Genomic DNA, 71,928 nt, shown 5'->3' on the forward strand with positions numbered 1-71,928 from the left:
TAAGTCTTGAGACATTGGTCTTGGTCAGGTGTGAGTGTGACAGCAAGCCTGTTAATCAGCCAGACAGGCCCAAAAAGAAGTGCCAAAGGCATAACAAATAAAAATATGAAAAGCTATCCATCATTATGCCTACCATCCTCCAGACCTCCAGTGATCCTTGCAGTCAGAATCTTGCAAAATCACAGAGGGAGAGAGGGGAAAAATTGGTATTTGAGAGTATTTTGTCCATGAGATTTAAGACATCTTTCTCTACAACAGTATCTATGCCTAAATAGTTTGCTTGTCCTGTGAGATCAAAGAATGTGGTCCGTTTATCCCTCAAGTCACTGAGGATAATGAAGGGAATCAAAGAGAGAACAGCATGAGGTATTGGAGATGAGAAGGTAGTTTGTGCCCCAGAGCTATTTTGTTACAGTGCTTATAGTGCAGAAGGCTTCAGATATGACAAGCTGCTCACTAAATCCCACAGAAACTGTTAAGACTGAAATCCCTGAAGATATCCAGGGGCTAAAGGATAAGAAATAAGTCAGGGCCAGCTCTTCTGTATAAAACAACTGCCTCTGTAGGATATCTGTACTCTAAGCCTCTAATGCCCGAGAGCCTGGAAGACAACAAAGTGACTTCCACCTCATGCATCAGTCAACCAGCCTCCTTGGCTAGTAAATCCTCATCAAATGCATACCACAGGCAATTGGCAAATACCTACAAATCATGGTTTATTATGCAGGACAGCCCCTTCACAATGTTCTTTTGAACACAAGCCCACAACAGCTGGGACTAGGAACTGATAGCACAAGTCATCTGTACATGCGTAGCCTTCATGATCATAACTTAACTATGAAATCTCAGTAAGGAAGTCAGATCTGTGGAAGGCTGATGGGCTAAAATGACTGCAGTTGGGTGACATGGCTGCTCTTCCAATCTGCTACAAGTATGCACAGCTTCTCCACCCTCAGCTGAGCACTTTGGAAAGAGAAGCCTCTTTAAGGCTGACAGCAGGAAGTTTTACTCAACAATACCAAGGAGAAGTGAGTGATCTAATGTTGGGTAACTGCTGGGATGCATCAGGCTTGTTTATAGAGATTGTAATCATTACAAGGTAATTGCTGTGCTTTTTGCTCTTGCTAATTTTGTTTTCGCTCATCTCCTCTGATTTACATGCAGAGCATGGGTCTCTAACACAATCGAGTGAGTTACAGAAAAAACTTAGCCTCTTTTCTGGTAAAGGAGGCTGTACTCAGAAAAGTATTTCTTACAGATAGCACCCTGGTATACTTCAGCTTGCTTAAGAACTTTTTAACACCTTAAAATTCTTATCAAATGTGATCATTTTTGTTGTTTTTAATAGAAGATTACTGAAATACCAGTCCTTTAGACTGAGTGTTGCCTGTCAATGTCAGTGCTGTGATTTTCATGCTGAATGTATTGGTAGGTTTCATACTACCAATCTGTGAGCATGGTTGGGCTTGGCTGCCCTTGATGTCTATCTAATCCTTTTCCACGCTGTGATGCTCCAATGTACTTTGGGGTAAGGAATAATGAAAATCACAGCACACAAACACAAAATAATCTGCCCATCTCCTACAGCCTGTATACTAGGGCTCTTATTCCTCAAAGCACAAGAAATTTAAATCCCTTCTAAAATGAATGAATTGTATAAATTCTGGGTGTTCTATGGCAACTTAGTGGAGCAGAGAATATTTACAAGAACTGGAGGCATGCAGTGACCCTTGTGAAGGAAGCTACCTTAACAGCGAGACAATCTGAATTTAGAGTAAGTACAACACTCATCATCAATTGTTCCATTCCTAGGAAAGGGACTTGCAAAGTCCTGACAATTTCCCTTTGCATCATCAGTACCATCCTCAGGCATCAATAACATTGTTAGCAGCACCATTAACCTTCTATGGCCTTGGCATAATGGTGCTTAAAGCCAGATCTAGAGCACAGCTGACTGAAGCACAATCACAACAGAATGGAGGTACCCAAATTCATTAACACGTGCCTGTCAAAATCCCCCTTCCTCACTGTAAAAGCCAGTACCTGCTGCTTTGCTGCTGTAGATACCTATCCTGTTCCCATTTGTGGGACTTGACTTGCAGTGTACTGACGTGCTTAGTGGGTAGTGTAATCCTGCCACCACTTTCTTCCTTCCAACGGGCAGTAGCTGGGGCTACTGAGGATGCAGAGTAGGGACACAGCTGGAGGCCTGTGTCACCTCTATTACAGCCTGCAGAGATAGCTTTTCCTATCAGTTGGGCAACAGCAACTAGCTACTGCCCCCACTAAGAGCAGGTGTGATGGGGAGAAGTCCTCTCTGCTTCTCTCATCTCCTGTTGTGGTTGGCAGTGGCAGATCAGGTAGCTGCTGGCAGGGAGAGACAGATGTGCCCTTAAGCACAATATACATGCACGTGGGTAATTACCAAATGAAACCCAGTAGAAGCTGCATTTTCCAATCCCCTGTTTCCCTTCCACCATAAACTTGGTTGAAGCTGGGCTCCTGTGAAGCAAAGAAAGGCTCAGTGAGGCCATGGAGAGATAACAAAGAACCTGCCCATGCTTCAGGAAGAGGGGCTGTCCTTGGAAAGGGTACAGAGTGTCCATATTCTAACCTACCCTATAAACAGGACTTTAGAGTCTGAGGTTATTTTAGCCAACCTTTACTCTTCATCAGTTATTTTTTACTCAGTTGCAGGTTGTTGTTTAGCATGCTGTCTTCTTCCTTCCTTTTGGATTATGTTATTTTCTTCTCAAAGTTCTAAAATTTATCAGCTCCCTCATATTTCTTACTTTTGAAAATGAGGCTAAAAAATGCACACATATTATTTACTCTATCACAGAGGCTGGTCATTTGTGACTCTTGTATGTATCTGCTGACTCCCTTTGGCAAGAGTCGGCTTTACCTTTGAGCCTCCCACTGTGATAGGGCTGTTAGTGTCTGTGTCACTTCCTTGTAAAGTTTGCACTTGCAGTTACTGACTTTCCTTAAATTAATGTGTTACACTGTAACTGCAGAGAACTCATACTGTGCATTTTATCTCCCTAGGCACTATTTGGCATTAAAAAAGAAAACATAATTTATACTGCAAGTAAAAGAAAAAGCAAATTAGGCTATTGATTTGAGCTTCCATTAAGCATATGTCTATGCAAGAACCAATGCTATCATTCCTTGCTTCCAAGTTTGAGTTTTGATTCTAACTGTGAACAGGATTGAGGAATTAAAACAATTGCAGAAAAACAGGCAAACTCAACAATCACTCATTAGGCAGACCACAGTAGTTTCTTAGCTGTCTAAATTAAAAACAAAACTAAAAAAATCTGAGTTTCTAAAGAAAGGACTAAAAAAATGACAAGATTCTGGAATGGGAAGGTAGCAGAGTTAAATGATTTAAATGAAAGCTAGTAGAGACAGTAAAAAAGTCAGAGTAAATGTGAATTACAAATTAGTTTCTAATACTGCATTTCATGTTTTCACAGTAATAGTTTTCTAACAGATGGTTCCTTGAGCCATAATTGTCTTTCTTTAAAAGACAATTTGAGACACACAGATGAATACAGCTTTGTGTAGAGGATGTCACTGAAATTTGCTCCCCTTTGGAAACATCCAACTTCATGTCATGTTATTGATTATTATGGGGTAGAGATGCATTACTGCCAACATTTATACTTTTTACTGAAATTCTGTAGTTATTCACTTCACTAAGAAGTAATATGAAAGTTATCTTTGGTCGGCTGTGATCCCTGAATGAGGAAATGTTTAACACCTCAGAGGACATGGTCTCTGTTCAGTACTTCTGGAGAGCAAATTTATGCAAATATATGTGGGTATGTCTGGGAATAGACCTCCAGACAGGTTGCAAAGTTCTTTTTATTTACAGTATTTTCTTCTCAAGATGTCATCTCATCTCAGAAAGACAATCATCCTTTCTAAACAAAGAACTTCCCTGACTCATTGCTAAAAACCAAAAGTGGCTAAAGTCGTAGACTTAAGTGCAACTGAAACTAGGAAGTCACAGTTGTCTTTTGAACATTGACTCAAATCATAAGCAAGCCAAAAAATCCAGACAAAGCTGTAAATCAGATTCCGATCCCATTATGTGGACCATTCTCCTTTAATGGCAAAAGAACTGTGTTTTCCAGAAGAAATCTTTACAGTATGCCTGTGATACAGACAGGGGGCAGTAAGACTACAAGAGTTTGGTTTTCTTGCTGTTTAAAAAGGTTTTCAAACTCTTATGGCTTCATTGGTGATCTTGGACCTCTGAAGGGTAGTAGGTTGGAAGAGTATCATTGCATACAGACAACTCCTCAGTTCCAAGCTTCAAGTGAGCCTCCACTGGGTTGGATCCACCCTTCATCGATGTGCAGTTTCTTAGTTGCAGCTCTTTGGTGAAGCAGAATTCAATCTGGCCAATTGTCTGTACTTTTTCACCCTAGAAACATGAGGGATGAGATGGGGAGAAGGAAATAAATTAATTCTTCAGATACATTGCCCTATCTATAGACTACAATAGTGCTTATCTGTGTATTTGCCAGTTAAAAAATGTAAAGAGACATCCACTCTGAACAGCTTAGACTACATACTGTTGTTACTCAGTAACAATTGGAAAACTGCCTAACTAGTAAGCCTCACTGTGAAATGCTGTGACACAGATTATCTTGTCGTTTACTAAATCTGCAGAGAAGCTATTCACCTTCATGATGAGCAATGGCTAAACTCTGCGAATATTGAAGGGTACATGTGCCCTGAGAGGCACCCATCACCACCACCTCCTCACAGCTGGACAAGAACTGAGGAAAATAAAATTCTCAAAGAAATGAGAAAAGAAATTCAATTTTATATTAGCTTCTACTGGGAAGAATACAGAACCAAGCTGTCAAAATGACCAAAAATGTCATTTTTGGACTACAGGAGGGGTTAGAAAGAAAAATATTGTCCATGAATAAAGCAGGCAGGCTGGAGGCCTTTCATGTGGCAGAAAGATTACATGAAAATCCTCCTAAATGCTCAAGTCTAACAAAGTTTATGCAAAGACTGGTTTTGAAACAATTAAGCAGGACAAAAACCCATGTACAAGACAAAAGTAATTGTGGTGAGAGGGGTTTTTTTGTTAATTTGGGGTTTGTGTTGTTGGGGGTTTTGTTTGTTTTGGGTAGTGTTTTTTTTTTAAGAAACTTAAGAACAGCAAGTGTGTAATTATGTTTCAAATATTAAAGTACCTCCATCATGCACTTCAGGCATGGACAAGGCTGAAACTCTGAAAAGGGTTATCTTTAAATAACTGGGATGCGCTTTTTAATCTCTGTTACCCATTACCTTCAGACGTTACGCACAGGAGACAAAAGCTGTAAATTCACTTTCACATAACTGGAGCAGTATCCTGACTGTACTAAAAGCAATGGTAGAACTACAGTGAACAGAGCTAGAAACTGGGGTTTGCATTAGTTCTGTATTTCTTTAACATCAAGAGGTGGGTGATATTCAACTAATATTTCTTTGTTGCTTCAAGTAACTCACTCTTCTTGGCTTTAGTAAATTGCTATTAAGTTTTAGCAGTTGGAGTGGAACACACTAACCTACAGCAATACTTCTAGCATGGTGGTTACAGCATTCATGGAAGAGATGCAGGCTTAAGTCTTTTAAGACAAAGAGATTTCTAAACCCAGTGCTCCCACTTTCTTGGTAAGCACACTGACAGCAAAGTTAGTAGGTAAAGAGTGGACACTTCCTGAATAAACAATATTTCTGCATTAAGAAAAGACTGTGACAATGACTTAAGCTGAACTCAGTGGTGCAAGCATCTAAGCAATGTTTTTATGAACTCAATCCAAGAATCAAGCAGCAATTAAACTGCAAAGAGATGCATACACAAGGAAAACCTAGACCTAAGTTTCAACACTGAAGATTTTTTACTCTTATTTTTGCTTTTCTTTTTTTAAAAATGGTCTTAAAAAATTGGTTTTTTCCATTTTGCAAGTTTGGAGACTGATTGTTTGTTAGGGGTTTTTACCTCTTCTGGAGGAAGACATTGGATCTTGGGTGTTACACCATAAAATCTTGTAAGAGCTTCCTTTATAGCAGTCATCTGAAAAATTAAAAAGCTTATAGAGATTAGTAAGTCATGAGCACATCTTCCAACAGCTCCCACACTAGTTAAGCTCACACAAACTTTTAGAAAAAGTGAAACCTTAAAGAATTATTCAATTTTAAAAAGGTCACTTGTTTGATAGAAATTAGTTGACTGCAGCTGAAAAAAGTGTATGCACATGATTTCATAAAAAATTGCCTCTTACCTTGTAGTATGAACTGCTTGGCTTTATCCCAGCTTTCAAGAGACAACTGAAACAAAGGTAGAACATTTTTCCATGTTTTCTGCAAGCATACCTTCATAATCATTAGGTAAAACAGACAGTCTTAAGGAGAATTTGGCATTACAGTGATGAGGAGAAAGGGCAACTTGTCCTTCATTCTTTGCCAGGCCTAGAAAGGGTTCCCTTGTCTAAAAGTCCACTTCCCATCTAACTTGGCAGGGTCAAGAAGAACTCTCTCACTCATTTTAATCTGAAGAGCTGGGATAGTTGACTCTTCAGACATAGGTAGGGGAAAGGGACTTTCAGAGTGTTCCGTTCACTGTGAGGTAGGGCATTAAGTTTAATTGCCTCCTTTCCCCTGCCTTGAGACACCCCTGAGTTCCAGCCACCAGGAGGACACAGAGTCAGACTTGCGAGGCTGCTCTAGGCACAGAGCACACTGGGTGAGCAATATGGTATGTCAGTCTGGATCAACATTAATGTCAGGGCAGAAATGTTTCCTAATAGGTATTTTTTGAAAATTGTTCACATAAAAGAAATTACGTAATATGCAAGAACCTCTAGCCTGTATACCCCCTCCTTGGGATTCAGTCCTCAGAGGAGTCCACATTTCAAAGTTGACAAGACTCAGGACCCAATACATGATGAGTCTCTGAATCTCAGTTTCTTCTCTAAGGAGTGGGAATGGTCAGTATCTTGCAGGATTTAATCCATAAGTGCTGGCAATGCTCAACCCTTCCAAGGTCAGGTTCTGCACAGGGAAGATTTTACCCAATTGACTGTTTTTCATAGTCATTTTACACTGGATATAAGGAGGTTAATAAAATAGATGATGTTCTGTTAATTCTTACAGAAGCCTGCATGATGTCCTCTTTTAATTAATTTGCTTTGTGGAAACAATTTTTTAAATCACTAACATTAATTTTTCTCATTCAAGTTTAAATGAAATACAGTGAGAACACTGACAGTCTTTTTTCAGTAAAGATAGAATTCATTATATTCATTTTCACTATGGATAATAAGCTTTGAGCAATTAATTTCAACATGCTACAGTTTCTATTCTTTTGCAGTGTTGCACATGCTGATACAGAGTCACATAATCGGTCACTGTCCCATCTGTAAATGTTTTAGTCACACTATCACAGCTACTTAGGCAATTGACTTGGCAGACATTATTAATTTTAACACTACATATGACATACTCTGAAACACCGTGTCTAGAAAAATCTGCTTTTAAAAGACACCTACAAAAATGGAGGCGGGGGAAGAAAGACTTACTGCCTTTGTGCAGATGCAAACTAAATGAGACTTTGATTAGGAGATTTCTTGGACAAGACACTGACAGAACACAAGCAGGATTTTATTTGTTTTTTTGTTTTGTTGGGGTTTTTTTAAGGTATGTTTCTAAATACAAAACAATTTCCCCCCTCAGATACTGTCCTCATACAGACAGACAATCCATGGTCAACAAATCTAAGTCAAACATTCTCTCACTTATACCAAGCACTGAGGAAAGGATTCTAACCTTCTGGCATTCACCTGCAGCCAGAATTCATACATACAGTGCTCGGACAAGCCACAACATTCCCATCAAAATTTTGAATCTGAAATGACCAGTGCTTTGGAGCCATGAGGAGGAACCTGCCCATAAGACAAAACAAAAGCGTCATATTGGCATTGCTAGAAAGGACAGCAGAGGGCTGCCTGCAGCAACTGAACAAGGTTTTTCTTGCTGTTACCTCTCTGCCTTTTCCCAGGATGTTCTGCACGATTTTGCCTGCAGCTGGTCCTTTCCTCTAAGCAGATTACTGTCTTAAAAACAAATGTTTAGGCCTCAGTATGACTCAGAAATGTGGGGGACTTTATCACTTGATTTAGAAGCTTACAGGTACCACAGCTTTTGGCAGCAAGATACAGCCAATACAGCTTCTCAAAAATTCTACTGACTCACACTGTGTAAAATGATGCTGTGAAAGACAGCATTGGCTTACCAGACCCTGAAGTAACCAGGGACATGCTTCTCAAAGTATACAACCCTTACTCTGAACATCAGTACTAAAAATATCCCCTCTGTCATCAGATTTAGACTTTCATTTTAGGATAGATTTTAAACTTTTAGAAACTGTTTGAAATAAAAGGCAGACCACCGAGCTCATTTACATACCTGTTGAGATCAATTTGCTGGTAGAGTTCTAAGGCTTTACCAAAGTACTTTTTCTGAGAATTAAGGACCTCGAGTGAGGCTGCACAAGTGCCATGTTTGTCCCACTCATGTTTCCTATGACAGAAAAGCAAAATTTAAATTTTAGAAAACAGTATTTGCAGATGTATGTGCTGTTCAAGCTAGCCATTATACTTAAATCAAGTATCTGAAAGGCTACACATGGAAATAGACACTGCACACAAACAAAGCACACATGTAAAAAGCAAAATCAAGAAAGATTACTTCCCACCATTTTAAATAAAGCAACATCCATATACTTATGAAGTAAGTATGCATCATGCTCTTATGATACAAAGATTTCTCAGTATATTGCAAAGAGATTTTTGGAGGTCAAAATTGTAAGAATTTGCCTAGAAAACACCTCTAAATTTACTCTGCTTCAGTCAAGACTGAGGTCACTTCGTCTGTTCAGCCTGGAGAAGAGACTGAAGGGAGACCTCATTGCAGTATCAGCTTACTCTTAAGAGGAAGAGGAGGGGTAGACACTGATCTCTGTGGTGACCAGTGACAGGATCTGAGGAAATGGCCTGAAGTTGTGACAGGGGAAGTTTAGGTTAGAAAAAAGGTTCTTCGCCCAGAGGGTGGCTGGGCACTGGAACAGGCTCCCCAGGGCAACGGTCACAGCACCAAGCCTGACAGAGTTCAAGAAGCATTTGGACAACCTCTCAGACACATGGTGTGACTCTTTGGGATGGTCCAGTGCAGGGCTAAGGGTTGGACTTGATGATCCTTGTGGGTCCCTTTCAACTTGGCATATTCTGTGATTCTGTGAGTCTTTTATGTTAAGTGCACTTTCAAAACACAATCTTTTTAGAACTCAAAGGACTAAGCCTTATCCTGGTCCGAACAGTGACACTGCACAAGCTGCTAAAAACAAGACTTCAGCATTAACTATTACTTTGGCCTGTGGCAGTATTTTCATAGGCCTACTCTCAAGTCTTACTCTTAGTCCATCACCAGTTCCTCTAATAGCAAGGAAGAGAGTGCAAAAGAAAGAAATTCTTGCAATTTTATGGCAAACAAATTTAAATAGGACAAAAAATGGGAAAAAGCTAAAAACATATTTCTACCAATTCTAAAGTCTATGGAAAGACTAAACAGCATTATCTTTAATAAGAATGCCTGTGGATTTCAGGGCGGTGTCTTTTTTTTTTAATTCTTTCTTTTCAAATTTCAAATCACTCTTCAGTGTTACTTTATTTTGCAGCACAGCCATGTAAAAAAAAGGGTAAGAATAATTATGCAGATCCAGCTAATTCTGGCCAGTCAACACAGGGATATGAAATTTCAGCTTCACCTCTTCCTTTTAAAGGCAAACTGAAGCAGTTAGGAAATTAAGGAGCTGCAGATACCAGGGAATGACATAAAATAATTTGTTTAGAAATCAGAAGAATTCATGTGTCAATGTTACTCACTGAGACACACCTAGATCACAATAAGACAAGTCAATTCTACTTGTTGAGCCTCAGCTCACAGCTGGGTGGCATGCAGATGCAGAAAATAGCTGCCAGTGTTCATGAAGGCCACCACTTCTTGCACCATGACCTAGGCAGTAGCAAAGAGCACATATGCCTCCTGTCACTAACTTCACTGAATATTTTTTCTTCTTGTAGGACACAAGTGCTTTGGCAGGTACACAGCATGGGGCTTACAGCACTAGATTGGGTTCCACTAGGATACCATATTTTCTCTATGGTGCTTCTAAAAATAAATGTTACACTTGCATAGTTGAGAGACAAAGTCCTACAAATTAAGCCTTAGAGAGCTGTGGAAGTGCAAAGAAATGAAACTGGTACAACTCGGCTGTGTGGAAAACTTCAGATTTTGTTGCCTGTTCTACACAACAAGGACAAGGCTCCCCAAAGGAAAAAAGTCATGCAGATGTGACAATGTCAGGAGCATATCAGGTGGGTCCAAGGATTAGAGAAACCACCCAGCTCATTATTAGGGTAGGAACAAAGAAAGTCTGTAAAACACAGCTACAAATGCTGCCCACAAAATCCAAAAGATTGGGAACACCCAGCTGTCCTACAGGTTAAACATGGATTCTTTCTTCTATATCATATGTATATGTATAAACCAATCCTGAAGGGAATTCTCTTGCTTTAGAAATTTTACTTGGCAAAAAACCACATTAACTACTATATAAGGGATTGTTACAGTTAATTAGTTTTGAGATACAAAGCATACATTACTCTTTGTCCTATATTAAGGCATTTTATCCTGTCCAATGCAAACTCTTGGATGACAATTTTCACAGTTTGTAAGTTAACAAGGTGAACAGAGATGTGCAATTATCTTAACAGAAGTATCCGCAGCCATCCTAAAATCAGCAGAAAGATTCCTTACCTCCTCTTGTAAGCCATGGCTGCAGTTAGAGGTGAAGTCAGGAAGAAACAATGTTACACAATTAGAGTAGTCTTGGGAAAACCCGGATATGACATGCTAAAATGTTCAATATCCATTTTGCTTGTCACTGCTCGTGCCCTTTACCCAATTAAGATGCCTTTAGTTTACAACAACGAAAATTGTGAATAGTCACTTCCACTTTCAGATTCTCATTTCCACTGCAGTGGGATTTTTACACTATGGAGTTCTCATTTGTGTGGGGTTTTTTAAGTTTTAAGTGAACTGAAGAAAGACATACAGTGGGCCCTTACTGGCTTTCAACTGGCATAAAAGCTTGCACTTAAAATCTGCAGTTAACAGCTGCCAATCACAGTACACCTACAATAGGGAGTGAATTCCTCTGTCAATCAAAATATTAGTTACAGTGTTAGAACCTGGCTTCTGTATTTCTAATTATATTTCCAGGTTTTGAGATAAGTGTTATTTGCTAGCCTTGAACTGAAAGAGGAAAAATTTTGATTATGTCTATTCATAGCGGCTGCCTACCAACGTTCTTCTGGTAATAAAGTAAGGACTGCTATACATCTGGTTTTATGAACAGGTAAGTGGTCAGGGCACAGGAGGTGCTAGATTTATGACACATTTTTCTTATTCTAATTCCAGGAACAGTTTTAAGTGGCATAAATTTGTGCTACCACAGAAAGAAGCAGTCATTCTCTCCCTAGCACAGTGTAAGAAGAGAAGACTGGAGGGAGGAAAAAGTGAGACCACCACTTTTGTCAGTTACAATTTTAGGTTGCCGTAAGACACCTGTAGGACCAGTTTAAGTCTCTGAGGACAAGTGTCTTCTGTACAGCAAGGACAAGACTGGAAGAATTGCATATTCCCTTCAAAGCTTTTCTCTAGTGGTACAGGGAAGAAACAGTCATCCAATTAAAAGGAAAACTTACAGACACTTCTAGTTGAGATGGCTTTAAATGCTACTGCCTCTAGCTATGTGCTCTGCTTCTTATCTGATGTTACTACTTTCACTGTAGATTTGTAAAAACAAATTGCATATCCATACCTTGGTTGATGCAGCTCATGGCTCAGCATATTAACTTGCACGGCCACTGATTTTAGTTTAAAACAATGTACTCGAACCAAAGCCTTGCAAACTAAAGTACACCAATACTACTCTTTGGTCCAAGTGCCTGATGATTCAGAAGCAAAGAGAAACACAGCAAAAAAGGAAAAGAGTACTGTTGTTAAAGGAGATCAAAATCTCCTTCTCCCTTCCCATCAACTGAGCAGATCTATCTCCAAATAAATTCCCAGCTCTGATTTTAGGCTGCTAGAAAAGTATGTAAAAAGAGAGAATTCTGTAGGGACATGGCTAGGATGATACAGTGCATTCTATTTTTCTATTTCTTCTTCTATGAGGAAGCCTAAAAGGAAAGCTCTCTCAAAGCCAGCAACACAGTGAATCTAGCTAGGAAAGGAGATCTGGAAGCTCCTTCTGCAGCCAGCTGTGGCATCCCAGGAGTGCTACTGCTATTCAGATTTACTGTGTTGACAGCAGCTGTTTCTTCTCCTTGGGGACAAAGGGAGGAAATATTTTCTCCCTAAGTTTCGTTTTTCCAAAACCTCTGCCATTGCCCTCTCTTCAACAGCTTCATTTTACAAGAAAAAAGATATATATACTAAATGAGACTGTCAAGAAACACTGCTTCTGGACTCCTGAACACTGCTTCTCATGCACATCTCACCTGAAGAACTACTCAGATGGATTTTTTTATAAAATAATATCCCAAATGCTTTTTGGGCCTTTTTTTAATACTCACCAGAACTGGGTGCGATTCAGAGATGAATGAAGCACATCAGGCCAATAGTGTCTCATGTCCAACATAAGATCCTAAAAAAAATCACAATTAATAAATGTACCTGCAGTGTTGAAAAGCTATCTCTTACATAATCTACAAACATTGATACATTTCCTAGAACTGAAGTCTCATCTTTCAATACCCTCAACTAAAACATTTAGTTGCAGAAAAAGAAAAGGTCTTTTTCCCTCAATATTCTGAAAATGCTGTTGTTAGAGATAACAGATAGGTACACCTACCTAAATATCTGAATGCACTAATACTGACACACTGCCTCCAAGTAAGATTTTCCTTCAAGTGTCCCTGCAGAAGTTGTTCAAACATGCAGTTTTTCACATTTCTTGGCTCAAGTCTCTTATCCCCGTTTACAAGACATGAAGGAATTTTGTTGAATGAAATGGGGTTTTTTTAATCAAAAAGAGAACATAAAAGAACTAATGCCCTAGGAGAAAAAATACATAAACCTGTACTCTGAACTCTTATTTTTTGAGTTCTGGCTTTGCAGTTGGAAATGTAAAGAGAGGACATCAACTGACTGTAATTTCTTTCACTGTTCTTACTGTTTGCCACCATGTCCACAAAATCAAGTAGGCACAACCGCTAATGATCACAAACACTGCAACTTCAAGTAGTACCAGAAGCACCTAATGAATTTCTGGAGACCTTAAAAAGACATACGTCTCAGCTAATGTTACGAGTGATATATTACAAGTAAAAGATTTTGCAAGTCGGATATGCAAAACTAAATGCACTCAGCTCTGCTTAGTATGTCTGGTTTTTTATCAAATACATACCTTAATCTCAGTGACATTGAAATGCCATGTCCTATTACAGTCTTCACCTTTGTCTGGCCTGAGGAAGTGAAAAAAAAAGTGAAAAAAGATGTCTGCTGACTCACGAATGGTAACTAACAGCATTCTATTTTGTATCATTGGCCTGAATTTTAAATATTCAGGATTACAGCTGGAGAATTTACTTTAAAATGCAAGAAACCCATCAGAATCTACAGTGTTCTAGAAACAAAGTATTCAAGACATTAATTATGGCCAAAAGATTTCTCATGAAGAAGTTCCTTCTTTGGCCTTCTGGTCCCTCTCATTCTGTGTAAAAGCCAACCTGAGGTGTCAATGACCTGGAAGGGCCTTGCACATAATGCCACTGGTGGCACTAATGGTACTGACCTCTTCAACTGCTGCACTAGTTGAAGCTTCTGCAAGTATCACCGAGACACTCACTGGCAATCTGGACATAATGCTGTTCACTTTTCCAGAAGGCATAACTTAAACTCCTGTACTGATATTTTTTCATTTATTTGTCAGGAAAACTTTTGAATTGCTGCCATTGGCATCAGTTCCAGAGAGTTGATTCCTTTGAAGCAAATTAGTTTTTCCCATATTTCTGCAATATTTGTACTGAATTACGATAATTAAAGCCACGAGCGGTCATGAGATACTAACAGGTTCTGTATACTCAAAGAGAAAAAAAAAGGAGGGTAAGCTATACTTCCCTTTCTGTGTGAGAATATTACCGAGTGTATAAGGAAATGTATAAATAAAATACTCATGTGGCAAGAGGATTTCAGAAACTCAGTGAGTCATGAGATACAGAAGTATATTTCATTTTTGTGCCAAACCACAGGGTTTTGATTTTGAAGGAATCATAAGAACAGATAGTTTAAGACCTCAAAAAACCCAAACAAAACAAAAATCCCCCACAAGCCACTAAACATCCTGGCACAAAACTTGCTTTTCCTTTCCAGGCTGAAATAAAAACACTCTATGATCATACCACAGTCCATGGATTGTCCAGTACTTTGGAGGGTCTTGACAATCATTAGCACTCATCTGTAGAAAAAAAAAACCAGAACATTTGTTATATGTGTCCAGGAATAATGGTTTAGAGAGGAAAATAAAACCTCATTGACTCACAGCCCAAGGTTCTAGTGAGCCATGAGAACTTTGACTGGCCATATAAGAAACTGGAGCACCCCAGTTACTTGAAGCTGTCATTGATTATGCCACTTAGCAGAGACCAACTGGCACTAAAATTTTGAAGCAGATCAAGTGAATACCAGGAGCATGAATACAACATCCTGAACTGTGTAAAAAGACAAAGGACAGGTTCTGAGGTAATAGAAAAAAGTCTGGTCCATGCTAATTGAATGGAGCTTTATCTGCATTTATGATATTCCAGGTGGCATCTCTCTGTATTTTCCTTATCAGATCTTTTCAAAAAGCGTAGAGCCATTAAAATGAAAAACATCAAAATAGAAAAGCACAAAACTTTTTTAAGCATTCAGGATTAGTTTTGTTGTTATATTAAGAGGAAAACATACAAAGAAGAGATTAAATAGGTTGCTTAAGCCAAGTAAAATGACTAGAATTTACTTTTTAAGTATTTTGACTTGAGGGACAAAAGAATGGAGAGAAGAGGAAAGAATTAAATACATTCCTACAAAAACAACAACATAAAAAGGCCCAAATCAAAACTGTTAATAATGCATGAGAAATAGCCTACACATTAACTATTGTTTAGAGTAGAAACATATTCCTGAACAAAACAAAATAGAAGAAAAAAACAACAAGTTCATACGTCAGGAAATACCATTACAGCATTTTCCCAGATTATTCTGTTTAGTAACTATGGATCTTTTTAGTAAACACTTTCTGCCATTAACTAAAAACCTTCTGAGACTTTCTTTCCCCATAATAATAGCTTTCCTTTTAGGCTCTGCATCCTGTCTTAATTATGTTACGATGCCTTTCATGTGATGCCAGAGAAAGAGCAGAATGTAGAGAAGAGGAAAGACAGGCCTGTAATCTCATTAATTGCCTTCCACATGCCACAGACCTGTGGCAGCAAATCTGCAAGCTCTGCAAGACTGTCTTGTTCTGTGTCCATTTCCTTCCTCTCCACTCTTGCCACCAACAATAGAAGCAATTAAACCCAGCAACAGCTTTTTGTCCTGAAAGGAGTATTTTGAACAAACACACACTTCAAACTTCTCAACAATATTGCTCCTGTCATGACAAAAGCTTTCGGGAGTTGATTGAGTTTGGCTATGTAGCTCAAAATACAGCAAATTAATGGCCAGCAGCCTGCTCAACTGAGGGTGGCAACAAGAACACTGCAACTGTGCTCCTTATCCAATCTTTAACTGCAGTTCTCAGACATGCTAACAGAAAACCTAGAGTATTTTAATTTTGGAATTAGTTCTCCCCTATGAAGGCACTGACCTTATTTGCAGTTTTTTCAACACATTTCATCAGGCTCCTGGTGTTACTCGGTGTGCTGGCAGATCTGAGAGGTCAATGCAACTTAAAACATTGTTAGTTCATGCCTTGCATGCTTTGGCCAGCTTTACTCATCCTCCTTTTTAATACTCGCCTTAGTATTTTTCTAATGTTCATTTCAAATCAATACCATAAATCAAGCAAATGCTAGACTGAAAAGCTGGTTACAGCCTGCTTCTGCAAAAAAACGTCTTGTCAGCCTTCCTGTTTATCATATACTGATTGCTGGAGGATTAATTCTAACTCTGGCAACCACTGACTTGAAACAAGGGTAAAATATGTATTTTCAAGGAGGCACTGGACCTCAGAAAGCCTTATATATCTAGATCAATTTTTAAAAGGAGCATTGTTTTCTCCTATTTTAAAGTACTATGATAATAAAACCAATACAAATTAACAAAACAGTTATCATATATAAATATGCCAAATATGCAGAAGAATCTATGTTCCTGAAAAAAAGCCCAGAGCTGAATTTAGGAACTGCTCTTATGTAACAAAAAGAAAGCTGTTACAGAAGTACAGTTGAGATTCTGTTTCTTCATAGGACTCAGTGATGTGAAACTGGGAAAAAAAGTCAACCAATGTGATTTTAATTTCAATTTTTCTTCACTTCTTTGAATGGTTCTGTCCACCTCTTACTACACAAGATCTTAAGGAATTGACAAAATATGAGAATGCCTACACTTTCTGATGCTCAATGTCTTTAATTATTCATTACAATTTCATGGAAAGGTTATAAAAGTTATCTGTCAATTAACCAACAGCACCACCCTGGAATTAAGGGGAGTAGTCAGCATAAATATACAGTGGGAAAGCTGGTTGGTATGGGTTTGGTTGGTTGGTTGATGTCTTTTTTTTTTTTAATTGTTGACATCTCATTCATGTAACCAAGTCACTGGAACTGACTGAACACTCACTTGCGCCAAGCACTACAAATTCTTGAACACTGACATCTCTCCTTGAAGTCAGTAACAGTGATGTTTAATCAACAGAAAATCAGACATAAATTGCATCAGATTGGTCTTTATTTCCCCTCAAAAACAAGCAAGCAAAAAAACTCCACAGGTCTTGGTCTTCAGCCTCAGTCAGTCACACACATCTGAGTTTTGTTGCTGACACTTGCCGTCCACATTTAAGTAATATAAAGTACACCTACTCTTCCTCAGGTATTTAGGCAACATGTGACTTTTGCTGCTACTGCTTTCACATGTATTTCCAGAAATAGGAATACAAAAAGTACTACAAAACATAAGACTCTAATATTGTAATAAATAAGCATAAGACACCTTTTTGGCTCAAGTCATTTCTCCGAAATTGAAACTTCTCTATTATCCACCAAGTTCTTCATCATTCAGTTAGTAAATCTGATCATGTCTTTTATTTGGAAGTATAGCATATTTTTAACTTGAGAAGAGGCCTTTGAGTATTTCCAGCATAGCAAAAGTGTTCTACTTATTAGATACTAATAGGCATTTAATAGCAAAAAGGACATAAGTAGTACACCTCTTAGCTGTGCTTTTGGCAGACACAGGCTGGGTTTCATTTTTGGTTCCCACACTTCAAATATCGAAAAAAACCGCAGAAATACTCAGACACCTGTCACAACAGGTTTATACCCCTCTTTTTCCTGATTGAATTAATACTTGATGACATCATTGAAATACTGGAGCCAACATTACAAAACTGAAAGACTTACTGTGCAGCAGACACTTCAAGCAGTGATCTGCTGTCTTCAGTCAAACAAGGCAGGCAAGTCTGGTGAAAGTCTGGGATTAAGTTTACAAGTAGCAAGATGCCACAAATTATGTAGCAACCTTAGCATGAAGTATGTCCTACACTGACTACTGTCTGTAACACACCACAGTCTTGTCCTGTTTACAACAGCTCTGGAGTGCAGGGCAAGTAGGAAAAGTTGCACCAAGATCAGCAAAAGCCTTCACAAAGATACTGGGGCGTAAACAAGATTAAATGCTTAAAGTGCTTTATTCATTCTGTTTCCACACACTTATTGTCCAAGGCTACCTTTGTTAGGATAAAAGATAATAAAACACGAAAATCTCACCTTACATACAGTCACTGGCCAATGATGAGCAAGATACAGCTTTTTCCAGGTATGAGGGTGGTTGTCACTGAAGAAAGACAAATATTTTTTTATCTCAAGCATTTTAAAACAAGGATCAGCTTCAGGCAGTAGCACAAGGCTTACTAGTATCACACAAGGATTTTAGATTTGGTTGTTGTTTATAGCTTCTATTGCAGTATTTGAGAACTCCAAACACAAACTAACAAATCACAGAGAAATAACATATTTAGAAACATGCTAATACCTACCATTGTTAAACAAATTCTCCTTCTGGCACCCTATCTCCATATGCTTTCCATTTCTTAAATATGGAATAAATACATTCTTCTGTTATATATTTAGGAGAGCACTTACTGGCATGCTTTTACAACAATAATTAATTTTTTTTTAGAAAAGATGTCTTTGTTTAGGATGTCAAGAATCTTCTAATTATTCCTGATAGGCATATTATCCGAAAAGAAAAGTGCACAACCTTCTTGCAACTGTAACTGCTCTTCTAGAAAAGAAATATTACAACCAACTGCAAACAATGCAGTTGATGCTGCAGGAGATGCAATTAGATCTTGTGTCTCCAAACTTTTAGATTACAAAACAAAAAATCAGAACACAAGGTAAAGTACAAACCATAAATCTGAAAAATGCTGACTTTCTCAGTTTATAGACATTTAATTCAAAGAGTACATTTTTAAATGCTTACTAAAAATTAAGTAGTTTTGACACATTTAATAAATGATCAAACTATGACAAAGTCTTATGGTTACCTACAACAGAACTAAAGGAGTATTGCTTATTTTACAAGAGCATGTCTGTTCAACGCCTCTAAGAATGGAAGTTCTTCAACTCACAGAAGCATCAGTACTACCCGATTCCTAACAGAGGTTAAAAAAAAAGCTTCAAAAACTAGTTCAAATAGTGCTGGAAGCCTGTATCATGCCATTTCTACAGAGGCATTTTCCAACAGTTTGGAGCAGACCTATTCTGGTTAAACTAGAAGTAAGCAAAAAGCCTGTTACATCATACACTAGAGCAGATATATTCAGCTACTAAGCAACCACAAAAAGCGATTAAACAGAACAAATGGGAAAAATCAACAGAACGGTAAATTGCTCAAACTGATAGCATTATGTGCACAACTGCCAAAATAAACTATTATTCTCTGGAAGCTAATAGCCACATGTCTGTCATTAGTTCTTGCCAGCAGTCATACTAAAAAAACCCCAAAAAATAAAAAGAGGGAAGGCTAATTCTTAACGTGAGAGAGTAGGAAGGCTCCCATGTTACATCACTTCTCAATTTTTTTCCTCTAGTTTTGCTACTTTGGAATGGCCACATTTTCTCTTAAGCATTCGCATGTACCTGTGCTTTTTAAATATTTAGGAGAATAGATCTGGAACTGACCAGGCATAACCACAATGAAAACTATTAACACTTCTATCTGGGTCTTCAGTGTTGCTGTGGAAACCTGAATAGAGGAATTCCCCTATATTGCAGAGCAGTTATTTTCCTTGCTTTAAAGAAATCCTTGCTTAGGAAATATCTTCCATTAGATCTTGCATCTGTAGTTGAAATAGCAGCTGAACTTCTGCAATGCTAATCACGCCAAAACAAGTTCTCCTAGAACACACAGAGGTCAGAAAACAGAGGAAGTTTTAGAAACTTTATCTCAGAACTGGTATCCAAGGAAAGCCATTTTCAATATTTATCCAGCTCCAGAGGTATCTCCCTTTCTTTTGACCTCAGTTATCTTGCTCTGTGAAGTTCAGGAATGTGCTTCTAGAGCTGCCTCTGTCGTCAAGATGCCCAAGCCACAGCCTAAGTGTCTCAGCTACCAATGTAGCCGTTACAAGAAGTTCAGCACTGACCTGAGCACTCTCAACCATGCTCTTCCCAAAGCATTGAAAAGAAGGGGAAAAGTTTACTTCCTCATACAATGCAATAGGAATTTGAGCTTTTACCACACAAGGGTGTGATGTGGAGCGTGATTACCCTCATGGCCCATTGGTATTCAAAGCTCAGACTTTGTCAAGTGCAACAACCACCAAAAGGCTGTGCAGCACTGATTCAACCTCAGTTGGAATGCCATAGGAAAAGGAATTTTAAGTTAGTGGAACTGAGAAAATATCAAGGAAGAAGAGATATATGAAAAAGTATACAGTGCAACAGTTGGTGCGATTCATGCCATAGGGATGATTACAGGTTTTTTTGTTATAGGTCTCAACAATATTTCTGATTTTTGCCATTACTATAACCACAAGTCTACATGATTCATTTAAAACAAGATTACACAAGTTTTAAGGGCAACAAATGTAATTCAAGTTTCTCTCTTTTTTTCCGGCTGACACAGTAATAAATGTAAAGGTTTTCTGAGGCATGATCCCTGCTCCTCCAGTTAATGTAGATGCCTTATTTTAACAGTCACCTAAGGGAAGAAAAACACATCAAAAATAGTACATAATAACAAAACTTACCTCATTAGAAGTTAAACTATTTTGATATGCACTTAAGAATGAGCTAATAAACATTTATTTTCAAAGCATAACTTACCTTTGAGCGAATTTATCTGAAGTACACCAACAACAGAGTGTCATAGAAAACCAACCCAGAATCCAGTAGCGCAGCTTTACAGGTTTCATTTTGTTAGTCAGATAGCTGTAAAAAGGTGTTAAAAGAAGAAATCTGTTACTTATCTAATGCACTTAAACATTAAAATGCAGAAAAACACTTCTATCTCAGAAACACCAGGTTAACAGTAACTCTAGACTAGATTTACAACAATCAGTAAAATGGGGAACTCACAGAATCACAGAATATGCAGACTTGGAGGGGACCCACAAGGAACATCAAGTCCAACTCTTAGCCCTGCACAGGACCATCCCCAAGAGTCACACCATGTGCCCAGGAGTATCTCTTTCAAGGCTGTACCTGATTCCTCAGCTTGTATGCTTATTTTCATAAACTAATGGCATAAAGGACGAGGTCACTGTTTCCTTTTTTCCTTTACTTGCGTAGTCTGAATACAGCACTTTCCAATAAACAGAGATACATAAATCTTTTACTCAACAGCACTTTATGCAATTTAAGACTCTACCTGTGGTCAGCTCAAATGCCCAAAGTGATTCATTAAAGAAACTTTGAGCTTAACATTGAATATTCATGTTGTATTGAAAAAGGCTGATATGAGAAACTCACAGGAAGCCAAATATGATGTCCTAAGACTAAATTCTCTCTAAATGCCAGTTGACTACTAAACTGGTATTAAAAAAAATTGCTAGAACAAGATCAGTTTCTGTTCCTATTATAAATCTGAGATAATTTCTATGAAACCATCCACAATTTGCCTACTACCTCATGAACCTTAAAATCAGGGAATATAAAACAAATTAAGTTAACCTTCACCAACAGAAGAACTTTGACTTGGCACAGGTCAAAAAAACCCAACTGTCTCCTGTATCCACCAGTCATTTCATAATATTTCAAATGCTACCTCCTAGAAACAGATGTACATGCAGTTTTAAAGCCTCACCGAACCTACTTTCCAACCTTCTCAAAATGACAACCCTAAAAAAGCACTACAAAACACCGCATGTAAACTATGTGACCTTTCTACACAAGTCATATCCTTTTTTCTATGAAGATTTTTTTAAAATTCATCCTTATAACAGTCAAAATAAAGCCTGTTTTGCCACCACTGAAGACATTTTTGATTCAGCTATTAAAGCTAACTTAAGAAAACCCAGGGTCATTCTTACCCACAGCTCCTTACAAGCAAGAGTCCATTTGCCACTGTTGTTGTGTGGCTCTGGACCCAGCTTGCCCCAAGCCCTCACCGCAGTTCCGCAAATGCTGCTGCAGAGCTGACAGCAAAGAGGCAGCCTCCCAGCTTGCAAAATGTGTGATTTCAAAACTCCATGAGGGGTTTAGGCAACAAGGGTAACCACTATCCAGCTAAATTTATCATAAGGTTTTGCTAAATTGTGAAGAAACTAACACTTTTAAGACGTTCTTCTATTTCATACATGAATGCCTCTCTAATTTTTAATACATTATCAAGGTACTCGGTCTAACAGAAGATAATAGAAGATAAATACTAGTTGCCAACTGTTAATTTTCTGATCATTCGGAGTGTGCTATTGTATAGAAAAGCAATCAATAATGTAGAACTAATCTGTATCAGAAGCTAGTCTAATCACAATATATAAACTGTATTAAAGAAATTAATATATTCATACAGTGTACAAAAAAGTCTCAGGTAAATAATTAACTGCTGGGTATCCAATTTCCTCAAGAGTTCTGCATTTTAAGTGATCTCAAGTCTTATCACTTGAACAGCAGGAATTAATGATGTGATATTCTGCCTCATAGATCTGATGTAATGACTTCATCTGCTGTTATTTTTGAGAAAACCAACCATGCAAGACTACTTTTCTGCATGATAAACTGTGCACCCAAAATAAAACACTGAGAGATGCAAGGAGTAAGATCCTGTAAGATTAATGTACAATTCTGCCCTACCTATAAAAAGCAGAAAGTACCACTTAAAAGACAGTAACACCACACATCGCTAAAATAACGCTGCACTGTACAATAGTGCAGAAAAATAACACCTTAAGGAAATAGATTATGAAAGGAAAATGAACCAGCAAGCATTATGGCACTGCTTTTGTAAACTGGTATGAGTTAAGTTGGCAGGCAGAAAGAAACTTTTTTCTAGTGACTAAGTTGCAAAATAAGCATCAAGGCAATTACCTCTCTCTCATACAACTCTTAGACTTGATCAAATAACAACCAGGAAGAGAGGGAGCTTCAAAAACTGCTGCTATCAGAACAGAGGAATATGCTGATTTGTTCTGCATATTGCTCTGCAGTCTGGAGCCAGAACATAAGGGCAACAGAGACAGTGAGCAGATTTGAAAAGCTCTCTGCTCTCTAATTTTTTTTCCACTGATAAACACCATCTGAACTCTCTCTAAGGCTTTAGCTCAGAACACAATACTGCAGCTGCCACAACACTACCATGACAAACTGAATGATTTACTGAAACTGACCTTCTATTCGTCTGTGACATTGATGGTGAAAGGTGAAAAGTGCACCAATCTCACCTGAAAAGACCCAAATGATGCACATTTGAGGAAATACATATCCAAATGAGAACTGTATTAACAACTAAATTGTATGAAGCATATCTGCTTTTAATAAAAACTGCTTCTGTTTACCAAAAATTACACTAGATTACCAATTCCACAAATAAAAAAAGGAATAGATTTAACAAATCACACCAACTCCTCTCTAATAAGAAACTGAGATTTCATATTATGAAAGTCAGTTATTTAAAAAACCCTCATGTTGTTCCAAAAGACTTCATAATGAAGAAAATTTAAAACTTCAAAATGAAACCTGCACACATACATAAAATTATGATTTGAAACTAGACTAACAATTCGTTTTCATTATGGATAAAATTCCAAAGAGTAAGAATAGCTTTGGGACGACTCTTTGTTTTCAATACCTGGAATAGGAATGCACAACACGACTGTATGTGTGTCTCTGTGTGTGTTAGCAACCCAGTCAGGACAAGGTCACTTTCAGCTATGTTAGCATCATGCCATGCTGTTATCAACATTATCTGCCCGGGTTTATCAGAGATTTGGGTGAAGCTGTAATAAAGTGAGGAAATCTTTCTTCAACACATTCACTACAGTTTGAATTCTAATATACCATCTTGAGAGGACTCCTGACATTGCACATGCTTCTTTCAGACACTAGCGACCTATATTCTACTTCCTTATTTTCTTTTTTTCAACAACTATCTTGACTATATAAACTTTATATTTTTATTTTGAGACATATAAAATTATATAAAATTTATATAAAATTTCCTGATTTATATAAAATTTCCTGATCTTCACTTTCATACAGCATATAGAATCAGAATAGAGAAGAGGCTGCAGAAGAGCACTCAAGCATTACCAGAGGACTCCCAAGGCCACCACACAGCACGCAACCCTGCTAAATGCTGGCAACAATGTCCAGGGATAAGATCTAGGACAGCTGCTAACCTGGCATCAAAAGGCACGAAAATGAACACTCAAGGTTTTGGTAGCATCCCAAACAAGGCAGCGCGCCCTGCCTCTGCCACAACGAGTTAGACAAGCCAAGTCACAACGCTGTATACCAGAAGCATTAATTTAATTTAGTAACAAGGCTCTTAGCTCTCCGGCAGCCTTTATCTTCACAGTCCACTCCTAGTTAACCATTCATCCCAAGCCCGAGTGACAGCCTCAGAAATTACAAAAAGCACTTTCTCAGAAGCAAAGCTCACATCCTCTGCCACAGAAAGCTTTTCAGCATTACTTCCTCACTACTCCTCTGGCAAAGCACAGCTCAGGGCAGCCCTCGCCCCCGCAGGGTTTCAGCAGCTGCCCGGGGAAGTCCCGAAGGCGGCGGCACCTCGCTCTGCTGCCAACAAACAAACACACACACTGCTCTGCTCTTGCCACCGATACGAGATGTGGCTTCCCGACACCATAAAGCGCCTGCTCCACAACACTACAGAGGCGTCTTCCCAAATTATAAACAAACCCCGAGCACCGGAAGCGGGATGCCTACAGGCGACAGGTGGATGCCAAAGCTGATGCCAAGTGTGAAAACTATTAAGTTTTTCCCAGTTTTGGGAAATGCTGCCATTCCTTCGGCTGACTATCGATTTGCTACACAGGGAATTTAAAGCATAAGAAATTAAACCTAACAGGGTGTAAGCCCGTCCCAGGCCCGTAAGTCCCACCTAACTTCGCGCAAGTCGACGATCTCCCTGGTCTCCTCCACGGGCAGAAGAGTCTCCACAGACAGACAGACAGACCACCTGCTCCCACCGGCTGCTCCCACGGCAGGGCCGGAAGATGGAGCAGCAGGGGGGCCGGAGCAGGGAGCCTCTCAAACCCGACCTTCGCTGCCTCGGGTTCAGGCTCCCCTGCAACCTCAGTCCCGGCTGCGCGGCCCTGCCCGGCACCCACGGGTCCACGTTACCCCCTGCGCTGCTCCGACCCCGCCGGCCCGGAGCTCCCTGCGGCCCGCGCCCAGCCCCGCCCCGGGGGCGGGCGGGAGGCCGGCGGGGAGCGGGACCGCCTCCTGAGGCCTGCCCGCGCCGTGCCCGGGTCTCCGGACCCCCAGATCCGGGGTTCGGGGGCGGCATTCCCGCGGAATCCCCTGGGAATCCCCGCGAGCAGCCGGGAGCCCTGGGAGCGGGCCTGGATGATTGCAGCCGAGACGCGTGGCTGCGGAAGACGTAATTTATGTGCGTGGTTTTGCTCATCCTGCTGTATTGGTTGGTACTCCTTTGGCGTATTCTAAGTTTTAATTGTAATTGGTTTCCTACTGAGAATTTGTGCGGCACAGAGGTCTTTCGAAAGTGTATGTATGTATGGCCAAACTTCGCGAACGCAGATTGGGCAGGGCTCTCCCCACATGGGTGTGCCCTTCCAGCCTGCGCAGTGGATTTTTAAGGTGAGGCACAGCGTGTGCAGAACTGGCCCCACCGTTTAAGTCCTGAGGGTCCATCTGCCATGGCCGAGTGAGGTTGGACAGTGACAAGTGAAGTCCTCAGGACTAGAACCTACAGCCCCTCGTATTCCCAGGAGGTCTTCCATCCAAGTACTAACCGGGGCTGACCCTGCTGAGCATCCGAAATCTGACAGGATCGGATAGCAGGGAGACATTGAACTGCCAGAGGGCGGTCCCCACTGAGACTCCAACTCATGACCCTGGGATTCGGAGTCCGGAGTGCTCTCCTTTACACCACAGGACTGCCCCTCAAGACTGTAATGAGGACTCTTATGTGGGAGACTCCTGACTAAGGCAAGCCCGGGAAGGGGAACAGAGGAATGCTGACACCGGCGTTTGTGGCGTCCTTCTCCAAAAGAAAGTTTGGAAAGGGATCACTTGTGTTTGAAAACGGGGAAGTTTCTGAGGAAGGAGGCCCAAGGGATGAGTCATGAATGTCCCAGGCGGGATTTGGTTCACTGTTTTCTCAGTGCCGTGGTGAACTATGAAACATATTCTGACCCCTTTTTCTCTTCCAATGTGTGAATCGTAAATAGAAAGTGTGATTATTAATTACTGCTGTATAGTTTTGAAGCAGGGGGATATGTCACAGCCGTCCTCTGTTAGTTTGCTTCAGAAATATGTGGGCAGATCTGCTTCCACAAGCAAAACAACATTTGTTTTAAACAGATTAATTCCAGTCTTTGTAATAAGGTCTTTGTTTCAAGTCTCGGTTTTATTCACTGGTAAATTTTTTTTAATTATGTTTACACATTTATACCATAAGAAGGAGGATGAGGCAAAATTAATTTCTTTGCCCACCTTTCTGTGGAGACATGAAAATGTTGTGCTGGATGGAATGAGTGATCCATCTCCTATTTTCTCTGACAGTGTCAAAGAGGTATCACAAGTTTCAGAAATTTTGTTGAAAAGTTAAAAATAGTAAAGCTGTTGGCACAGGTCTGTGTATGCAGCACTGCTCCTCCATCACGGCTCCATCTGGCACTGAATTCTTTGGCACTGCCCATGAAGAGTCAGTAGGTATGGACACCGAGTGTTTCTCTCAGCCTTTCTCTTTGCAGACTAGAGGTGAAAAGAGTGGGCTGTGCTGCACATGCATTCTGACTTGCAAGGTCTTCAGCTCCAATGTGTATGCTGTATCGAGGTGCAATACGAATTTCCTCTCTGAGGTTGCCAAATTAACACTTTGGACTGTGAAAACTAAACCGAAGGACAAGTTTCCCGATAAGGTGGTTTTAAAGAGAGATCCAAAGCTACTCTAAAATACTGTATGCTCCTAAGGTACTAGGACAAAGAAGCCATACTTTTATGTCACAGTATTGTAAAATAGTGCATGTATTATTAAAGAGAATGTATTTGAGGAATGTGAGAAAGATAGATAATGGAGAGGTATGCTGGATAACCCTCTCCTCAAGACTTTCCATTTTAATATTTCTCTGTGTACTGTGATCTTTTATTCCTTTATTGACCTGATGCTATGACTAGAAATTGGTAAAAGAAATGAGGAAATGTCAGAACATTTAAAAGTTGTCTTTTAAATTTCATGAAAACATTTTCCTCAAAAAATTCTCAAAAAATGTAGTAGTATCCTATATTCCTGTATGTTTATATGCTGAAATGTGTGGCCTGGAAAACAAAAAAAAACAACCCAAAATGAGGTTGGCTTGATTCATCTTTCTTAAAGCTTTTCTATTAAACATAACAGATAGAACCAGCACATCCAGGTAGACTTCTTAATGTTAAGAAAACATTTATATCTATTCTGAGCACATACACACATTTTGAAATCTATGTAATATTCTCATGTCCTAATATTAAGTCAATGACTTGGTCCATGCATGATTTTGAAAATTTAAATTTGATTTAAATTGTGTTAAGAGCCTGTGTAGCGATACCTTTCTAGGATTTCCATACGGATAGACTTGGGAATGATATACATTCAAAATTTCCTTCAAACGTGAGACAGCTTGAGGCAGTACATTGCAAGAGGAAGCTGGATTGTGCTTTGCTGCCCTCAAAGTGATGAATGTTTAGCTAAGCAATAATCTGGTATTTTGCAGAGCTTAAAAGGGGTTATCTGTTAACTGGATTCAAAATATTCTACATGTATTTGAGAGCTGGAAACCACTGTATCTCAAATGCTGAATTGAATTTTACAAATTATAAACTATCTTCTACATTTACCGAATTTTTTTCTTTTGCTCTATATTTCCTTTACCTCCATCAATTACTTTGTCAAGTGGGTTTTGTTTTTCCATTAAGTTTGGAGATCTAGTGTACAAATAAAAATGTGATGCCAGACATTACATTTGTGCATTTATTATTTTCTTCAGGCACAATTTTGAAAAATTACATTGAAAGGATTGTGTTCTTCCTTAAGAAGTGCAGCGTTGCTGTTTGACACAATTTTATGCAGAAGTGAAAGACTGCTAATGTTTCCAAATTGTAGGACTTCAAAATGCAGTGCTGTGTTCTCTGGGTGGCTGTGGGAACAAACTTGGAGCTCCAGCAGTACATCCCATGGGTTCACTTTCTGTAACTACTTGAAGGGAAGTTATAGCCAGGTGGGGGTTGGTCTCTTCTCCCAGGCAGTCAGCAATAGGACAAGGGGGCACGTGCTTAAGCTCTGCCTGGGGAAATTTAAGTTGGAATTAGAAAAAATTCTTTCCAGAGAGAGTAATCAGGCATTGGAATGGCCTGCCCAGAGAGGTGGTGGATTCACCATCCCTGGAGGTTTTTAAACTGAGATTGGACGTGGCACTGAGTTCCATGATCTAATAAATGGGCTGGAGTTGGCCCAAGGCTTGGACTTGATGATCTTGGAGGTCTTTTTCAACCCAATCTGTTCTATGATTCAGCAGGAGGGTGGAGTGAACACCTGCCTTCCCAGGCCTGGCCGAGTCTTCAGGGCATGCCCGAAGAGTCAGTGCACGTGTTTTAAAAGCAGCTTCCAGCAGTGCCATGCCCCATCTGAGAGTTGTACCCACTCCCTTGGAGCATTCCTAACTTTATGATATTTATCATATATTGGAGTTCAAGAGAAATCATGGACAGTTCAGCATGACAAAATGCAACACGTAGTGCTGTGGATTAAGCATTACAATTTACAGAGCTTTAAACTTTTTGTTTGAAGCAGCAACAACGAACATGCTTGTTACAGAAGAAGAGCTCCAAATGCCCTTTCGGTGCTGCTCGGCCCCGGCTGCCCCTGTACGCCCTGGCCGGAGCAGGCAGGCTCGGCGGCCACGACCCGCCCAGGTGGGACACCGCCCTCCTGGTTTCCTCCGCAGAGGCCATGGGGGACTGCACCGAGCCCGGGGGCGGGAGCTGCCGCCCCTTAAACCCAAATGCAGCGCGGCTGCAGCCACCGGGTTTGAAGGTAGTGTGGTTTAGCGTTCAGAATCACAGACTATTCAGAGTCGGAAGGGCCCCACAAGGATTGCGTCTGGCTCCTGGCCCTGCACAGGACCATCCCCCAGAGTCACACCGTGTGCCGAGAGTATCATTCAAACTCTTCTTGAACTCTGTCAGGCTTGGTGCTGTGACCACTTCCTTGAGAAGGCTGTTCCAGTGCCCAACCACCCTCGGGTGAAGAACCCTTTTCTGTGTGTAGTGTATGTAAGGCCAAACTTCGCGAACAAAGCTTTGGGCAGGGCTCTCCCCACGTGGGTGTGCCCTTCCAGCCTGCGCAGTGGATTTTTTAGGTGAGGCACAGTGTGTGCAGAACTGGTCCCACTGTTTAAGTCCTAAGGTCCATCTGCCACGGCCGAGCGAGCTTGGACAGTGACAGTGAAGTCCTCGGGACTGTCCCAGCACCTGCTACTAACCGGGGCTGACCCTGCCGAGCATCCGAGTTCTGACCGGATGGGATGGCAGGGAGGCATTGAACTGCCAGCGTACGGTCCCCACTGAGACTCGAACTCAGGCCCTTGGGATTCCGAGTCCAGAGTGCTCTCCATCATACCACAGGACTGCCCAAAACCCTTTTTCTAATATCCACCCTAAACCTCCCCTGACACAACCTCGGGCCATTCCCTCAGGTCCTGTCACTGGTCACCACAGAAGAGACCTGTGCCTGCCCTTCATCTTCCCCTCATGAGGAAGTTGTGCACTGTAATGAGGTCTCCCCTCAGTGTCCTCCAAGCTGAACAGACCGGGTTACTCAGCTGGTCCCTTGGGTTGGAGTGTGGCAGCAGAAGGGAGGCTCTGGGGCCGCTGACGGGCCCGGCGGTCGCGCCGTTCCGCCGTTCCCGCCGCCCTCCTTTGAACTTCCCGCCCGCGCCCGCGCTGCGCGTTCGCCGCCGCAGTTTCCAGGCTCTGCGGGTGGCGGAGGCGCCGGGTGGCCGCGGCCTGTCTGCATCACCTCTCGGGCTGGTGCCGAAGGCAGCGGCTGGCTCAGCCCGCCCCGCTCTCTCGGGCGCACCGCGGGCTGGTGCCTCCAGCGGCGGCGGCGGCGGCGAATGTGCCGGGCCCGTCCCGCCGCTAGCGCGGTTTGGCGGTTGTCAGGGAGAAGCAAGATGGCGGCCGTGGCGGCGGAGGAGGACACGGAGCTGCGGGACCTGCTGGTGCAGACGCTTGAGAGCAGCGGGGTGCTCAATAAGATTAAGGTGGGGGAAGGAGAGCCTCCCACCCTGCGGAGAGTGATGGCTGGCGCCCGCCGAGTGTTAGAGGGGCCAACGCTTCCCGGGCTTCGTCCCCTCTCTCTCCCAGTTCCAGCCGGTGTTCCCGGCTGGGGCGCTCCCTCGGCGGCGCGGCCTGGCGGCGGCGCCTGCTTTCCCCGCCGGGCTCCTCGGCCACTCGTGGTGGAACTGGTCCGAGGACCCGGGGCCTGAGCGCCGCCCGGGCACACCCCCGCGGCCGCGGGAGTGCGGGATCCCCCGGGAAGGGACGGGGACGGGAGCGCGGGGCCGCCGCAGCGAACCCGGTCCCGGCTCTGCGGGCTCCCCCTCCGAGGTACCGTGTGGCCTCAAGAGCCCCCTTGCTGCCGCAAAACTTAGGGCTGGAAGCATTCTGCTGCCGGGTGGTGCGGGACAGGGTGGATAGAGTTTATCCTTGCTTCGATAATTCGACAAAAATACAAAAAATACACCAGCCAAGTGGGAGTTGGTCTCTTCTCCCAGGCAGTCAGCAATAGGACAAGGGGGCACGGGCTCAAGCTCTGCCAGGGGAAATTTAAGTTGGAGATCAGAAAAAAATTCTTTCCAGAGAGAGTAATCAGGCATTGGAATGGCCTGCCCGGAGAGGTGGTGGATTCACCATCCCTGGAGGTTTTTAAACTGAGATTGGACGTGGCACTGAGTGCCATGATCTAGTAAATGGACTGGAGTTGGCCCAAGGCTTGGACTTGGTGATCTTAGAGATCTTTTCCAACCCAATCCATTCTATAATTCTATTCTGTGATTCTATGATACGGAAAGTACCTATTGAAAATTTCAAGTGGGAGTTGTTGTGGGTCACTATTTAAACACTGTTCTTTTTGAGTGTGGGTTGCTTGAGCTGTGCCTTGAAGGCTTGCTAAATCTGGAAACTCTCTGGAGATGCTACCTGCCTACAGTGAACAAATAATGCCATGTTAAGAAAATATATGGAGCACAGTGGAGTGTACACTGCTTCCAAGTCCGTGGTGTAGCCTCAGCTTGTGTCAGAAAGGGTTTGAAAATTGGTCCCATGGATTCTTGTTCAAATTAGAAGCTTCCAGTAATAATTAGGGTGTATAGTAGAGAGCAATACCGGTAAGGAAGCCGAAAAATAGATGAGTTCCCTTCCATGCTAAAGGAGAAATGAAGTGTAGATTTCACATCCAGGATGGTGACATTTATCCACAGTGCTCTGTTTTAAGCCTTCAGAGGTGGATGGTCATTGCTGATATTTCAGGAACAGTTCAATAACTGGAGTGGTTAATGGAAGTGAGAGTATCTTTGTGTATGTACTTTGAAGTCTACTGCATTTTGGACTGATCATACTTTTCAACAAAATAATATTAAAATAGTAATATTAAACCCACTGTTCTCCTCTTTCAAATGTAGGATCCCTATTTAAACTCCCTACGTAGATGAAGATTGTAGCTCTTGCAACTGTAGGGAGACCTTTTTCTAACCAGATATGAAATAGGCCTTTTGGGCCACCTGTTGACTGCTCACATAGTGTTAAACAATGAAAGCATGGTGATAATAAAATTGTACTTAAAAAAAGGAACCCAAGGCATTTGGGTCACATTGACGTTACAAAGTATAGCTTCTTAATTCCTGCCTCTGTGCAGTAGTAAATTATTTTGCTGCAGTTGCCAGCTCATTGAGTTTCGTGTAAATATATTTATTGTAGTTCATTATTCTCTGATGCTAAAAAGTGTGTGGCATCCAATATTGTGTAAGAGATCCTTAAGGCAAACTAGTAAATAGCTTAGAAAACTGCAGCCTGCATCCTACCTGCATCTCTTTTTTATAGCAGGAGTTACTGTTTGATAACTGGTATGCTTATGGCTGGGGCTGCTGATTGGAGGAATTCATGGTGGGTTTTTTTCCTTAGCTTTAAACCTTAATTGGCAAGCAAGTTTGATGGCTTTGTTGATTGATAGTGTTAATGACTTAGAGAATTGGTTCTGCAAGTATCTGACAAAAACCCCTTGCAGAAAGAAATAATGTTGAGCAAGTTTTCTTAAAGTGTTTCAGTTGAAATGGATTATACCATCCATTAAAATAATTGCAGTCATCCTTTAATTAAAATAAATTAAATATAATTTTGATCAGTAGTGTTTGATCAATAGAAAGCTCTAATGTATTTGCGATCTATTGAAGTAGCTATATTAAAGAGAAAAATAGGAGATAAATGTAAAGCTGCATTCTGATGAAGCACTGTAGGTAAAGACAGGCCTGGAAGTATTAGAATTCAAGGGGAATTATTTCACAGGATGCAATGTATCTGTCAGCTAATACATTTTGTAACATAATGACTGAGTAATTTTTAGAAAAATTTATTGTGATACCTTTGTTCTCTATTAGAACATGATTTTATAATGGGTTTTAGTTTATTAGTTTATTCTTATTTTGAGCTTAATTTCTTGGGTACATTGGTGTTGATGTAAATTAGTTAGCTAAAAAATTTTACATGACATTTTAAAAATATGTTCATGATTTTTTCTATTACAAATTTATATTAGAGTTTGAGCACTTGAGTATTTAATGAAGTCATATTGTGAAAGCCGGAAGATGTGTAAATGTATTTGCCACTGTTTTGCGGAATAAAAACCCTATAATCCAGTGAGGTTATAGAGAGGTACGTTTATTCTGGCCCAGGGCATGTGGGGGATAGCTCCTCCAAAACATGCACACCTAGCTGAGTTAACAATGGGTTTATATGCAAATAAGTTATACATATTTATTTTTCTTTCATGCATAAACATTATTATTTTCTTAGAGAAGGCAGAATTATTATAATGAGTCTCAAGAACTGATTTCCATTTTCTCCGTCTCAAGCCGCTCCTTCTTGCACCTGCGCTGTTCCTCCTGGTAATTCAGAGTGGTGGTCTGTGGGGGTCTTTGGGGATGAAGTAAGTCATCTTCCTCTTGTAAACTTTTTACCTTTTGCTCAGAACTGGTTCAAACCAGTCTTGTTCACAACTTTTGCTGGTCTAATTGGACTTACCTTGTTCTTTTGACATGTTTTCTGATTTATCATGGGGTATCCTGGCTGTTTTAATTGGCCTGAGCCTCTTGGTATTGCACCTTCAAGGACAGTGTGGGTTTTTACACAGTGAGCTAAGCAAATTCCATGATAAGTATAAAAGCGTAAGTAAAATAAGAAAATAAGTATTATCATTAGTCCTAGGTAAATAAGCATAAGTAAAATAGGCATAAACAAAATGAGCATAAGTAGAATAAGCATAAACAAAATAAGCATCATAAGCCCTAAGTAAAATAAACATAGGCTCCCCCTTCCCCTCTCCCCCATCACCACTTGCATTTAAGAATTTCCTGTTTTCTCTAAGCTGCAATATATGTATGTGTGTATATCTATACATCTATATCTATATATAGTTTGTTAATCATTGGAATTAGTCTGATAGATAAGACAGCTTTCTAATGAATTCTGTAAACATGCAGAATATAACTGGATATTTGGATATTTGTACTTCAGTGAAAATTATAACTAAGTCTGTGTGATTGTGTACAAATGAGGATGTTGTGTCTTGAAGAGAATGTGATCTTTCTCCTAGGCAGCCTGTCATCATCGCAAAAAGGAGCCATTCTGCTTCTTACTGTGTTTCTTTGTTATCTTATTTTGGCTTGGCCTGGATCTTTTAATCTCTTTTGTTGTGGAAAAATTAAGTTTATGTTACCTGAATTTTGCATCTTCTCTGGAACTTCTTGTTGCTACAGATAATGAGAGAGGTTAGAATCACTCATGTCATGTGCCAAGTAAAGCTTTTGGCCAGCAGATTCTGCTAGTTTCTTACTAGTTTGCTTTAAAACCTAGACAGCTGAGGTACTGGCAAAAAATCTGATGTTAGATAGAATAAAAGTACTATTTTTTAAAATGAGATGTTAACTGCATGCATGCATATTGGTCAGTGAAAATTGTCCTATTTGCTTTTGCATCTTTGTTTCATATATCATAATGAACAATGCTTTTAAATGTCTTAGAATTATTAACTGTCATGACAAGCATGCTCTACACTGCAGTGTCCTCTCCAGTTTTCTGCATGTCGTAACTGATTGCTTGTTTTAAAGCAAAGTCAGTTCATTTCTTGGAATCAAGGACAATTGTTATTTTTTAATGTAACATCTATTTCTTTTCAGTTTTATAAGTTAAGTAAAGCACAACCATCTATAATTATTTCAGATAAACTAACTGAAATTCGACATCTAAATATCAGTATGGTCCTCATAACATCGTGCTTGTATCCTGCTTTGGGAACATGAGAATGGGAACTTTTTGTGACGTGCTTATGACAAATGTAGTTGTGGATATTTAGAATTTATTACTTTAGGTGTTATTACTCCCTTCGTGTTATGAATTCTTCCTTTTTCGAGCATTTTTTGTGTTTTCAGTTACGTTGCCAGCAAGTTTAACTTTCTTAACCAATTAAGGCTGCTGACAAAAAACGGTCATGCAAACAATACTTGACTTTTCTTGCTCTGTCATGGATGGAATTCTGCACTTCACTCACAAGAGAGAAGCAGCACTATATTGATATAGAGTAGTAAGTTAGCAAAGTTCAGTGGTAAATGGAACAGTGGTTTAACAAGATGCAGTGGGGAAGTAACTTGATTATTTACTGCATAGATGAGCAGAGTCAGACAAAATTCCACTCTTAGTCCCAGACTTGGTCAACTGTTTATGTCTAAAGGATTATGTATGCACAATCAATCTTTCATGTCACTAAGCCAAGGTTTCAAAATTCAGCATGCAGAGGGGAGAGCACACCACTGCAATCTCAAGGATGAGGACCTCACAGATCTTGCAGATTGAGAAGGACTGGGTGAATGCTGAGTAATTCTGGTAGCGAAGTTGCTGGTTATGGTTTGGTACCATCGTTGGATTTGTGATGCATATCTGGTATACAGCAAACTGGTACCGAGCTGTTCAGCCTGATGCACACAGGGCTTTATCCTGCGGTGATCACGGGCAGTTAAATGACTTAATCTTCTGCCATTGCCCTTTCCAGAGCAGCATCCTGCTCTGTGTCTACCAAGGTATATTACAGCAATTTTGGAGTTAGGAAGTGGAGATGCTGAAAGTTGTGCAGTGAAGTACCCACATGCCACTAACTTTTATATGTGCGAGGGATTATTTGTGCTTGTGCATGCATGGGACTGCTCCGTAGTGCTGGAGCAGATGGCAGTGATACATGCCTGTGTTTTGCCTGGAAGATCTCTATGCAGTTTATCTTAGCAGCAATGCTTCTTTTACCCTTCAAAATCCTATGCATTGCTTCAATCATTTCACTGCCCCAAACATACATTTAACCACACCATCCACTGATGCACACACATCTTGATAACAATTTGTGAGTGCAAGATTGCAGGCAAGTTTTACAACTCCAGCTGGCTCGTTGCAGGTATCTGAAGTGAATTTCTACCTTATTGACACTTGCTGTACTCGCCTCCCACATGTTTCTTAGGGAATGCACAAAGTTGCCAGTATGTGGCTTTAAAAACTATATGTTCAGCTGCTGAAGTGGTCTCTGAAGGTTTGTAGAAATGATGTTGAATGATGCATGAAACAGAGAGCAAGGATTTGTTAAGTACCAGACAATGTCATTCTCAACTGTACTACACGTAGAAAGCATTTTTTGAAGTTTAAGTCACTGCTTTTGTGAAGCCCTTGCTTATTCATGTAAAATATTGCCTCAGGAGTAGAAAGTATGTATAAAATTTGATAGGAAAACATAATTTTGCTGAGATCTCTTTGGAAGGTGTTGGGATATTGGAATGCTTGCAGGTGAAATATGTAGATGTGCAGAGGAGATCAGCATGCAAGGAATAAGCCATATTCACAGTTTCTGCTTGTTATAGGAAATGTCCTTGGCCACTGATGTGCCAACATGCTTTGAGGCATAGAAATGAGTTTGGAGCCCACAGGCACTTTGTTACTGGAAAACATTGTCTCAAGTTTTGTCCTAGGAGAATAAGTTCTCTTGTTGAAGTTGTGGACAGATGCATTCCAGCACAATGAAAGACATAGCACAAGAAAAATAAAAAGAGAGAACTCCAAGTATTTGCTACATGTTGTGTGGTTTGGAGTCTGCAAGCAGGATGTAGTTACAGGCTACAGGTCATTCTTCAGTCCTGGATGGTCTCTATCTTATCCTTTTACTTTTCATCCAGTATATGCTAAGGAAGCTGCTGTGGATGGCTTTTACAAGCATACTAAATCAGACTAATTACCTTCTTAAGGTGCATGCTTGTTGTCTTCCTATTAAGAGCATATTTCCAAATTAGAAAGGCATTTTTGAGCTGTCACCTAAAAAGTGTGTTTGGGTAGCTCTTTAGATAGAAAGGCCAGGCAGGGAACTGCAGATTAGGTGAACTGTTTTCCTGGACACTACTTAGGATAGATGCAAAAGGCTCTGTATTTAGAATAGGGTAAACTTACCCGGGTTCTGAAGAGGGGGTTACTACAGTCAATGCAGAAAATATGCTTTCTTTCATGTACTACCAACTTCTGATTTACAGTAAACAGCAGTCAGTAAAAAAAACAGTTTTGTCTGATGAGCCGTAAATTGTTGGGAGAAAAAGGGGAGAAATGTACTTTTGTTTCACACATTTCTCCAATACAGACCATAGTTGTCATATACAGCGTTAGCCTTACTCATTTTAGCTAAATTCAATGAAATCAAATTGCTGTCTCATTGACATGAGCTCTTGCCTGATAAAACTACTTAGAGATAGAAGAGAATGGGCATCTTCCAGAGAATGAGAAAGAAGTTTGTAGGCTTGATGGATAGTAGACACTGCCACCCACCTACCTTGCTGATCAACATCTGTCTCTGTTGACATAACCCTGTTTTATTGAAGACTTGGGAAGGATATGGATGGGGAATTTGATTATGAAGCTCCAGTCTGCTTTACTACTAGACTGAATAAAATTCTTTACGATGCATTTGGATTATGTTGAAAACTGCCAGCAGAACAAGGCAGTGGGCAATAGGGAAATGTGGAAAATGGCAAAAGCAGATTGTAACAGAGTATGGAACACAGATTGGGCTAGTTTCAGAGGGTAGTAGAGCAAAGACAAATGCAAACTCTTCACACTTACTAAAACCAAAATGAATATGAGAGTGCTGTAAGTGGATTAATCTGTGTAGTTACATAAACCTTCATGTCTCTTGGTGGGAGCTAATTGCTATGGCCGTACCTGATGATGATGATGGTGAGCTCAGTCTCTGGTGCTGAAATTCTCTGTGATTGGTCTCAGATCCTGAAAAGCCTGTATGACATTATCCATCCTATTTAGTATGATTCATCTTGTATTAGGGTGATTATTCCTTCAGCCTCAGCTTTGTTATTATTACTTTTTGCTTTGTTCTCTCTGAGTTTGAGAATTACTGCTTTAATTTCACATGGATTCAAGTATATGGTTCCATGTCTAAATTTACTGAGATGATGTTTTTGGAATATGTTGTTATGACCTGAGCAGTACTCACCTCAAAGGACACACATCAGTGTGTTGTAGTGGTGTAAACTTTCCTTGTGGAGATAGTACAGGCGTGTGTATCTTCAAACATATTGGGATGCTTGCAGGATTGAAGGGTCAATGCATATCTGTGGAAGGGCTTTAGGGTGGTATTCTAGATGATGAAGGCAGGCTAAAGGGAGTTGTCTTAAATACCAGTGGCATTATCTTCTGATGAACTCCTGACCTTAAGGTTATTAATTGGGCACTAAAGTAAATAAAGGTGAACCAGCTATTAATGGGGAATGGCAACATCTGGGAGAAACCAACCCTGTGTCATTAAATAAATAAGAGCACCTCAATTTGTAGTTAAAAGCCACTGGATTTGACCTAGAGGAGTGGAGCAGGCAAATAATTCCAGTTATGTAAAAAAAAAGAAAAAATAGTTGTGATATTGTTCCAAAATTCAAAGAGGTCAGACTTTGGATCAGCTGATGTATTGGCAACTGCTTCAGACAATTTTGTTCTACAGTCCCATGATCGAGACCCTTGAGGGAGTTTACCCCTCCCCGTGTGTAATGGCTGATATGTTTTATTTTGAACAGTTGTAGTAGCCAGTCAGGAATGCTTTGTTATTTTTATTCTTCTCTTATGTATGTGTATTTGGTTTCTGTGGCATAAGGGGGAAAAAAGCCTGACAAACATGTTAAGTTTATCCTAGTGACTAAGACTAAATAAACAAGTTTTTAGCTCTTAAAGTAAACAATTTATAAACGGCGGAGGAACTGGATTTCACCAACAAGCTTATGAAGTTTATAGTGAAGACATTTTATTACACAAAGCACACAGTTTATATAGGGTTAGGACTACAGCTTATTGGCTAAAAGAGTTAACACACCACCACGCCAGATACTTCAATTGGTTAAAGCCTATCTCTCACAAGTCCCATGTTTATATTACTTCATCCAGGCTGTTTTCGTGCACCTGCAGAGTCCTGTGAATTCCTACTATGTGAATTCTTGGGGAGTAACCTCCTCCCTATCAGCCAGCAGCAGCTGAGCTCTTTGCTGCTTCTGGCTGATAGCTCAGTCTCACAGGGTTTTTCTATAGATCTGAATTGCTCACTTTTGATTTTACTGTAACAGCAAGCTGTTGGTTGGAAAGTTAAATGTAAGCTGATTTTGTAAGAATAACATTTAAATTAATGGGGTGTAAGAGGTTTTGCTGATTGACTACTATAGCCCAGCACCTGAAAAAAGAGGTAAGAATAATAAATAAATTAATTGCTTATAAGAGGATTTTCTAAACGAATGCTGTATTCCAGCAACTGAAAAAATGTGACTGCAGTATCAATATGACCATTACATAAAATTATGGTAAGCATTTTACACTTCTTTTCATAAGTAATCATTTTAGTGTTTTTGCATTACTTTTTGTGCTTTAAAAAGGTGTCCAAAGAGGGTTTTGCTTAGAAAGGAAACGTTTATTTATCTCATGAAAGGATATTTTACTTCTTTTTTTTCAGTGGGAGGGAACAGTTACGGGGTAATCCATGTTTAGTTACCTCTCGTAATATACTTGAGAAAGTCCAAACACTCTTCATATTCTTTTTATTCCTAGTTATGGAAATAAATCTCTTTAACACTCTACTTTCTTCTTTACTCTTAAGAAAACTTTCATGCACTGTCTTTTTATAGTTTATTACTGTAATGTTGTCTATTGACTGACTTACTTCAAAATGTTGTATTAAGAGCTGATTAAAGTGGCAAACTACTTCATCAAATGTGTGTTATCCATTTGATGCATTCAAAGAGAGAAGTAGAGAACCTCCAATGTTTACAAAATTTAAGAAAGTAGGCAAGGTTTAAGCTTAAATATTCCAAGTAGTCCTTAGAAGAATTCTGGTTCTTGATAATAATATATTTAGAATCAGTTAGGTAAAACCTTACTACAGGAGTATTTGGATGACTGGGATGCTGTTTTCCTTGAGAAACCAGGTTTTTTGAGTGTAATCTGACAAATTACAGGAATTTGTATATCTTAAATTAACTTTTTTAATGGGTTGTTCTACGCTATTTCCTGAATGTTTCCTGAATGAATTGTAAATGAAGGGTAGATGTTTCAAAGCTGCCTGAAAGAGTTGGATGTTTAAGTCTTGGAAGAAACTAGTCGGAGATAATGTAGGTACTTTGGAGTCCTTTTATGTACAAAGAAGTAATTTAGAAAGTCTTGTATCAAATTCTGCTTCCCTCTCACCTCCCTGTGTTGTTCTCAGGCTGGAAACTATTATTTCTCTGCCTCAAGTCATATTGCCTGTAATCTTAAGTGTTTTAATTGCACTGATGTAGATTACAGTCCATGCCAAGTTGCTTGAGGAGAAACAAATAGCTGTTAAGCTGTTTGCTGGCTCTTTGCATTCAATTTGCTTTGGGAAAACAGTGCTTATAGAAATGCTGTTTTGTTTTGGTGTTATTTGACAGGCAGAGTTGCGAGCAGCTGTGTTTTTGGCATTAGAAGAACAAGAGAAAGTAGAGGTAAGAGAACCTTAAAAAATAAATGAGAAACTAAAAAACGTCCTGGTAGTTTTTATGTAGAATTAAATATAATAGCTTTAATACTTTCTATTTGTGAAATGTAAAAATATAAAATATGTATTTCTGTGTAAGAGTACGTGTAAAGAACACAAAACATCAAGGTGTTTCCTGATATTTAAAAGTAGGAATTGTTTAATAGCCTTTTGAAATTGTAATTTTGAGTTACTATCTCTGATGAGTTTATATTGCTCCCATCCAATTGACCAGAATACCTAAATATATTCTCTATCAAATGCTTATATTAAAAAAGATACCTAGTTGAATCATCAAGATTTTATCAAATCAGAACAATGTCTTTTGAAATCAAAAAACCTGTTCTATTTTCAACAAGTGTATTGTGAAAGTGATTTAATGCAGTAAAATGCCAGCTACCACAATGCATTTGGTATTTCCCGTAAGGATATTCTAGGCTTGCCTCAGGATAATTTGCTTTAATACTTAAGGTTGAATTCTTAATTAGCAGGTAGACTATGTAGTGATACTTTGTCAATATAATATTTAAGAGAATTGTATACTATCAAGATTACATAACAAATCTGTGGTATACAGATACCAGTCTTGTGACCTCTTCTGCTGCCAACATTGCTTCATTTCCTGTGTCTTTCCATTTTCTAGAACTGGAGAGTAGGAAGTGCCATATGTCCATCCTCTGTTTCATAAAGAGGAATGGAAAATTATTCTGTTCCTCTACTGGTTAGATGGTTGTGCTTTTTCTGGAAAGTGGCTTGACTGAAACAGAGTATTGTGACATTGGTAAGGAGTAGAGGTAGTTATTTTATGGTACGAGATTTCGTATTCCAGAAACGTAGCATAAGATTGCTGAAGAAGCCATGATGGAAGAGTGATACAGCAGATCAAGTGCCATCTCTTCTGGGAAACTTCAGCATATTATTACAGAGTATCCAGAGAACAACCTCATACACTGTCTAGAGAGTAGCACTGAAGGGAGAGTTGCTGCAGTAGATTTCAGCTCCCCATTTCTCAAAAAGCTTATCATGGTATTTTAAATTTGCACTGTAGACACTGGAAGTATATTAATATCACTGCTCTGAATTCCTAAATATTAAACAAGATAGATTTCTGTTTTTCAGGCAGCACTTTTTTGTGTGTGTGCTGGCGTTTACAACTGTAGTGATAAATACCTATAACAGATAGATCCTTTTCTTACCCAAAACATTTTGATATGTTAGGAATGGCATTTAGAATTTGTTTGGAAAATCCCTGAGCGGTTTTGACAAACTCAAGCATAGCACGTTGATTTATTTCTACTTAAAAATTAAAATTGAAGAGGACAAATCCAGCAAGGGAGGAAAAAAACGTTTTCATCTATCTTTGAAGGCTTTTTAAGTAATAGAAGATTACTCAATACAGATTTGTGTACAAGTAATTAGCACCTTTCACCCTTTGTCTAGAAAACTTGTAAATTTCTGTTTCTTAAAAAGCTGGACTGAATGTCTTTAAACAAACTTCACACTATATTAGAGGAGCAACCTGGGAAGTTAACTGCTTACCTTACCTTTTTAGTCATTAAGTAAATAAAAATCAGTATGCTATTAAGAATTCTGGTGAAATTACTTTAGTTCTGAGACAAATTTAATTTTCCTAAATAAATGTAGCTTTTACTTGTAGGTAGTAGAATTAATACTAAGGTATATTTTGAAGAAGTGAATTACATATGCAAGGCATCATTGTGGAACTGAGTACACCAAAACATTGGCTTACTGTGGTTTTCAATTTCTTGCTAGCAGGAAGATGATGTTAATTACTGTTTGAGTTTTTTCTTTTTGACAGAACAAAACACCTCTGGTAAATGAAAGCTTGAAAAGTTTTTTAGGTACAAAAGATGGTGAGTTCTTTGTTTATTATATACTTTTCAAAATAAAAATAGGAAAAAATATTAAATCTTTGAATCTTACTAACAGTACAGTCTTTGTGACATGAAGAATGCTTTTGTTCCTTTCAGATGTTGTAATTACTGTTCATTCAGAATAAAAGTCAATCTATAATTTTTGAAGTTAATATTGCTGAAGTTGTATTTTTAACTAAGGTGACTAATGCATTTAAATTAAGATTTCATTTTAACTTAAGGTTGTGTTAACTCCAAGAAATCCTAGACCAACAGAAAGAGTAACCAGTGAAAACTTACTGTAGAGGTACAGAAGTGAATACACACATAGGAGAAATCTCAAAGTGATGTTTTTAAAACAGCTAAATAGTTTAAATAATCTTATACCTGAACTTTGTAAGCAAGCTCTGTGCTCTTGTGGTATTACTGACTCAGATGATTCTGATGTAATGGCTGAGTTAGATAGTTTGGGAGTGTGTGTACAAATTCGCTATGTGGTGCTAGTTTGCTGAATGTGTAAATGATGTTGATACTGAAGCTATGCTCATGTTAAAACTTTGAAGTAAGAATTCTGTCTGGTATATTTTTACTCTTTATTTCCTTTTTAGGTCGCTTGGTAGCAGGTCTTGTTGCAGAATTTCTACGGTTTTTCAATCTTGATTTTACGTTGGCTGTTTTTCAGCCTGAATCAAGCACAGTAAGATACATTGTTTGTATCCTATGTTGACTGGACTGCATGATGATAAATACAGAAGCTGTAGCAGATTTATTTCAGCCACTTGCTTGTTTTTATAGTAAAGAATTATTTTTATCTTATGTCTGTAAAAAGTACTTTTTGTCATAAAGATGCATTTTGCAGAAAAGTGTGCTAATATGAGTATTTCCCTTTATCAAAAATCAGTACTTGATAATTATGAATTAACACATTAATAATTTTTGTGGAATCATAATAGTATGTGCAAAAGAATACTCCAGCATTTTTTGCCACTAAGTTTACTATGTCATAATATTGAGTTCGTGTTGTTGCATGAAAATTGAAATAATGATAGTAATGTACTCTGAGAGAAATTTCCGTGAGACCAAGGATTTTGTGCAGATATACTTGACCAAAAGCAGTTCAGTTGTGAGGGACCAACAATGATAGCATGCTAATGATGGATTCTTGCATATTTAAAACAACTTTGCATGATCTATGACAAGTTCAGGTATAGATCAGAAGTAAATTATGCAATAGGTGGTATCCAGAAGATCTGTAGATGTGACACTTGGGCATGTGGTTTATTGGTCAACTTGGTGATCTTAAGGGCCTAATGATTCTATGATTTTATTACTTTAGTCCACATGCAACAGAAAGTTTTAAGTAATCAGTGTTTAGTCAAAATATGAGCTGTGTTAAACAAGACACGAAAGGTTTTTTATATTACAATATGTAGTTTCTTTTCTGACAGTTATATCTGTATTTGATTCTTTTTTAAATTCTCCTTCAGCTGAATGGCCTAGATGGTCGAGAAAACTTAGCTCGAGATTTGGGAATTACTGAAGCAGAAGGAACTGTGGGTGGTCCCCTGTTGTTGGAGGTTGTTAGGAAGTGTCAGCAGAAAAAGATTTCAGGAGGTGGAGAAGTAAGTAGTATTAAGATGTTATTTCTTTCTTTCTTTATAATTCTTTATTAATTTTCCTTTCAATAATGAAAAATAAGATGAAATTAAGAACACTTGACTATTGTTATACACTTTATGGTTGTTACTATATTTTGCCTTCAGCTTTAATTATTGGAGAGATAAGAGATAAACATTATGACTTTGAATGCCGCCCTAGTACTGTTTACTAATATTCTGCCATAGCACAGTTCTTGTCCAGTGGGCATCCCTCTGGGAGGAAAGACAGGTTCAGCCCGTTGGCTGATCCCAGAAATGATGATGGAGTCTTCCCTAACTTCTCCCCGTTTTTATTTTACTTTTATGCTATTGCTATACGTTTAGGTGGAGCTTGAGTGACTCGAGTCATACATGCTTTTGTTACTGATTGGTGTAAGATTTTCTTGCTCCCTGTAACATATAGTCAATAAAATACAGAGCGCATGCTCAGTGAGGGGTGGTTGTACCTTGGAAGAGGGTAACTTGGAGATGGAGTTAGTATTATACTTAGATTATAATGAACCAAGTTCATCCAAGGAGAGTGTTTTCACCACAGCTGCTGGTTCAACAGCAAGATGACACCTCCTCTCTCCCTTGATTGGCAGCTGCCCTGAGGTTTATCAGCTACATGGAACCATTGAGTTCCCCTCCCTGCAAGAGTTGCAACAGAGCTTTACTGCAGCATCTCCACTCTGCTCTATCCTCCGTTTCATCCTTCTTAGCATGCGCTTAGGGTTGAAGGCTGTGTTGTGTGGGCAATCATTGTGCAATATATTTCATGCATGCCAGCTGCATTTCACCCAGGACACAGCAGCTGCACTTCACCCTATAATGTCCATACTGTTGTAACTTATGTTAGAACATGAATATAACTTCCCAGTTTTCTCTTTATTTTACCCCCAGGCACAGTGTCACAATTTACAGACTGTGCAAGTGGGAATGGTAGCCTTGTTTATTGTTGCATGGAATTATGACAAAATTAAATATATTTTTAATAAGGGTTTATATGAAAATTTTAGGTGGCTCCAGTTCTAAGTGACAGCCAATGCCCCACATCAAAATCATCTAATGGAAAGTCAAGTACACATTCTACACCAAATAAGGTAATATTGTTTATATATAGTAAAAAGCTTCATGGCATGCATTAGAAGTAAAAGAGAGAACTCCTGTGAAACGGCAAATATGGTGGCATTCACTTAAATGATCTGCAAGTTGAAAGTATTTCACTTTAGCAGAACTTTGATACATGAATTCAAGAAAAGACCAGCTGTTGTGCTTGTAGGTTCTCAGATGACATAGTAGCAGCTTGCTGCTTCAGGGCCCAGAACAGAAAAGTAGCTATAGCTTCTCTTTTGTTCCAGTCAGTCTATCATTAAGCTCTTAATTTTCAACAACAATTCTGCTCCTTTAGGATACAAAATTAAAATGTCGTTACTACCGCTTAGGGGTTTGAGTACTTCTTGCCCTAGAAGAACTGAGCTGCTGAAAGCAATTGAATGTGATTCTGTGACTGAGATAAAATGGCCTTGGTATGAGAAAGACTTACCAAGGTAATTTTAACTCTCATGGCCTATAGTTTGAAAAATTTAGTTTAACCTTCTGAATGAAAGTTAATGAGTAATAAATAAATACATGAGACAGTACAACCTGCATATATGTTGGATTAAATCTGGATTAAATAATACTGTTGGTCTTGTTTCAAAACTGTGCTGCTGTCAGTGTGTAGAAAGGAAGTTAATGTGATAGATCTTTTACTGGCTGAATTTTAATAAGTCTAAAAGAAGGTAAAAACAGCAGTACTCCTTTCTAGCTGGAAAAATACTATTAAAAAAAATTTCTTTCACAGCAGTTTGATTTTCTAGGTAAATTTGAATATTGTTCTTTGGGCCACAAAGCCTTGCAAAGATACAACCTAAATTTTATGACTGTAGGCCTAAGCAATAAACGTGATACAAAGACTGAGAGTTATGTACTTCTAAAGTATCTTGTTTGTGTCCTTTTTGTTTTTAGTATTTGAAGGGAGAATGTATCAGTAACTGTAGTTTTCTTAGCTTATCACTTTAAAACTTAATATTATATTGCAAAGATTACCATTTCATATGGAAGTTAGAGTAATTTGCATGGTTTCTTTTGAAGACAATGGCTACAACTAAGAACATTCGTTTATAGACAAGTTGAAAAATAACATGAATGAAGCATAAGAATCAGTCTGTCTGTAGATTTCTGTATTCTTTAACCAAAATATTTTAAAATTGTTGGCTTTTATAATAGGAGTTATCTAGATAGCAGTGCACAGGATAGATAGAACTGAAATTTTAATGGCAGCAACAATAAAGAACACTGTCTAAAGTGATGAAACGACTTTTTTCTCCTGTGTGATTCTTAATGATAGTAATAAATTTATTAGTACTTCTCAGGAATTTGAGCTAAATTTCAAAAAGTGATGGTAGGTATATATTACGTGTTGTGTGTTTATATTACCACTTGGAGTATTACAAGACATAAATACTTACTCCTTTCACTCTTTATCTTTCAAGGCTGCTGAAAACACTCAGAGTGATACCAGTGTCTCATCAGGGGAAGCAAGCAAAAGAAGCATTCATTTTCTGCCTAATGAAACAAAAGTAGATCCTCAAATAGAAAACAAAGAGTTCAATACCAAAGAAAAAAGTGATCCAGCAGTGGATGAGGATGATGATGAAGGAGACTCTTTCTTTGATGATCCTATACCCAAACCAGAAAGAACTTACGGCTGGTAGGTAACATGAATGTTCTACATAATACTGGTTTATTTTGTCCTCATCATGGTTCCAGACCTCTGAGAGCTCGTTGTTACTTGATTATTTGCACGTGTATGTGCAAGTATTGAGTTCTATTCTGTAACATTTTGCTTCTGAAATACGCATTTCTCTGGCTATTTTTTGCAATGCACAGTAGCCTCTGGGATCTCTTGGGGATGTACATTGAGTGGAAGAATCCGTATTGCTTCAAGGTCCATCAGTTAGGCTAAATGATGTTCCCAGCCTATTCCTTCGGTGGAGGGAACGTGTGTGAGGCATAGACATCAGTGTTTCTTTTTGCAACAGAGCTGCTGTGGTAATCTGTACTAAAGGAAGTGGACAGTGATAGGAATAGTGCTTTAAATACCTGTATGGCTTTGTAAGGAGTACAAAAATAGTATAAACTGGCTCCATATACTGTAATATTAAGAAAAGTTTTCTCAGACTTGGTTGTAATAATGCCAAGGTCATGGGTTCAATCCCCTGTGTGGGCCATTGACTTGAGTTGGACTCGATGATCCTTGAGGGTTCCTTCCAACTCAGAATAGTCTGTGATTCTGTGATTTCCTCTTCACATTGCAACACCTTTTGTGTGCAGTTCTGAGTGAAGTGTTGTTTCTTCTGTGTATGCCAATTTTGCAGATGCATCTGAAGCTCATTTTTTGTTGTTCATCTGTGGAGTCTGATGAGTGAAAACATATAATTTGAAACGAGAACTAGCGACAGCTACATAACAGCTTTGTTATAAAACTGGAAAACCTATCTTTGTGTTATCATGTTGAGTTATCTTGAAGCGTAGTTTAGATATCACTGCTGAGAACTGCTGTAGGATTATTTCATTGTGTTCATTTGCTGTGCTCAAGTAATCAGAGAATTGCTCCATTTTATCAGAGATTAAAAAGATGTCACAGAATCATTTCTAAGTCAGTTTGGAAGTAGCTCCCTTCACGTTGGCTTTATTCCCCAGATGTGTTGATAGTGGGCAGAGAGCATAAACATTTTTGTATTATGGCTTCAGTAGATGCTTACTCATAGAGTGGGATCCTTCTGGTACAGCACAAGGCAATGACGCCAGGTAAACCAGGTGTCTTTCTAGTAAGTTAATGGACTTTTTGAGAAAGATTGTTTATAATAGAGTTTTTGTTGGATGTATTTAGTTGGAGCAAAATTTTTTCCCTCAAAGAGCATTTGTTTTTCCCTGGAAAATATTGTGTGTTACAAATAACACTATGGTATTTCTTTTATCTTTTTCTTCTTGCTAATATCAAGATTAAAACTGTATCTGAGTGCATTTACTCCTTACTCAAGAGCTCATTCAACTAGCCTTTATTCAAAGTAACCACTGTAGCAGGTGATTTAAATGATAAGTTGGAAAAATTAGAAAAGTCTGGGAAAACTTCTGCATAATAATATTTATTAATTTCTTATTGTTTGAGCATTTTCGTATGAAAAGATGGGAAATTCACTTTGAAAGTGGATAAATTGGATAATTTTTTAAAAGACCATCCAAGAAAGAGACTCTTTTAATTATTCAGTAAAGTAAGGATTTTTTTCCTAGTAGGGAAATTCCCTACAGAAAAGAAAATTTCAGAATTTTGTGTGTCTGTAGTAGAGTCACAGCCCACCAAGTAGTAATTTGTGGTGCATGTTATTGTGATGTATGTATTGTAGTTATGTCCCATAATAAGGTTTTCTGAATATGTTAATAACAAATGAGCTAGAATCTCATTGTAAGGAAGCTGTCTCTCCTGAATCTTTCACTTCTACCCTCCTGACAACTCCTCTATAGGAGAAAAAAGGGATTTCTTCAGGTGAAATCCCTCTGTGGTAGGTTGTGTTGGTCTGCCCAAGTCCCAAGGCGTCAATAGGTAGGAGAGGCACCAACAACGCTTGTTTGCAATAACGTAATTTCTTCATGGAAGCCTTACCTGTTCCTGTAAGAGGAGTGCACTGGAGGGAAAGGCAGCAAGCAATTACTAACGCCAGTGTTAGAGATGATCCAAGCACTCACTGGCTTTAGGTCTCTGACCTGTTGTTCAAAGTTTTGAAGCTTTTTAATGTGTGATGTTACACATGATGTTGTGGTGATCTGTATATAACAAATGATTCAAATGTTGTCCATTGTTAGTAGGAATGGAATCACAGTAGCAAACTGTTCTGGCAATACTAAATGCAAAAATTTTGGTCTCTTTTAATTATGTTTCTTCATCCTTTACTTACAAGTAGGATTTGAATTAAGTAGTAACCAAATGAACTTAAACGTGTGATAATGAGATCTATCATCCTATAACAGAGAGGTTTTCATTTTGTGAACTGACTGCTCTTAGAATTAATATCTCCATCAGACATAATCTCTTTTAATTGTAAAACAAACTAAAGTACTGATTTATACCTGAATCTTTCTTCTTTTGGCTGCGTTTACATGTGGGGTTAATGAAAGGTCCCTTGATAAAAATAGTGATGCTGATGAAGATGCAAGAGCTCTGTCTGTGAGGGAAGTCAGGAGAAAGTCTTTGAATGGGTGAGAAAGTGACTTCCTTAGTAGATGTTGTGCTTGACACGTGTGCCAGTAAACTGCCTACTGTTTTTAAGATTGCAGAATGAGTAGTCCTTTCTCCTTCCTCTTTTATGCTGTAGTAATGCTGTTGTAGTTTTATGAAAATTTAATAAAAGAAAAGAAATTAACTATGCACATTTTACAGCTCTGTGGAGTACTTATTTTATTTGGTTTGTTTTAGGAAAACTGAAGCCAATAAAGCAGGAGGTCTAGCATCCCTTTCTGATGCACCCCCTCTAAAAAGTGGGTTAAGCTCCCTGACTGGTGCACCTTTGATAAAGGAGTCTGATAGTAAGTTTTCATATGTTTTTGTCTTTTGATTATTGTAGAAGATATTTCCTGTAATGTAATGAGTGAGCTACTTGTTCAGATGGAAATGTGATAGCGTATGTGGCCCCCTCCTGGCTGTAATGTGCTTTACCGTCATGCTTTCTTCACTGAGTGATTGCATACTGGTTTTTGATGCATTGTGCTACCATTTTGAAGCATGAAATACTTTTTTACTGTGTGTACATAAAGCAGTTTTTATGTGTATGTAATTCTACTGCTCAGTTTTTAGCTGAAATAGATTTACTCCTTTCTATTGTTATCTTACATTATTTGCACTAGTTCTTTAGGGATATTTGCTTTCACATTATAAAATCTGATCCTGAGTACTGGGAGATTATCCCTGTTTACTACTTGTGTTTTTAAATGTTATGAATTCAGACCTGAAAATTTAATGTAATATTGCCATACTATACTATAAAAGTATATAAGGTTCTTATAAAGGAGCAGTTGCTATAAATGGTTGATTGGTATGTTTGAGTGGGATCTTATTGAAGAGTCATAAATCAGATTTCTGATATAAATGCTTTTGTTTACAGATTTGAATAGAAACTCTGTTTTGAAAGACCTGCGGTTGGTGAATGCAAAACTGGGATCGTTAGAATTAGGCAAGTAACTGCTAACATGAGGAAGCTCTGGTATTTTTAATTGTAAATTCTGGCCCAGCTTCTTAAAGCAATCTGAGAAACTGAAATACACATATTGAACTAAAATCTTTAGCTTTCAGTTCTGACATTCTATTTGACACCATTGTGAAGCTGCCTGGAGTTAAGAGCAAGATGTGATCTAAAAGAATACAGAAAAGGGAAAACTGATTGCCTTGTGAATTAATATTCTACACATGGAGCAAAAATTTGATTCATTCTGTGCAAACATTTGCTAACATCAAGTGATAAATTTTGTTGTCTAGGTTTCTATAAAAAGAATGGGTTTGTATTTGTGGTAAAGGACAGCCTAGTAAGTATTACTGGTTTTCAGTGTAATATTTATTTGCCCTCCACATCTTTGAAAGTTGCCTTGTTAGCATTAGGTACAATATGAAGAAGATGTGATAGAAGAACAGTGTGTTCTCTCAAAACAGAGCTGCCAAGTATTGAAAATTTGTATTCAGCAGTGTAGTCAGCATCCTGAAAACATATGTTCAGTTTTGAAACAGTTTGTGTTAGCAATATTCAGATTAATTAATGACAAACATAACTGATCTTTCTAATCTGTGCAAGTAATTTAATCTACTCCCACTTTAGCTGGTTGTAAAACCATGTATTTTGGTGCAAGAATAGATTATTTTTTTGCCTTTCCCAAAAAGAAAATTTGTTTAATTAATAGCTTTTAAACTTATTTAGGAAACGGAGATGATGATGAATATGCTGATGATTTCAACAGGTAAGAGAAGGATTATACCTCAGTAGGATAGTGTTTTATGCATGATAAGCATGTCCACTAGCATATTTGAATTGTTTCACATTGCAGACAGTCACTATCGCTGGAGTCTGTATTTCTGAACCCTTTTAAACTTCAGTTTGCTGTTTTAATAGATTTATGTACAAGTTAAAAACCCAAACAAACAGGTCTCTTTGTATAGAGGTAATGAGTTCCTTAAAAACCTACTGCTAACTTTAAGATGATACTTTGTTGTTTTTTTGTGAAAGAGATTTGAAATTTTTTTCCTGAACCATGCACTTTAAGTTTAAATACTGTTAGTCAATGATTCTGTTATATGCTGAAATACTCAACTGGAAAGTAAAGCATCATGGGAACTGAGTAAAGAATACTGGCAACCTCATCCTTATGATGTGAAGGTATTGGTGTTGTATAATGCATGGTAGAGCCCTAACTACTTCTCAGTATTTATCATGGCTTCGTTGAGGTAGAAAGCCATTAGTTGTTACGGGGTTTTAAGTAACTACACATTTAACTTGCTAGGAAGTGAAATCCCAATCAAATGTCAGGTATAAAGTGAATGTCATATCTGGATGTTTGAAAAGGAAGTCTTATTTCTATGATTATGGTTTTCTTTCTCTTTAGTACTAGTCATCGCTCAGAAAAAAGTGATATCAGTATTGGTGAAGAAATAGACGAAATTTCTGTGGGAACAGAAGAGTCAAATGCCAGTGATAAAGTATGATTATTTTTAAATTGTTGCTCTTGATAGTCTTCTTATCTTGTCTTGACTTTATTTTTAACCATCTGTGAAGTAATGTGCCATTATCCTAAGTTCCTAGGTAACATGTTAAGGTTATATTATTTGTTATATTCTGTATTTATCCCTACCAAGTTAGATACTATAATGATTTAAAAACCCCAAAAACTTCAAAAACCTTACAAAAGTTGTTCCAGTAGCACATATCACTGTCCCTTTCTAGGGGTGTAAAATGTATTTGAGGCTGGTTCAGTATGCAACATACAAGGGTCTTAACCCCATTAAGATCTGTCTTAGCCTCTCCTAAAGGATTATGAAATCTCGCTGAAAGAGCTTGAGGCTAAAAGGATGGGTGAAGGACTACATTACATAAAACTGTTTCTGTGATTTCTGAGTTTGCAATTTCATTTCTTTTCTAGCTTGAAAGCATCACGCAAGACCTTACCATTTCTCAGTTAAGTGATGTTGCAGATTATCTAGAAGATGTGGCATAGAACTGGACAGCAAAAAATGTTTCATTGTGCTGGACTAGAAGACTGCTTGGATTATTAATTTCAGACAATCACTTTTTGCTGGAATGTCCACTCCCTATTTGTGCCTTGTGTTTCAAAAAGACTGTTGGTGGAGAAGGCTTTTAAATATTCTTTACAAGAACTAAATTCAGTGGTGTGTTCCCGTTTGAGTCTGATATCACAATTACTTACTTCATTCAGTTGGTTCAGCCAAACCTTTTACAGCAGGAGGTGGATTTTCCAAACAGAATGTCCATTGCTGGCAGTGGGCGTAATAAAAAGCAGTTCATAGAAGGGCATCAAGAAAGAGGCATGTGACTTTATAGTGAACTTGCACTGTTATTTTAACAGTCCAATTTTTTTTTAAAGATAACCAAAGCAAGAACCTTCAAAGGTAGTGGTTCAACTCATATTTCTTTTAACACAATTTTATCATATTCATGGTAACTCTAGCCACAATACCTAATTACTCCAGACTTACTTGAAACTGCTGTTTTACAGACTCTTCTGAAAGTTGGACTGTATCTTTTTTAAAGTCATATCAAACTGAGAGTATCTAAACTCTTAAATCTAAATTTAGCTATATTTAGGAGCTAAATTTAGCTCTAGTCTTAACTCAGAATATTCTTGTTTAAATATGTTTGTCAGACCATTGATGTTAAGACCTAAGCTCTTTTTATGTATGATAATTTCATCAATGTTATCTGTTGTTAGCTCACAAAAAGTAATTTTATATGGATTCACAATCATTAATTAAATCTTAATGGGTTTTGTTAAGTTTTTAACAATGTGGAAATGCTTTGTGGACATTTATTACTGGGGGCTCTTCATGTGCTGCAAGCTCCCTTTCATTCTTGAAAATCCTTGTAAAGTAAAAATGCGCGCCAAAAAGTAAAACCACTAACCTTCTGCTTTTCAGATTCTGACTGCTCTACAGATTTAAATACAAATATTTAAAAATACCATACCGAAAACATTATGGACACTACGTTCTAGCTAAGAGCAAATTCTTGTATTTTCATGGTATTCTTGCAAAACAGGGTCAGTAATGGAAATGTTGACAGTTCTTTGGCAATACTGTTGTACGTGGCGCTGCTCTAATATATAGGTCATGGACATTTGTAATACTGAAACAAGACTTCAAAATGTGCACTTTCTGAGCATCGTGAACACATTTGGAAACTAGACATGTAAGTGAATATAAATAATTTAATTTTAACTTTTTGTCTCTTTTTAGACTGTGATTTTTTTTTTCAGCAACATGGTTGGCCTGTCATCAGTGATCATCACAGTGGAAGTAGCATGCTAAACTAAAGCCATTGGTTAAGCATATAAAGCTGCTACTAGCACTGGAAGCTGACTTAAATCTTTTTTTTTGCACTGGGCCAGCAGGCCTGGAGCCGTGCTGAGAGGTTAGGCTTGTACATAACATAAATGATTTGAGAGGAGAGAAAAAGTGTGCCTTTTATTTATGTGCACCCCAAAATAGCCAGCAAAATTAAGCATTAGAATATTCGATCATGGTATTACTTTTTAACTTTGTGCCATATTGTAGCAGCTGAGCACAGATGAGAATTTTTTTCACCGCAGAGTCAGTGTGCCATAGACTTCAAGTAGCAAAAATGTTACATGATACAGCCTGTGTAAAAAACTCTTTTATGGATAGGGGAACCTGTGCCTCAAGGTACTATGTATGAAAAGTTTGGTTGGGAATTTTTTCTTTCTTTTTTTTTATATAAGAGCAACAGCATGTCTGAAGGAAATAAAATTCCACACGAACATCTGGGAACAGTTGTTTTCTGGCATTCATTTTTAAGGTGTGTGGAATAACACAGGTGCAGTGTTGTTTGCTTTTTTTACATGTCTTGGGAAAACATGATGTTCCATTATCTGTTAGCTATAGGATATGTGGCAATTTATCATACCAAAAGAAACAAAACTTTTATTAAATTATTTCTAATTGCATTTGAAGATGTGGCCTTTTCAATAACTAATTAGATATTTTAAGTGTTACCATGACTCTTTTTAAAGTTGAGGGGTGTTCTCTCACCCTAGGAGTTAATAGCAGGCCTTGCACTTTGGCTCTAATTAAAGGAAATACCAAAGGTGGTAAGTCTCTATGCTATTCCTCCTGTGAGCTTTCACTGAATTGTGTATAATAATTCAAATTGTAAAATAAAGCTATTATGCTGGCTAAATTATGTTTTTGAGACTTCTTGAACTAGAAATCTTAACATTTAGATAAATTCAGAAAGCTCTGTGGAGTTTAAGGGGTTTTCATGAAAAATGCTTCTTTTCAGCTAATCCTGTCTGTAGTTGAGAATTCTTTTAAGTCCAAAAGATCTTGCAATTCCTGATGATGAATCCTAAAGTCTGATTACAACTTGACTGAATTAGGTTATTAGGTATCAGCCCAATTTATCAGATGGTTTATGATTCCACAAATGAAAAAAATCAACAATCTTGATTGGCAAAATTTTGTCTTGTTTTCAATTGTTAGACATATTTAACTGTCAGGTTAAGCTGTCTTGAATGCTTATTTCACTATACCATTCAAAACATATTATTTACTATTTCACATTAGGCTTCTCCCTGAAGGACCTGAGGTAGCTGAGTATCCCACCTCAGATGTCTGTTAGAATTAACAACCAGGGCCATGTCAAAAGATGGGAACATTTCTGTGAGCAGAGAAGCAAGTGTCTGAGACCTGACAATTGCTTTGTGCAGTTCTGTACCAATTAGGTCTGATTAGAAATATATTTTTTTGTTAATAAAGCTGGTTGCATTTCAAAAGAATTCCTTCCACTATGCAAAACAATGCACAAGCATAGCAGAAGTATGGCTGATCAAGAAACTCCTGACTGAGCTCAAATGCAAAAAATTGTATGGAAAATTGAAATGAGGGTAGGCTAAAGGGATGACTATGGAACTGCATATGCACACAGGATTGGTACAAGGGACATCAAAGCTTGGATGGAGCTGAAGGTAGCGATGTCTGTGAAGACAGCAAGAGGGATTTCCGCAAGCGTGACATCAGTAAAAGGAATATGAAAAAAAAAGACTTGAGCCTGCTGCTGAGTGGCGTGGGTAACCCAGTAATGAAGGTAAATAAAAAAAGACTGAGGTACTGTTTCTTCTTCACCTCTGTCTTTGCTGGCAAGGTCTGCTCTCAGGCTTATTTGAAAGGTCACAGTGATGAAGGGACGTTCCCAATGACTTAAAAAAAGGAAAATATTATGTCTAGGTTTTAAAAAGGTGAGAAAAGAGAATCCAGCTACAGACCAGTCAGTCTCACCTCAGTCCTTGGGTGATCTGATGCAAGTCCTCATGGCAGCCATTTCTAATTTGTGAGATAAAATTAGGTGATAAGAACACCGAGCAAAGGAAGGGCAGATTGTGGCTGACCAATATGATCACCTTCTATTATGGTTCTGAGGGCAATAGTTGATAAGATTTTATTTGGCTTTAGCCAAATTCTCCCAAAGCATCTATGTAACCAAACTGTGGACAGATAGGCTGGATAAAAAGCAGCTTTGAAGAAAAGAGCCTGGAGGTGGATGTGAAGAGTGAAATCCTGGAAGCATGAGTCAGCATGGAAGCATAAGGGAAGGGGTTGTTTCCCCTCCTGGAGTGTTCAGCTTGGGCTCCCCTAGTTCAAGAGATGCCAAATAATAAGAGTTCAGTGGAGGGGCTAGAGGATGGCGATGGGGCTGGAGCATGTCATCTGTGAAGAGCTGGGACTGTTCTCCCTGTAGAAGACAAGGTAAAGGTGGATGGTTAAGCTGAGGACTTCCATGCCCACGGTGGGCCATATGGAAAAGAGATCCCAGTGAAAGGACAACAGTCAAATTGCAATGAAAGAAATTCCAGCTGCATAAATGAAATAAAATCTAAAAAAGTCCCCATGAAAATGGTCCAGGACTTCAACCAGGACCAGAGAGACTATGGATTTTCCATCACTGGATATATTCAAAACTGAAATGGATAAACCCTGAGCCGCCTGATTGAGGTTTGAAGTTGTCTGCTTTGAGCAGGAGGCTGGACCTGCAGAGAGCTCTTTCAACCTTAATTATTTGATTATTCTACACAAACAGACCTTTATATGGAAGATTAGTTATTATGGGGATAGACAGACTCCATCTGGCTGCCTCTGTGCATGCAAACTATCCTGTTTGCATGTAGAAATAATTTTGCTACATTTAATAATGCAGATGTTAATGAATATGCAAACTGTCCCATGGAGAAAGGCCAGTATTTGCAAATATGATAATTTAACATTTAGTCTACCGTAAGGTTTTAAGTCTTATATCCTTGAAGAAATCTCTTAGAAAATGTGGACTTGGAACATAACTGAATGGTGCACTGTGTGAGTAACTGCAGCTAAACCTTACACTTGGATCTCAGTTAAAAAACAAGCTGTCAGGTTTCTAAAAGTTGTTTTTCATTTTCTTAACAGATTCATGTGTTTTGTTTCAATTGCTCAGGGAAACCACAACAGATACAAGGTAGTAAAATCAGGTCATTCGCACAGTTCCCCTGTAAAAGTATCACATGCACCTTCATAGCAAGAAACTGCTTCAGCTTTTTTTTCTCTGAAATGGGAAAGTTTCCACCTCATGCTCACAGCATAGTCTGTTTTGGCTCACAGATGTCCTTCAGGTCATGCTGCAAGGAGCATTATTACAAAAAGGATGGCATGTGACAGAGCAGTGTTTCCAGTTACATTTTTGGCTTAGGTGATTGTGGCAGAATTGTTTTTAAATTGGTGTTCCCATTATGTTTCAGACATATTAATGAAATTAATAAATATTAATTAAATAATTATCATTCTGTTTCTGGTCATTTTTGTTGGGCTATATGATTAAAAGCTCAGCTCCACAAATGGATAGGAGGACAGGTAACTCATACAGGGCAAGGTGCTGCAACTGTGCAGACTGCCCAGCCGCTCAGAAGGTAACTGCAGTGGCAACAAGCCTTCTGCTTGGGGAGTGCTGCCCACCAGGGAGCTGAAACGTGTCTGGGGTGTGCTATAGGAGATGAGAGGATGGTGCAGTCTGCCTGCTTTTATGTAGTGAACACTGGGTTATGGCATTAAAGCTCAGCTCTCATGAGCGCAGATATGTAAGGGAAACGGGAAGCCCAGTACTGAACTGAAGCTTCCAAAGCTGGAACCCTCTGCTCTGTCTCTTTCCTGGGCCATTCCAGGAGACGTGCTAGCCCACAGGCCCCCCAGGCAAGCCTCTGGGTCACTTCCTGTGCTTAGTGAAGTACAAAGGCATGGGCTGATAGTGGAATGTCAGAGAAAACAATTTGAGTAGTGTATAAGTCCTGTTCTGGGACATTTCGAGCCAGAACCAAAAGTGGGGAAAGGGAGAGAGATCATGGTGACTTGGGGGAACAAGTGCGGGCAAAGAGTGGGAAGTGAGGCCAGTTGTGTGCGAACAGGCTCAGCAGCTTGTCTGGCTGTGCCAACCCCTGAACAGCGCTGTTTGTTCTCCCTGAAAATTTCCCAGTCCTTTCTAAACATGAATAAAGATGCTTAAAACACTCTAAATAATTCTGGCTTGTGGATGAGTTAGGGATGAATTTAGGCAAAATCTTGAGGTATACATTTCCTTGAAATCAATGTGAGATTTTCCTAACTAAGAAATGCTTGACAGAGATTGGGGTTTTCAAAATTATTCTGGCAACCTTTGTAAGAAAAACACCTTTATGGTGTTAAATAGCTGATATGTTGACTGATGCTATCTTCATCTCCTTTGAACTGCAAAGTCTTTGCTCAGTTCATTTAAAAGAAACTGATAAAATTGAAAGATAAGTAGTTCAAAACGTTCGAGCTAACCAAAATGGAATTATAAAATATAAGTTCTAGTTTTCAGAGATGAAAGCAATCTTGGAGATTAGAATTATGTACACTTAAACTTCATAGTTTAGCACATATTCATGGGAGAAACACGAAATTTAAAATAATTCTTTAAGGAATAAATTGTAGACTTAAGTAACAGATTTTGCCATTAAAAAAGAAACACTCCCCAGATATTTTTAACTATAGCACTGCAAAGATGGTGTTCATCAGTTACATTCACTCACTAAACTCAGTTCATTAAGTCCTAAGTGAAATTCAAAATTAGGCACCTGAATAGAACCTCTTAATACCGAGAAAATTTAAATTTTGAGCAGGTTTTGGCACTGCAGGTTTCTTTAAGATGTGGTCACAGATATAGGCACGTACTGACATTAGAAATATGTTGTCAGAGGGAAATAAATTGTCATGATCTTCCATTAAAATGAAATTAAAAGGAATTAATACCTTCTCTTCCACTAGTTTCTGGTTTCAATAAATGTGTGCTAAATTGTGTGCTTATTTTGAAGGAGTTGAAAGTACCAGTCAAAGAAATGAATGCACTGGGGCTGTAGGTCTCATCTAACTTGAGAAGCTAGAGTAGGATACACTAGTTAGTGCACATTAGATCTTTTGCACTGCTCCTTTTACATTAAATATCAATATGTATCAAGTGGAAAAATGCAAAAGAGCCCACAGAAGTACAAAAATATATACAGAAATCAATGAAAAGAACTTTGAAAGAATCCAAGCTAATCTAGTTTATACAAAGAAAATTAAATCAAGCACACGCAGGCCCAAAGAACAGTGAAGTTGACAAGGCAATGGGTGGTAGCAGAGAGCAAGTTATGTAAAATTGACTGAAACAATAAGAGTGGGGACAGGCAACACCAGAGGGATGGCTTGGTGCAGGAAACTCCCTTTGCACTGACAAAGGGATGACTGGAGCTGTGCTCCCTTCCATGGGGTGTGTGGCTGTGTTTTTGGTAGTGAAGAAGATACCAACTTAGGCAGTTTAGAGCAGGGCAAAGAAAATGCAAGAATTAACTTGAGTTAAAAACATTTAAAAACCTGAAGAAATAACAGCATCTTGTTAGAGATTAACTTTGAGGAGCACTCTGGTTTTGAAGAAGGAAGTCAGAAAACCATTTGTAAAGAAATGTTTAGAAGGTGGACTTGAGTTTTGGCTGTGGCCTGGTGTAGGGAATGTGCTAGAAAATCTGTTGAGAAAAGATTAAGAGATGCATGCCTGTAGCAGCTCACATAGATTGTATGATCTTAGAGCTCCAGCCCACTGCTTTTTTGTGTAACAGAAATACCTTGTAACCCCACAGCTCTAGCAGTGCACAAAGCAAGAACAGCTTATTTGCAGTACAAACCATGTAAAGAGCCTGTGAAAGACTCGGTGTTTAGGAGAAGCTTGTAGGGGTACATACCCTTTTCCCAGACTATTTTACTATGAAAAACAGTTATTTGCTTAGGAAAAGCTTCCCTGCCAAAAGAGAGACCTCTTTCTCAAGACAGTTTTGATGTTCTCCCCCCCTGCATTACAGAGAGGCTCTCAGGCACTCTCTCCGACATGTGAGGAGAGAGATAACACTCACAGACATGTAATAGGGTCTCTGGCCCAGGCCGTGGGGGCCAGTGATAATAAAAAGCCCTGAAGAGAAAGGAGGTGTATCTTTTTCCCAGGCCTAGTGCTTGTTGGCAGCACTGGTGCAGATTTTCCTTGCAAGTGTCAGTGTTCTCAACGTGGGAATAAACTTTCTTGGATTCTTTCTACTGCCTTGGCCTTTTGGGGGTACCTGTGTATGTCTTACTTCACGCAGCTCCATAAATGTCAGTCACTCCCCTCTCCCTTGGTAACGGTGGGAGCAGAACCACAGAAATCCTCTTGCTGCACTACAGCTTTGTCACCACCACAGCCAGCAGCAGCCTGCCCCCCCCCACCTGGCTGTGCTGGGCAGCTCAGGTTTGATTTCGATTCACAAAGAGGTGCCTGAGGAAGGGGGCTGTTTGTCTCTTTCTGTGTCTTTGGTGAAGAGCAGTGTTTAAGATCTGGTTCAGGCTTAGGGCCACGTGGAAGCTGAAAAACGTGCATGTTAGAGAGCCTTGCACCTCATTCAAGGCTCGATCTGTACCTGCCATTGGCCATTCCCACTCCTTCAGACTTTGCATCAAATGATTGAATCTCTGCAGTACAGCTGCAAACCTGAAAGAAAAACGGGGTCACAAATATAGGGCAATCACCCATGCATCATGGAACAGGAAACCTTGCAGAACAGCCTTTATTCTTTGCTCATCTCTCAGTGTAGTTTGCTCTTGAGGACTTTGAATTTAAAACAAAAAAAAGAATGCATCCTGACTCATACTGTTGTATAACAATGCTCTTACTGATCAGCAAGGATCAATTGGTCATGGGAAGCAAACTAAGCACTGTTCATTTGCATGGTCTCTTACAATAGATAACATCTATACATATCCTCATCACTACTGTACTTTTGCTCAGATTAACTGCTTTTTTTTTTCTCTACAGTAGAGCCAAATTCTGCTATCATCCTGTCTGTACTGCCTTGAAGGGTTAGAGAAGGAAATTGAAACAAACTTTCAACTGACAGGAATATAAAAGATTGTGCTCAGATCAGTGAAATCTAATCAGTTGGAGCATATTTTCTCCCTCCTTGGTTCCAGTAGTATAGGGGTCCAGATGCTGAGCCGTGGGAAGCTGGCACATAGCTAAAGACTCCTGAGTACAGCTGCCCTTTTCCTCACCTGGCTTTTGTTCTTAAAATGAGGGTTTATTCTAAACCCACAGTAGTCTGTTTTTTGCTGCCTCCCGAGGCACACAGTTATTTGGAATGATTCTTAGCGAACTGTGATCTTTATTCTACTAAATATATTTCATAGAATTCAAGGCTCCATCTCAAAAATGCATCAATGCAGAAAAATCTCACATGGTGGAGAATTTGCCAGTGCTTTGGGGAAAGCAGAAATTTTGCCACTGAAGGTATTGCCCACCAGTGCAAGGTGCTAAGAGGACAGTCTTCACTGAGCATTCTGTCTGGGAAAGGGCATTATTTTCTCTGTGCATAAGGTTGCACCAAGGAGTGACATTTAATACTGTGATGTTAAACCTACTGAAGTGAGTACTCAAGTCCAGGGACCGTGATGTCTCTTAAGCCCTTGTCCTAACGTTTCCCCGCAGAAAACTGCACATGTAGATAAAACTACACAAGCACAAATTTGTACCTAGTCTCAGTTAGGTGCAGAAAGTAGGGTATGAAGGACAATGGAGGATCCTCTGCTATATGTTTGGAGCCTGAGCAGTTAGTGGTGAGGCAGTACTGAAGTGCTGGGGGAATATGGTGAGGCACACCCAGACTGTGTAGTACAGAGTCTTCCTCACACCTAGGTTTTTAAAGTGGTGTGGGGTTATTCTTCCCTCCAATTAGCTTGATAGTTTGTGATAAGGTAAAACCTCTGATCTCAGAGAAACCCTCTTCATATTTTAGGCCTAAGGCCTGTCAGACTGAGAACTCAGACACTCTAAGCACAGCATAGGTAGCCACAAGATGGTTGCTTAAGAATCTCTTGACTGAATGTTTCAAGCTCCTTCACTTTGCATATAGTTTGTTTCCTCTTTGGTTTCCTTTCTGGCTATTCTCTCCTCCCTTGTTGCCTTTATTCCTGTGTGTCTCCTGTTGAATCCCTCTCCCTCCATGGTTGTCCCTGAGTTGCCCCTGCTCATCCCATCTCTTTCTCAGCTCCCAGTGGCACTTATTTTCTGCAGAGTGACACTATGAACCTGATTGACACAGCTGTGCTCCCACCAGTCACCCTGCTCACACCACCAGGAGAAATTACTCTTAACTTACAGTCCAAGAAAGGACCATCTAGACCTTGTGGCAGCAATCTACATCTCCCAAGGTATGTTCACAGGTCTCCCACAGGCTTCACATGTGACTCTGAACTACTTAATGTTTCAGTATGTCACATCCTCAGCTGTAAAATGTGAGTGGATGGACCTGCGGAAAATTGGCAGTTTGTCAGACCCTACAGCTCATGAATTTCATTACATCCCCAAGCACTGCCAGTGTTCTTGTGAATTTCTTCCTACCCCAGTCCAGCCACTTTCTTCCTCTCTGACCCAGGACAATGACCTGTCATTACAACTCAACAACTCTGTGCTTAAGCTGAGATGGTTTGCACTGTTTCAGTCTGGGATGGGTCTGAGATGATGGTAATGTTATTGCTCAGAACTAAAAAAAAAAACCCACTTGTGTTTGTTGGAGCCTTTAGAGCAAAATCAGAGGAGAAAGAGAACAGAACCTCGATGGGAATGAAGACAATGCAATATACTTCTGTATGTAGATGGGAGACCTCACTAATATATCTGATCTTCTTGAAGACCTGGAAGAAAACCCTTGAACTGCTTTCAAATCAAGCAGATTTGGTTTTCCCCTTACAAACACTATGTAGTTCAATGGTAGAAATCTGCACTTGTGGTGGTCCAATAAAGGTATTGTGTAGTAGAAAGAGATGCTGGAACCAGGCAGACTGAGAGGTTAAACCTTCAGCAGGGACTATGAGGCAGAATTGGACACCCTAGAGACGTGCTTAAAAGTCCTAGTGTGGGGGCAGTGCTTCAAACTCCAGTCTGAAGTTCAAAGCATTTGAGTGATATAGGGACAGAAAAGTTCCTTCTTGAGAGAGCAGGCTGGCAACTGTCCCAGGAAGAAGCTGCTGTTGACAAGAGCTTCAAAGCCTCAATGTGGGTTGGATGCTAAGGTACACTAACACAGGCTGAAAACCACCCTGGGTCTTGCAGGAGTGAAGAAAGAGAGAAGATGAAAGACCTTTAAAGTAGGATGTTGCTACTTCAGATACAAAAAGATAAAGTAGACAGTGACAAATATCTGCACTTATGACTATTAAAAGAAACAAGTCTGCTTCTAGTACCTTTCAATGATTAGAATAATAATTTCAACTACTTCACCAAAAATTATCTTAAGCTCTCTCCAAAACAAAGCACCCTTAGTACACAGCTTACAGCACACTGAACTCGAGCAAAGCTCTTTTGCTCTTTGCTCAAACAGCAACTTTTTAATTAATTTACAATCAGAGGACAGCTTTTAAGAACAAAACCTTGTGTTGCCTTCAGTGAGGGAGCATCTTCCACAGTAGGAGCTCAAAATAACCTTTAACCACAAATGTCCTGTTGCTTCTAAAATCTTTCAGTCTAACATTCTGTCTTGCCTTTTACAGTATTTGTTGCACTCAGCTATGATAGAAAAGGAAAATTAGCATAAACAAAAGTTACTTCAAAGTCATAAAAATGCCTTCAGGGAGAACTGCAAGAATACTGGCTCTTTCCACGCACCTTTCAACTCAGGCTGGACCAGACTCATATTCATTCATCTTCCACTTTGCTTAACCAGGCAGAATCTATGTTATGTGCTTGAGGGCTTCTCTCCAGCTGCTGGCATGGCCTCACTCTCACCCTTGTAGGGTGGCACATCTGAGCAGAAGAAGGTTTTCAGGTTTCAGCCTTTCTCTTACCTACCAGTCTTTTACACTGAGAAGTGTCTACTGAGTACTGAAAATTCACAGCTTGTTCAGGTCATGAGAAACCCACAAGGAAATAAATTACTATTGCAACACTATACTGTAAAAAGTATTTAATTTCTGAGTTATTGATTCTGCCATTGGTTCCAGTTCTGTAGAGCCAGGGGAACTTCAGAATTCTGAGGTGTAGCTCATGGTTATCAGGCAGTTGCATCTGAGCAACAGAGAACAAAAATCTAGTAATTACGAAGTAGCTCCTTTCATAGTTACTCTTCAGTAATACCATTAAGTGAGGCATCATGGTGCAAGCTCTTTTGTTGCATTTGTTTGGATTAAATTTTTTAAGGCCGCACATTATCACTTCAGGATGTCCAGGAACCTTCTGGCTGAGCTCAGCTGGTAGGAGTCCCTCCCTTTCTCCAGCACAGCTGAGGCGTGATGTTCATCACATAAAATCCTTGGGAAAAGTGCAGCAAAAATCCTTAGTGGAAGCTGCTTGCCTGTTTTACCCCCACTGAAGTATTAACAGCAAGGATTCTTTGACAAGGATACAAGCCAGCCTAAAGCCAGAGGTGGTGTAGATCAGGCTGGTTGGACAGGTCTGGCAGTATCTGAAGGAGAGCACCTCTGGTCCTGCTGTCTGAATTTGCTGTGGAAAGTGGCATGACATCTTTCTCTCTGGCAGCCATGAAGGCTGAAACCCTGAAGATACGGAAGCAGATTTTCCCTCCATCCTCACAAAAGACAGTAAGTGAAGTTGGTGTCATGTAACACCTGCATATGTCAAAATGTAAAAAGCAAAACAACCCACTGAAAACACCCTGGCTGTGACCATAGGTTGCTTTCTGAACTGGGACATGAAGAACACACCCCATTGTGGAGCTGGGTGATGAAGATAACCTCAAAGACCTGGCTTGGCAGGGAATGCCAGTCTTGATGTCAGTGTGATAGAATTCTCTTTCTGTTGGAGAGGCTGAAGGGCATTCCTGAAGGATGGGCTGGTCTGTGTGCCAGCTATGGCAGGGTGACTCAGGCATAACTGACACACATAACACATCATGTCCTGCCAGGAAGACATCATTTTACCTCCCCAACAAGGTCAGTGTGAGGCTTAGGGAATCCTTTCTAGAATTCACGTGTCACAGTGAGTTAGTGTGGACAGACCTCAACTGTATGGGTGAGACCTTCCTTCTTGGTTGCAGATGGAAGTGACAATTCTCACTAAGAAGAAACCTTGTTCCAGAAGCAGAGGGAGGGAAATGAAGATCCAGTGGTATTTAGGAACAAGGTCTGGGCTCTTCTTGCTAGCTTTTGCTAAACATGAGGGAAATTGCTCACTTAAAAAAAGAAAAAAAATGAACAAACCCTTTTTTTGTTGTTTTGATAAGTAAGATAGTCACCAGGAGAGAAAGGCAGGTGTGAGAGCCCAGAAGAAGGTAGGGGACTGCTGTGGCAGCTGATATGTTGGCCCAAATGTCTCTTAAAAGCAGACTGAAAAGCACCTTTGAGACTATCCACATTCAGAAGTAAGCAAGTCTAACCACCTTACTAGACTGAGGCCTTCCCTGAAGGGGCTGAAGAGTCAGTGCTGCAATGTTAAATGAAATGCAATGGTTAGCTGTAGACACACTGAGCCCCTGCCTGCACTAACACTGAGATGTCAAAGAATAGATTGCACAAACCTCACGTAACCAGCATGGCTTTCAGAAATCGATTATCATTTTGTATTCTGGTTTTGTGTACTTGATATTAAGGTACTCTGCTAAATGGTTCTTGCGATGTGTGCCTTGAGAGTCAGGACACTTAGTCCTGCCACTCCAGATTGAACAGGGAGCAGATATGCTTGAGACGAAGGTGCAGAGGAGCAGCATCTCTTCTGCTTCATTTCAGGTAGCAATTGTCAGAGATATTTTGGGAGAAACTGAGCTCGGAAATAGGAAAAGGGATATTGTGTCTGTGAAGTAATGAAAGAACAAGAGTGCTGGGCCAAATATTATCAGCTGAGTTGTGGTCCTGACCCCAAACACAGACTGGTGAGGTCAATTGAACATGAACAGAAAGAATACTTTGAGGGTGAATGAAGGAAACGTATCTGTAAGATGTTCCCTGTGAAGGAAGAGACTGTGCTGGGATCGTAAAGGTTGATTCCTCCCTGTTCATCTTTGTAGAAGAAAGCAGAAAGAACCAAAACTGCTTTGTGTGGGTCTGTAAAGAGCAGCCATGGGGAGCAGCTGCAGATCCTGATGAGGGCATCCCTTCTAGCATCCAGGTGATGATTCCTGGAATAGGTACTAAAGCTTCAAACTAGTGAGAGCCCACTGGGGATGAGGGACAGACCAGTGCAAATGTAGATGTCTGCCAAGCCTGGTCAATGAAGTAGGAGGAAGATACAGTGAAGCAGGAAGTGGTTAATACTAGCTCACTTTCCCAAACCTTGGTGGTGGAGGCAAACCAAACCTCCTGGGGAGAAAGGACCATGGGTAACTCTCAGTTTCTAGCTCTCTCAAATGTGTCCTCACAGACAGACGTGCTTTTCCCTGTCAGTAAAGAACATATTTGTGCTACACTACACAATCATATAATCATGGAACAGTCTTGGTTGAAAGGGGCCTTTAAAGGTTATCTAGTCCAATCCCCCTGCAATGAGCAGGGACAGTGCCATGAAGAGACAAATAAGGTGCCTGGGTGTCTTGGTTTGAGATAAGCAACTGCCAACCCCCCCCCAAGCACAGAGAGAAAAGCCTCCCTCCTAACACCAGGGAAAGGGAGGAAAAGAGAAGGGAAAGAAAAAAAACACTTCAAACTACATTTATACTAAATCTACATATATTTTTTCACAGAAAGAAAGAGACAATTAGAAGAGAGTACAAATATACAATCACACAAGTCTGCAACAACAACAAAGTCCAGTTCCCCACCTCAACTTCTGAACGAACACACAAATTCTACTGTCTTAACTACACATTACTTAAGAAGAAGCTTATTCCCCAGGGAGACAAACCCAAGCAGAAAGGAGAGACCCAGAACAACACATTTTACTTTCCTGAGGTACCCTGTGAGCCAGTGGTGGGCCTGGTCCTCTCCATCCCCCCTGGGACAGCATCGTGCATCCTCCCAAGAGGAGGGCTGAGAAGCGACAGCCTTAACCACTCCCACACTGGTTCCTACTTCCCTGGAGATGATGTCATAATGTGGTATGGAATACAAAATTACTGGCTAGAAGAGGTCAGCAGTTAACTCAGCCCAGCTCAAGTCAGCTGACAGCTTCGGCCTAGTCCAGACTTCAGAGCCCAAATTTAGGCCCACCTAGGTGAACCCATAACACTGGGCAAGCATCAAAAACTAACTTGGAGCAAGATAAATGGATCCTTCAGGAGCTGTACTGAATCTGCCACCTGAACTAGCTGGCATAGCTTTGCACTGGGTAAGGAAGAAACACTGAGAAACCTGTTAAAAAGTCTTGGCTTGCTGCAGGTGGAGAAGTTTCCTTGACAAGTCTGAGAGCAATAATCAAATTTCCGGTTTTCCAAGTTGTATTGGGTTTATGTGGTACGATTTTGGTAGTGGGGAGTAGTGGATGCTACAGCTTTCCCTGTGTGTGCTAGAACCAATGCCAGATGGCTCCAAGACAGGCACATTGCTGGTCAAGGACAAGCCTATAAGTGAGAGTGGTTGAGCCTCTGGGGTAACATACATAGTTAAGAAGTGGAAGGAAAACACTCTTCACAAGAGCCACTGCAGACAAAGAAAACAGGAATAAGAACATGAGACAAATAGCTCTGCAGACATTCAGGTCAGGGAAAAAGGGGGGGAGGAGGTGCTGCAGGTGCTGGAGCAGAGATTTCCCTGCAGCTCATGGAGATCCATAGGAGATCAGAGATTCAACTGCAGCTCCTGGAGGACCCTACACTGGAGCAGTTGGGTACCTGAGGTAGGTTGTGATGCTGTGGGAAGCCTGCACTTGAGCACACTACTGGCAAGACTTTTGGAGAGAGGAACTGACTCTGTAGTAGGTTTGGTGACAGGACTTGTGACCCCATGGAGGACCTACTCTGTAGTAACCTGTTCCTGAGGGACTGTACCCCAGAGAAGGAAGCCCCCTTGAAGCAGTTCACGAAAAACTGCAGCCTGTGGGAGGGACTCAGGCTGGAGAATTTCATGGAGGACTGTCTCCTTTGGGATAAACCACATGCTGAAGCAGTGGAAGAAGTCCTCTCTCTGAGAAGGAAGCAATGGCAGAAACAACCTGTGATGAACTGACTATAATCCATATTCTCTGCACCACTAAGGGGAAGGAGGTAGAGAACTGGGACTAAAGTTAAGCCTTGGAAGGAGGAAGTGGTGGAGGGAAGGTTTTGTAAGATTTGTTTCACTTTTCATCACCCTACTGTGATTTTGATTGGTAATAAATTCAGTTAATTTTCCCAAGTCAAGTCAGTTTTGTCCACAATAGTAATTGGTGAGGGATCTCTTCCTATCCATATCTCAACTCATGGGCCTTTTGTTATATTCTCTCTCCCCTGTCCAGTTGAGGATGTGAGTGATAGAGCAGCTTTGGTGGGCACCTGTCATCCAGCCAGGGTCAACCCACCTCTTAGCTCTAAAGTTCAAATCAGTTCCAGAATGTCTGAATAGCTTATCTGTCCCTTTTTGCTACTGGTGTGGCCTGGCAGGAGAGTTATACCTGGATGGGTTAACCATCTACAGATCTAGACTATCCAGGCTGTTGCCCTATAGTATCATTTCAGTAGATTTAGCTGTGCTGCTTGGTTCTCCAACAAGAGCTTGCCCCACAGCATTAGCAAGTTCCTGTCTTAGTGGTGGCTAGATTTTATTTATGAAAACAAAACAATCATCTCTCAGAAACTGGATATAAGGACATGCTTGCATTCCGTGTGAAGCACAGAATTAATTGACAGCAATTGCCAACTTGCTTGCCCTATGAGGAAATGATTAGTAATGAGCCTCCTGTTACTTCTTTGATTTATTTGGTTTTACTTTTTTTTTTACCACCTCTAAAATCACAGTGGAAAAATCAATTTTATCAGAGCACTAACCACCAGTAAGTGACTACATGCATAAAGACCTTGAGATCAAATGATAACAGCAGCTGCCCACTTTTAGAAGGGAAGTGAAATGTTAACTATTTGCTGCAATATGAATTCAGAGAGATGTGTTAGCTCTGCACAGCAGAGGATCCTGTGTCAGTAACCACTCTCCCTGTTATCTGCTTGGCCCAACACCTCAGTGTGTTTTTCCTTTCCCTCCTAACGCACACAGAAATTCATGGGTATGCTCAGCTTTCTAAAGCTTTCATACAAGCATTCATACAAGTCTTCTGCAACTAAGAGTTAAATGCCTGAAACACTTAAAGCTTTTTAAAAACAAAATGATTTAAACACGTGCACGATTATCTCACTGATCAACATCCGACCAGGCAGAGGATTTGTGATTAGGAGACAACTTCCTTCCTACACCAGCCTGCACAGGTGGTATCTCAGTGGTGACTGTTTAGGAACAGTAATTTCTGCTGCGCAGAAGACCTGGAAGGAGATTTTTCCCCTTGCAGAGCAATCTCTTGTGGCAGTTTTTCTCTGGCTAGCCTCAGATCATTGGTGTGGTTAGAGGTTACAGCCTGCACTATGGTATAGAAGTAAAATTGTCTCATTGAAGTGGCCAGCCACCACTGGCAGTTCATCTTTACAATTGGTAAAATCACAGTCCTTGTACTGAAAATCACACACTGCCCATCTTGGTCCACACAGAGGAAGCAAATCCTCTCCAATCTCTATCCAACCAAGGTAGGAACTGCATACTGTGCAGACACAAGTACAAATTTCATTCTTCCATTTCATCATTTGTGGTTTAGGTGGGAGCCAGGATCCCAGATGCCTTAAAATTTCATACTAAACAACTAATTTCATCATGGGGTATATAAGCTCCTTTTAAACTCTTACTAAGGCTGTGAAGCTTACTGCCAGAGAGATGAGATTGGGGCCTTCCATGGTGTGGGTCTCTTATAAGAACAGTCATATAAAGAAAGTACCACTCTAAAAAGAAATCAGGTCAATGAATTCAACATACTCAGGTTCAAATGTAAATGCTTGGGAATATAGACTGATGACAGGCTTTGAGAAACTACTTTGGTAGTTATTTCAATGAGACACGAAACAGAGAGTGAGTGGCTGAGTAAGCAAGAAAAAAATTGTTACCACAATGGGTATGGTCTGACTACAGGATCAAAAACACAGAAAACATTGCAGCAACTGCAGACTTAACTCTGCTTCTACCTTTACCTTGGGTTTGCAGCATTTTTGACATAGAAATTCACTTGTCCTCTACAGCCTAATGTAGAATAGTCATACATTGAAAGATAATTCAGCAGAACTTTCTTGCAATAGACCTTCAACTTCAGAAAGTGGTAGTTATTTGAAAATATTTTGCAGTATTTTGTCTTCTTTATTGTGATATACTCAATTTTTTAAAAAATTAGATCCACTTTAGCAAGAATCTTATTTTGAATCTTTCAATGTAGCCACTGTGTTAATCTTGGTCTTATAATGTCAAATTGTGGAAATATTGCAGTAACATGGACTTGGTTTCATGGATTCATTGACCCAGACAGGATCAAGAAATGTTGTGCAAGGTACTTCTGAAATGTAGATCTCCACTGTGCTGGGAATACACGGGAATGAATCCACTTTCCCCCTCCATGACCTCAGAAAGGATATTTACAATGAAAGCAATCTCTTCCCTCTGAGAAAAGAAAATCTCTGGTTGATGCCCAGTTGTATATAAAGCATTGCAAATAAGGGACTGGGACTTGTGTTATACACTCTTTTTTTAGGATTTCAGGAATAAACATATTTTTTGCTCTATAAAACAGTTTTTTGTTGAATAGAGGAGGTAGATAAGAGTGATTACAAGTGCCTGGCATCTTCATTCATTTGGGTCTTGGCAGTACAGGTTTTGTATAATCCTGTTCATCATTGCAGAGGTTCATTATTTCTGGCATAACTGTGAGAGATGTTTTCATCAGAAATTATTTTTAAGCCTCTTTAATAAGGTAACCAGCTGAAGGGTAATAGTAGAAAACAGACCAGATACAGCATAATCAAGCAAAATGCACCATTTCAATAAACCAGATTTTCTTGCTTTTTTGATAAAAAATTGAAATGTGTTAATTGGAAAAAGCTGATCTTGTGTCTCATTGGAGTTGTTTCTTCTGAATTCCAATCCTTTTCCTGTCTAAGCTCCTGTAAGACCTTAGACCATGGAATGACATTACTAACTGTCTATTTTCTCTGTCCAAAGCTGGGAAACCTAGTCTGATTGATAAGCTCAGACTGCAAAAGGGAATAAAAGCAGAAAAAACCCCATATAATAACACAGCTGTGCATCTTGGTGCATTTTGTAAACTGGCATTTTTTCTCTATAAAAATTTCCATCAAAAATCTGACAATTTTTGTTTAAACCTCTGATTTATCAACATTTTCTCCAAGAGAATAAAATGTTTTTATTCTGAAGTCAGAGATTATTAATGGAAACATACACTTGCTGCTCCTTATACTTCTTTCTGGAAGTCAGGCCAGCTACAAGCTAGGCTGTTTCTAAGAAGTGATGCTGCATCAGTGAAACAGAGTGCTCTGAATATGACTGTGCTCCTCCTTCAGAAATTCCTTGTTTAGCCTGACAAAAATCATCTCTGAATCTTTACCATGACCAGCAAACTCTTTCCCATCATTTTCAAATTAAATAGCAAGTGCATTGTTGGAATAAAACTGATGGATTATGATATCTTACAAATATAATCATATCTTGGACTAAAGGCAACACATAAGCACTGATTATACAGGCCCTCTCCTTCCCAAGTATCCTGATTGCAACCACCACCCATTTAATCTCATGAGCTCCATTTGCTCTGTGGAAAAAAGCCCTGTAGAAGGACTTGAGGAGGGTTCTATCTTCTCTAAAATGTTTGACACAGCTGATTGAGTAATTAAAACATTGATGGGTGCTAGTCAATGTGGGATGGTGTCACATGAAAGGGAGGAGGGAGACAGAAATACAAGGATTTCTAGTCTTAACTGTATTAATTAAAAGTTATTAGCTGTAAGCTCTTCCAGACAATCAAATCCTTATGTACCCCAACACTGTCTTTTAACTGACAGCACACAGGTTGGAAGGGGTTCGAACTTCTGATATGAAGCCACACTTCAGCCAGGGAGAATTATAGCTATAAGCATCCTCGGAGTAATCAAAACTTTATGAACCTAGCACTGTCCACCGAATCCTGGACAGAACACAGGCTGGAAAGATTTTGACTCACCTA

At 39.5% G+C, this 71,928-nt stretch overlaps 2 protein-coding genes across 4 annotated transcripts; one reads left to right on the top strand and one right to left on the bottom strand.

The window, feature by feature from the left end:
- Positions 1 to 4,079: 4,079 nt before the first annotated feature.
- On the bottom strand, positions 4,080 to 25,216 carry RNASET2 (ribonuclease T2). 3 transcript variants are annotated; one of them, XM_071549436.1, is made up of 10 exons: positions 24,907 to 25,216; positions 20,670 to 20,774; positions 18,105 to 18,171; positions 14,538 to 14,593; positions 13,544 to 13,601; positions 12,711 to 12,781; positions 8,479 to 8,592; positions 6,297 to 6,342; positions 6,014 to 6,088; positions 4,080 to 4,435 (listed from the first exon to the last, which is right to left on the bottom strand). In XM_071549436.1, exons 2-10 carry the CDS (start codon positions 20,756 to 20,758, stop codon positions 4,244 to 4,246), a joined length of 768 nt encoding a protein of 255 aa, XP_071405537.1. In that variant the 5' UTR covers positions 20,759 to 20,774; positions 24,907 to 25,216; the 3' UTR covers positions 4,080 to 4,243. The 3 variants fall into 3 exon arrangements, with proteins under 3 accessions (XP_071405537.1, XP_071405538.1, XP_071405539.1); XM_071549437.1 differs by lacking the exon at positions 24,907 to 25,216 and adding an exon at positions 21,875 to 21,974; XM_071549438.1 differs by lacking the exons at positions 20,670 to 20,774; positions 24,907 to 25,216 and adding an exon at positions 15,986 to 16,049.
- Positions 25,217 to 30,015: 4,799 nt separating this feature from the next.
- On the top strand, positions 30,016 to 53,978 carry CEP43 (centrosomal protein 43). Its single transcript, XM_071549440.1, has 12 exons — positions 30,016 to 30,289; positions 40,277 to 40,330; positions 42,182 to 42,236; positions 42,845 to 42,933; positions 43,724 to 43,858; positions 44,893 to 44,976; positions 46,411 to 46,628; positions 49,392 to 49,501; positions 50,077 to 50,145; positions 50,881 to 50,920; positions 51,563 to 51,656; positions 52,097 to 53,978. The coding sequence occupies exons 1-12, from the start codon at positions 30,143 to 30,145 to the stop codon at positions 52,169 to 52,171; spliced, it is 1,170 nt and encodes a 389-aa protein (XP_071405541.1). The 5' UTR covers positions 30,016 to 30,142; the 3' UTR covers positions 52,172 to 53,978.
- Positions 53,979 to 71,928: the final 17,950 nt, after the last annotated feature.

This window comes from Pithys albifrons, chromosome 2 (genome assembly GCF_047495875.1).
Source record: "Pithys albifrons albifrons isolate INPA30051 chromosome 2, PitAlb_v1, whole genome shotgun sequence".
In the NCBI taxonomy this organism is placed as follows: domain Eukaryota; kingdom Metazoa; phylum Chordata; class Aves; order Passeriformes; family Thamnophilidae; genus Pithys; species Pithys albifrons.

What these genes read in the sequence shown, in the direction of transcription:
- RNASET2 (XM_071549436.1), bottom strand. Translation starts at nt 20,758, where the DNA reads ATGAAACCTGTAAAGCTGCGCTACTGGATTCTGGGTTGGTTTTCTATG. An exon ending in TCAGATAAATTCGCTCAAAG is followed by an intron (nt 18,172 to 20,669) that starts GTAAGTTATGCT and finishes GTCTTTCTTCAG; the next exon opens with TGACAACCACCCTCATACCT. An exon ending in CAAGCAGTTCATACTACAAG is followed by an intron (nt 6,089 to 6,296) that starts GTAAGAGGCAAT and finishes TTAATTTTTCAG; the next exon opens with ATGACTGCTATAAAGGAAGC.
- CEP43 (XM_071549440.1), top strand. Translation starts at nt 30,143, where the DNA reads ATGTGCCGGGCCCGTCCCGCCGCTAGCGCGGTTTGGCGGTTGTCAGGG. An exon ending in TTTTTTAGGTACAAAAGATG is followed by an intron (nt 42,237 to 42,844) that starts GTGAGTTCTTTG and finishes TTTCCTTTTTAG; the next exon opens with GTCGCTTGGTAGCAGGTCTT. An exon ending in AGATTTCAGGAGGTGGAGAA is followed by an intron (nt 43,859 to 44,892) that starts GTAAGTAGTATT and finishes TGAAAATTTTAG; the next exon opens with GTGGCTCCAGTTCTAAGTGA.